This window comes from Schistocerca americana, chromosome 5, assembly GCF_021461395.2.
Source record: "Schistocerca americana isolate TAMUIC-IGC-003095 chromosome 5, iqSchAmer2.1, whole genome shotgun sequence".
Lineage (NCBI taxonomy): Eukaryota > Metazoa > Arthropoda > Insecta > Orthoptera > Acrididae > Schistocerca > Schistocerca americana.
The window spans coordinates 566203680-566275768 of NC_060123.1; the positions used below are offsets into that span (position 1 = coordinate 566203680).

General features: G+C 41.4%; 1 protein-coding gene across 1 annotated transcript; it reads right to left on the minus strand.

Moving 5' to 3' along the window:
- Nucleotides 1-6798: 6798 nt before the first annotated feature.
- On the minus strand, nucleotides 6799-23002 carry LOC124616541 (probable cytochrome P450 6a13). The gene is made up of 7 exons (XM_047144859.1): nucleotides 22726-23002; nucleotides 20224-20462; nucleotides 16390-16652; nucleotides 16113-16306; nucleotides 11780-12001; nucleotides 10133-10384; nucleotides 6799-7021 (listed from the first exon to the last, which is right to left on the minus strand). The coding sequence occupies exons 1-7, from the start codon at nucleotides 22943-22945 to the stop codon at nucleotides 6855-6857; spliced, it is 1557 nt and encodes a 518-aa protein (XP_047000815.1). The 5' UTR covers nucleotides 22946-23002; the 3' UTR covers nucleotides 6799-6854.
- Between the last annotated feature and the right edge of the window lie 49087 nt (nucleotides 23003-72089).

Below are 72089 nucleotides of genomic sequence, written 5' to 3' on the forward strand. Positions count from 1 at the left end.
TAAGCAATTCTTGATTTCAAGAATACTATGACTGGGCGGTGTCGTTTCCACATCATTAGCTGCAGCTTAAGATCCTGATGTCTGTATGGTCTGAACAGTCACGTTGCATACGATGTTACTATTGCACCGAATTAGCAGTTTTGTGAGCCTCATTCAATTGCGTTCTTGTTTTGCAAGGAATCTTTGTTTCCTCTTTCTGCAAGAGATTTCCACAGCTATGCTACAGTACGTATTAACAGTCATAGTTAATGCTCTACATCTGCGTTTGTGCTTGAAGCTTATACCTACCACATTGTAGCCCTGAGTACAACACTTTTTCACCCAACATTTAATTGATTTCCAGTGCTTTCATTTCACTAACAAGCCTTGCTTCTACGGGAGGGTGTTATAAGTAGAGGATAGTGCACCTAGGAATACAAAATGTCTTTTTGTCTTTACTTCAATCTAGTGGCTGGTATTAGAACCACGTGAAGGAATGCATACTAGAAACAGCTGTAGGCAGTTTTCTAATGTTTTTGATGTTGCAAGATGTGAGGTTTTATTTTTTCTGGTGTTTGTAGTTATTTAGAGTTCTATGCATCTAAGTGTCATACAGTGTAGTAAAGCTATTTGGAATATATTTGTTAATTCTACAGTTACAGAATTTTATGACAAGTTTAAATCACACATAATTTTAAAACCATTTATATAACTTGTGGATGGTTAAGCCATTTTCGCCGGTCGTGTACCATCTTGCACCTTGAAATGGTCCATGTAGAATGTGATACTTGAAAATTCGGTAAAGTTTTAACAGTTTTATCAGTCTTGAAAACGGAATTTTGTATTCTTTTTCAATTGCTTCAGTTTAAAAAGATATTTAGCTTGTAAAAGGCTTTTGTTACTACTGCTTCATTTGATCTCAGTTACTGATTTCGGTGTCTAGTAGTGTAATAGTGTAATGGATAGATAATTAATTAATACAGTTTCTGTCAAAGCAACGCTCTATTTTTCAATAGAATATTTGTTCCTGTGTACATGGATGAAACACCAATCCAATTCAATTGATATTGAAATTCTCTCATAAAATCTTCACTCCATTCTTGATATATTACTCCAGTATAATATATCTTGAAGTCCACTTATAAAATCTTCAGATATGTTATGATTTTTAGTACATAAACCAAATCTAATTTATCATTGAATTCTCTCATAGATTTTTCTGGTAATTTAAAACATTTTAGAATTACTTGTTTCTATGTAAATTCAAAAAATAGAGAATACTTTTTAATATAATCAAAAACTATCTTTCCATATGTTGCATTTATTATACACAAGACATATAATTTATCAATAGGTAAATGTTTACACATTCGATGAATCATTTGACGAAGTTGTTCTTCTCTAGCTTTTAATTCATTCAATGCATTAATATTAATGTGATTATTAATGAGATCGTTCACTGGAGGTGAACAAATTCTTTGTGAGCAAAGACGATCAATAAGTTGTTGTTTTGTCGTTTTAGAATAACCTCTAAGTCGTTATTCTTTTGCTCTACTTCTCAGTTTGCTGACTTTCACATTATTTTGCCTCGCCATTCATTAGAAATAAATTTTAGTAGTTTTGTAAAAAATACGAAAATTTTACAATTATGATATTTCAAATCCAAAAGTTTCACAGGTCAAATAACTGACCACTGGAATAATTTTCTATCACGAAGTACATTTTATGATTCATTCATTATGGAATTTCCTAGGTGCAGACCATCACTTCTGAAAATTTTAGTTTCATGAGATTTCTTGATGGAAGTTGACATCAGACTTTTATGGACACTGATCACAAACGACATTTTATGCTTCATTTATGAAGATTTTCAAGTATATAAAAGTTTAGATACTTGGAATAATACAGATTTTCCAAGACATAAAAGACTTTCCTGATATAAATAATTTTTTTGAGATTTATTAATGAAAACCAGAGGACAGTTTTTTCGTCCCCTGAGTTTTCAAACACAAAGAAGCACTTTATAGAAGTCTTGAAAGAAAATAAGATAGACTATGAACAATTTTTCATTTTTCATTTTTTACAAACGAATAAAAAATAATTCTTGTAAATGGCAGCAGCTGTTTTAAGTTCAAAAACACCCATGTTGAATATATTTGATCATATGGAATAGAATAATTTAACACTATCTGATGATCAAATATATTTAGAAGTATAGTTATCTTTGAAGGACAAGAAAGAGATTGTCATTACACCAAATTTACTTATGTTTAAAGATTTCATTAAAGAAAGTCAGCAATTTAAGATTCCAATAGTGGAAATGAGAATGAGAAAGGCTGATCTTGTTGTATTCTTAAAGGAAAATGAGATAGAATTCGAACGAATAGATTACCAATCCAAAAAAGCAGATTTATATACATTTGTATACGAAGATAAAAAAACATGTCTCCAAATAATTTATCTAAAAAAAGATGCTTATGTCTATAGATAACTTTAAATGTGCAGTTATGTTGTTGAACAACTCAAAGCCTAAGGAAGTTAAAAAATATTACAATGAACTAGATGTAAGTCAATCACTTACACCTTGTAATATGTAACCAAATACTATTTTCATTATAGAAGTTCAACCACTATTTTTTTTTTTTTTTTTTTTTGCAAAACTAATAAAAATTATTTCGAATAAGTGGCAGCTATTGCAACTACATATAATTGAGTTGTCGCTAATTATGAATCAGCTATGTTGAATATATTTGATTTTATTCAGGGAAAGAATTATCAATTAATTTTTTGGTAGTTGTGTAAGTAGGCTGTTTAGGTTTTTATGTTGGTAATGCCACGTAGCGCTCTGTATGAAAATCACTGACTGTGCTGTGTGCAGTCTATGGCTGGTTGGCATTGTTGAAATATTCGCTATTGTACTGTTGGGCAGTTGGATGAGCACAAATAGACATTTCCCTTCACAGGAACTACATACATAATTTTTCAACGATTTGGTAACTTTTTTGACAGAGTTAGTTTTTGTGATGCATCGCTCTTGTGTTAATATCTGACTTAGGTATTAGACATTTCCCATCTTTACTGTAATGTTCTTTCTGCTTGAACTTTGTCATGTTTAGGTATAAGTTATTGCATTTGCTGCTGCTGTTTGTCAGGAATTGTCCTATTGAATTTTACCTTGTGTTAAGCCACTTTTGCTACTGATTTATTTTTCTTGTTGCTGCACATTGGCTCATATTAATTGTAATGTTGCATTTGCCTTGTTAATTTATATTTATTGCTGCTAGGTTTGCCAATTTGCATTTTTTTGTCATTGCTGTTTGTGTTGATTGTTTTGTGCTGCTGCATTGCCTCATTCCTTAGTTTATGCATCTGAGCTCAGTAGATTTAAGTTGGCTTAAGAGGGGGTGGGCTATGTAAGAGAATGAGTTGTGATGAATTGGAAGAAATGCATTGAGAAGTTATACGGAAAAAGTTTGTCAAAATAGAGGCACTGCACAATGAAGAATAATTATTTTGAAAGAGGATATGAATAGAATACAGAAACCAGGTGTAGATAGGACTTTTTGGGAATAACCGCAAAAGCAACAATGTAAATTGTGTCACACATTAGTAGCGTCATGATATAATCGTGTAGCTGTCAAAGAAACCAAATACTAAGTCATCTTTAATCTCACAGAAAGTACTTCAAATAAAGAATGTCTTTTCAACTAAACCAAAATATTGCATTAAAATCTTATTAGCAGTATATGTTCTAAGTATGTAAGCCTTATAGTCGTTATGTAATCGTTCAATAAACAAGCAAGAATGTACAAATAACAACACTGTGTCGTCTGTTCACTATAATAATGCATTCGTAATTACTCTTTAAATATGTTCTCTTGGTTCTTGACTGGATAGTTAACTTTAAACATTGTTGCATGTTAACAGTTTCTAAGTATGACAAAGCATACTAGTAACGTGAAGTGAAAAATTTTATAGCAAAGACTAAGTTAAAAAGCAGATTATCTCTCAATAAACGGTTTTACTTGTGAAATGTGGCGTAAACCTTTACTCTTCCTAGTACACGGAGCTTCTTCTTCAACGCAATTATCATGTGGTATACATCGGTAAAGAATGCTCAGATTTTTATCAAGGTCTTATTTTTCTCTGAGCCAGCCGGCGCACGTGGCTGCCTGTGGTGCGAGTCACTGTGTGTTACCTTTGTTGTCGCGCATCGTTACTGGGCTTAGGAGACCTAACTTCTACAAATTCACCTTGTCGAGAGGCCTTGCCCTGTTTGAATCCCGCCAGTTCTGATGAAATTCAGGTCTGTCGTTACGATTATATCGTCTGTCGTCATGTTGGTAGATTCCATAATTTCTTTCTTGTCCGTCACGTGGTGGAGAATTTCTCCTTGAACCCCAACTGTGCCCTGAACTGTTGCGTCTGAAGTTATTCTGCCTCCTTCGATAATAATTGATTTGGTTCCCATATTTCTCTGTCATATTCATTACTACGGAAATGCGATCTTTCACTGTAACTGTTATTACTCTGCCAGTGGTTGTCATATGGGTGGTGTCTGTTTTGGTCACGATTTGCGTTGTAAGAATAGCCTTGTCGTGTCCAGTTATTATTTCTGTCATCGCAGTATTGTGACAGATGTGACCTGTAACTGTTGTGTTCCTGTTTTCGCGTCCTGCGATTGTCAGTGTCAATTTCCAATTCTTGTTACAGTCCCTGAAAAGCTTCAATGTCGTCTTTGCAAACGTCCTGCCAAAATAATATATCGTAAATGTTCAGGCAATTTGATTAAGCATATGCAGATGAGTTCTGAGGGGCTGTATGGGTTAGACAGATAGTGATTCTTATGCAACATGTCTTCAAAATATTCCACAAGACTGGAAAATTCAAATTGTTCGAAATGTTTCATCATTATGATGCTATGTTTTACTCGGTATTGTGTAGCTTGAGACCAATATGCTGAGAGGAAGGTATGATAAAATTCTCATTCACTGTGACAATCGTGAAGGACTGATCGCATTCTTATAGCTAGTTCATTCTCTAAATAGCCACACATAAATTCTAATCTGTGCTCTAATGACCAGCTGGGAGGAAAACAATGAGAGAATTGATGAAGCCACGCTTGTGGATGAATGTCGTTGCCGGGATTCTTAAATGTTTTGAATTTACGTGTAGTAATGAACAACTTATAGTCAAAAAACATCATGTCGGCGAGTCGCATGTCGGCCACTATCACATCGTGTCGGTGGTCCATCTCAAAATTCGGTGCACCTTGCCAATTTCTTTCATACTTTCCGAAATGCCCTGCGTTATTATTTTGTGGCTTTTCCGTATTTCTAAGTCCCTCTTCCCGTGTTGGAGCGCGAGTGTTCTCTGAAATACGTAATTCTTGTATTACTTGTGCCAAATGATCTTGTACTTCCCGGATTTCTCTTTTGTGTTGCGTATTAATTTGATTTTGAGTTGTTTAAATTTCTTAATTTTTTCATACTCTTCTGTGTCAGTGAAGGCTACGGGTCTTGTGTCATTCAGATCATCATCTACCTTTGTAGATAAGTTAGTGAACTGATCCGAAACTTCGGCTACTTTCTCCGATAATGAACCGATTTCCTCAGTGTGTTTTTCTGAACCAAGTTTCAGAGTGTCCATTTATGTTGAAAACGTATCTACCGTGTTTCTTAACTTTCCCTGAGTTTTTTCAAGTTGCATAACCGATTCGGTAGATGCAACTGAGTCAATTTTAGCTTGCAAGGTGTCGTGATTTTCATGAACAATAGTTTGCAGTTCCTTTATGGCTGCTTCGTGATTCTGTAATTCATTTTCATGACGCGAAAAAATAGGTTGGAAATGCTCAAAAATTTGTGTTTTTACGTCATTACAGACTTTTTGACATTTCGATTCCATTTTAAGTAACTCAGCAATTAAACCTTCACGTGTTTGTTCATGCGTGGTGTCTAACTTTTGAAGATTTTGTTCGATTTAGTGTCGAGGTCTGGTGTGCTGGCCAGTCTGTGGATGGTTTTTAAGGTGGTTTTCCATCTGCCTCGGAGAATGCGGGCGATGCTGCGCAATCGCTTTCGCCACATACGCGTGCATCATAATTACACTACCACTCAAACACTGGGGTTACACTCGTCTGGTGTGAGACGTTCCCAGGGGATCCACTGGGGGCCGAACCGCGCAATAACCCTGGGTTCGGTGTGGGGCGGCGGTGGGGTAAGTGGACTACCGTAGTCTGTTGTGGGGCTGTTGGCCGTGCGGTTAAAGGCGCTGCAGTCTGGAACCGCAAGACCGCTGAGGTCGCAGGTTCGAATCCTGCCTCGGGCATGGATGTTTGTGATGTCCTTAGGTTAGTTAGGTTTAACTAGTTCTAAGTTCTAGGGGACTAATGACCTCAGCAGTTGAGTCCCATAGTGCTCAGAGCCATTTTTTGTGGGGCTGTGAACCACCGAGGGCTACGGCGGGGACGAAGCCTCTCCGTCGTTTCTAGGTCCCCAGTTCAATACAATACAATACAATCATATCCCAATTTCTAAACCATTCACATGGAAATGAGTGACATGTGTTCTAAATTTCTTCTTTGCGTTAATTATAATCTCCGTATCAGTCTCGTGGGAAACAATTTTGTCTTCTATGATTAGGAAAATGAAGAAATGCTGAAAAATCAAATAAATGTATAGCAGTAATTACAAATAATTTATTATTGTCGTTTTCTCAGTATTTACATATATTTTACACGCAGTAAAGTAATATATACAACATAAGAAACAGTCTTCCACTCTCGACTTATTTACATAAATACATATACATTAGTTATTTACATAAATATTCATAAATTACTTAATACTGTAGTGATGAGGTTAAGCTGAATTAGGCTACGTCCTGTTACTGAGTCGAAGTTGTATGCCACTGATGGGCATCATGACGAAGGAGAAAGGATTGAACTCCATGGGCACCACAGTTTGGTCACAGCGCTGCACCTCATACTTGGACATCAGGTAGGCCAGTCCGATCTTGGTCTGCAGCAAGCCCAGCCGCATGCCTGAAACACCCAACCACCAGTTCAGTTTATAAAAGTCAGTGCAACACTGTTGTAAGTGTAAAGTGTGTTTCATTGGACTTCATTCGTAAATATCAATGGCACAAGTACCTGAGATCGTGTCATAAGGCACGACCAGGCAGTTTCGAATGACGACAAATAATTGTGGAGGCAACACCACATTATAAATGAAGTCATTTGTAGTATTACAAGAAGAATGGAAATGGGTTTAAATATAAGGAGCAGCCAAATGAAAACACGACGGATGTTAAAAGGTAAGTAAACTCTTTATTGGTTGGTTGGTTGATTTGGGGGAGGGGATCAAACAGCGAGGTCATTGGACCCATAGGGTTATGGAAGGAGGGGGAAGGAAGTCGGCAGTGTTCTTTCAAAGGAACCATCCATAAATTTGCCTGAAGCTATTTAGGGAAATCACGGGAAACCAAATTCAGGATGACTGGACACTGGTTTGAACCGTCGTCCTCCCGAATGTGAGTCCAGTGTGAAACTCTTTATTATTTAAAAAGTAATTGCCGCAAACAGTTAATACATCTTGCCCACTGCAAAACAAGACAATCTGCGCCCTCATGAAAAAATATTTCCGGTTGCCTACGGAACCATGATTGTACCCAGATATGCACCTCTTCATTAGAAGCAAATTGTCGACTATGAACGTCTTTCTTCTTCAGGCCCACATGTGCCAAGACTGTTTCGAGTGCGCTGCAGAGCCGGCCGAAGTGGCCGTGCGGTTAAAGGCGCTCCAGTCTGGAACCGCAAGACCGCTACGGTCGCAGGTTCGAATCCTGCCTCGGGCATGGATGTTTGTGATGTTCTTAGGTTAGTTAGGTTTAACTAGTTCTAAGTTCTAGGGGACTAATGACCTCAGCAGTTGAGTCCCATAGTGCTCAGAGCCATTTGAACCATTTTTTTGCGCTGCAGAAGTTTCGCTGGGAAGTCCGTACACATCCTCCATACAGTCCCGATCGCTTCCTACGCGATTTTCGTACTTCTGTAGCTCTGAAGGAAGGTAGTCGTGGCCGTCGGTTTGCCTCGAAGGTACTATCGTGTTTCAGAAGGCCACCACAAAAATTTTCCATGAAGGCGTAGATCGTCTTGTTTTGCAGTGGGCAAGATGTATTAACTGTTTGCGGCAATTACTTTTTAAATGTCTCACAGTGGGATAAATGTACCTATCAACAGTTATGGCGATTACTTTCGAAGTAATAAACAGCTAAAAAATTTTTTCCATCCATCCCGTATTCATTTGTTTGCCCTTTATACGGATAATGCCACGGAGGCTTAGCTCCTGCTGAGAAACTTGAGTAACTGTGCAGAAAGAAAAACTATAAACAGTTTTAGTATCAAATCCCAATTTCTCAACCATTTCTGTGGAAATGAAGGAGAGGTGCTCTATATTTCTTCTTTACGTTAATAACATTCTCCATGTCAGAATTTATTCAGTTACTCTAGCGGAAAAAAAAAGTCACGGGCAAAATTCCAAATCTAATGTAATACAATATTTTTCTACCTCTACAAAGTGCATCACTTTGATACGATAACTAAGAATTTTACAACTACGATTTTTTGTAGCTTCACAGTACTCCCTTCTATTTACAGGTGGATTGTTTTTGGCTGTTAGTGCTTGATTACATTCCTAAAGTATGGACTTGATGAAATGGTGATATGCTTCACCAAGGTTCTAGAATACCACTTCTAAACATAGTCAGAAAGAATACACTGAGATGACAAAAGTCATGGTACACCTCTTAATTTCATGTCGGACCTCCTTTTGCCCGACGCCGTGCAGAAGCTCGACGTTGCATGGACTCAACAAGTCGTTGGAAGTCCCCTGCAGAAATACTGAGCCATTCTAACCCTGTAGCCGTCCATAATTGCAAAAGTGCCGCTGGTGCAGGATTTATCGGACGAACTGACCTCCACATTACTCCAATAAATTTTCGGTGGGATTCGTGTCGGGTGCTAAGTGTGTGGCCAAATCGTTTGCTGCAACTGTCCTGAATATTCTTCAAACCAGTCGCGAATAATTGTGACCCGGTGGCATGGCAGACTGCCACCCTCAAAAATTACGTCGTTGTTCGGGAATATGACGTCCATGAATTGATGCAAATGGTCTCCAAGTAGCGGAAGATCCAGAGGACCCAGTCCATTGCACATCAACACAACCCTGACAATTATGGAGACATCATCAGCTTACCTTATTGCCAACTTAGATCCATGGTATTCGGGAGAACGACGGTTCAATCCTGCGTCCGGCCATCCTCATTTAGGTTTTCCGCTCCAGGCAAATGCCGGGATGGTTCCTCTGAAAGAGCACGGCCGACTTCCTTCCCCATCCTTCCCTAATCCGATGAGACCGATGACCACGCTCTCTGGTCTCCTTCCCCAAACAACCAACCAACCAACCAACCAGATCCATGGCTTCGTGGGGTCTGTGCTTCACGCGAACCTTAAACTGAAGCTGAAATCTGGACTCATCTGACAAGGCCACGGTTTTGTAGTCGTCTAGCGTCTATGCGATTTGGGTACGAGCCCAGAAGAGGCGCTGCAGGCGATGTCGTGCTGTTAGCATAGGCATTCGTGTTGGTCATCTGCTCCCAAAGACCATTAACGACAAATTTCTGCATTGTCTTAAGGGACTCTTTCTGTGTACGTTCAACATTCATTTCTGCTTTTATTTCAAGCACTGTTGCTTTTCTGTTAGCACTGACAACGACGCCGCTCTCGATCGTTAAGTGAAGGCCGTCGACCACTGCGTTGTCCGTGGTGAGAGGTAATGCCTGAAATTTGATACTTTCAGTACATTCTTGACACTATGAATCGCGGAATACTGAATCCCCTAAAAATTTCCGAAATGGAATGTGCACTGCATCTAGCTGCAACTACCATTCCGCGTTCAAAATCTGTTAATTCCCGACGCGCGGTCATAGTCACGCAAGAAACCTTTTCACGTGAATCTCCCGAATAAAACTGACAGCTCCACCACATGCACTGCCCTTTTATTGTGCAACGGATATTACAGCCATCTGTATATCTCCATATCGCTGACGTTTGTTACCTCAGTAAATATACCGATACGACAGTGTTCCGACTTACCTATGCAGTTTCGTGGTCCCTCTCCGAAGGGAAGGTATGCGTAGGGATGCCTCTCTGCCTTCTCTTCCTCAGAGAACCTCTCAGGATTGAAGCGTTGGGGTTCTGGGAAATACTGGGGATCGTTGTGAAGACCGTAGACCGGGACGAAAACAGTCGCTCCCTCTTCAAGCTCAGGCCCGTCATCGGGGAACTTGTAGCGACACGTGCACTTCCGTGCCAGAATCGCTCCCGGTGGATACATTCTCAGCGTTTCTGTAAGATAAAAGGCGCGTAACTGGTTAATAATCATATTTTCTTTCACCAGCACGAGTGGCTGGCATTGTCAAAGCTTCACCCTCCATTGCCGGTGGTGAATGTCAGTAAAATCATTAGATGAACGTCGGCCGAAGAACCCGAGACAGAAGCCAATAGGCAGTTTGTCAACAAGTGGCCACGAAAGCTTTAACAGTTTTGAATCATGTTTTGATTTATTATGCTACCTGCAGGTAATAACTGACTAGCGCCCAAGAGAAACTCTAGTATGCATGAAACTTAACATTGGCTGCTAACTACATCATCAACGCACAGGACATATGGTCATGACATTAGGTACCAAATTTCAAATCGAGTTATGTGTCAAATATGTAACAGTATGGAAGTGGAACGTGGACGATAAATGGTTTGGACAAAAAGAGAATAGAAGCTTTCGAAATGTGGTGCTACAGAAGAATGCTGAAGATTAGATGGGCAGATCACATAACTAATGAGGAGGTATTGACTAGAATTGGGGAGAAGTTTGTGGCGCAACTTGACTAGAAGAAGGAATCAGTTGGTCTGACATATTCTGAGGCATCAAGGGGTCACCAGTTTTATACTGGAGGGCAGCGCGGAGGGTAAAAATCGTAGAGGGAGACCAAGAGATGAATACACTAAACAGATTCAGAAGGATGTAGGTTGCAGTAGGACGGGGAGATGATGAAGCTTGCACAGGATAGAGTAGCATGGAGAGCTGCATCAAACCAGTCTCTGGACTGAAGACCACAACAACAACATGTTACAGTAGTTAGTGACTTAGTGTAGTACTACTAAATGGGTGAGGAGTTGAGAATGGGTAAATTGCAATGAAAATATTTAGCCTCTACCAGACATACCAGCACAAAAATCAGATGCGCTCTGATTGCAGTTAGCACATTCGAACTAACACGGAGTTACGATTCTTAACTTTTCACTCGAGGAAGGCACATGTTCCTATATATTATGTAGGACGATGATAAGATGATGACTATGTAAATAGGCAGGAGTGTCAAATTTCAGTTCACGCAATGAACAGTACAGAACGAATACAGAAGCATAGATTACGTTAGTAAGACTCCATGAAACTACGAACAAAGACTAATGGCAGCATAATGGATTAGTCCTACACAGATTGCATAAGAGCTACAAGAAATAGTGTGCTAAGTATAGGCATACCTCTAGGAGGAAGAGCACGGTAGACACAATACCAAACTTGCTTTAAATCAGGGGTGTGACAAAGTGACCCGTTGCAACATCGCACATGAGTTTCTTTCCACTATATCTCAGACAAAGCTCTCGTGGAAGTAACGATTCAAAAATTTTTTCGTGAGCCAAAATACACAACATGGAATTAATAGAATTTCAAAGCCTCACCTGATACTACTTTGTCGAGGTACGACATCTCGGAAATGGCCTCGTACGTCAGTTGTCCGTTGTTCTTCAGCAACGTGGCGTCCACCTCCTCCTGTAGTCTCTTCTGCACGTCCGGGTTGAGGGCCAGCTCGTACAGCGCGAAGCTCATCGTCGTCGACGACGTCTCGAAGCCCGCCAGGAAGAACACGAACGCCTGGGCGGCGACCTCGTCTATCGACAACTCTGTAATCCAGAGAAAGTGCACCCTTAGCACGTCCCATGTAACCGAAGTTAGTCTGCTAGTCATACTGCAAATTCTGCAGGACATTGTGTTTGCTTTTCCCATTACTAGGTCAGAACTCACTCCCCTCTGAACTGAGCAAGTGAAAGATTGTGATTCTGCATGTGAAACGAGTGAAGTTCCTTAAGAGTATGTTAGACAACGGGAAGAGAACATCAAAGATTAGGGCACATACGTAATTGTGGAAAGAATCAACAGCAACAAGAGCAGAAACTTACGTAGACGTAAAATAATGTGTACTTGGGAGTAATGATTCAAACGAGAACTTAGCTTTCACCAGTCAGACTTTATTACATTTTCCGTTCGCGTTTAAGAGGTTTAAGCCTCCACCATCAGGTGAATTCATGTGAATTAATGCTGCAATTATGTGTTGCGTTTACAACTTCGGAGGAACTTGTGGCAGTCCCCAGTGGTCACAGACTCGTTTTCCTCTCGTGTATGTGATATTGCATGTGATGCAGCACGACGAAAACAGCAGGTTGTAACCACTGGAAACAGTAACACAAGTTATCCCATCGTCATATACACAACATATTCGTTTCGTATAAGCGGCACTCAAAAAGGTTCCTTGCGAAGGTCGTACAAGCCAGAATCGGCATGATAGTTAGGCAAAATCGCGGTGAGTACTGAAGCAATCATCCCAGCTACACATTAGGTTTTTTTTTTCCTTTATTGAATTTCGATTCAACGCTTAGTACGCTGCTCTTCAGCCTACAGAATTTTTAAAACATAAGTAGATAAGAAACAATAAAAGCAGGCGATAAAACGGTGACTTAAATTGTAAAACGGCGGAAAATTGTGGAAGGTTAAAACATAAAACAAAGGGTGGGCGATGCTAATAAAATACACAGGTAGCAGACAGATAAAACAGTAGACAGAAAATTAAAAAAAAAACACGGCGACAGTCTGGTGTCTGTTCGCGAGAGATATAAAAATCACACCCAGCGACAGTATGATGTCCGTTCGCATCATTTCGGAAAAGACGCGCAACACTTAACAATCACTGGAAACACTGCAGTAAAAAGTCGGCACGAAGATAACATACCACAGCCAAGGACAGATGGGGGGTGACCCGGACAGATGAGGGGAAAAAAGAGGGGAGGAGCGGAAAAACGAAAGGGGAGGGAACGGACAGAGGGAGAGGACTCATAAGGGGGAGGGGGGCGCAGGGCAGGCGCGAGAGGGAATGGGCAAAGGCAGAGGAGGGAAATGCAAAAGGACTTGGGGGTGAGAAGGGAAGCAGAGAGAGGCTAGGCAGGGAAAAAACAGAGTGGAAGGGGGGGAGGGAGAGGGAGCACAGAAAAACGACAGAGGATGGGAGGGAGAGGTGAGGATCAGAGTTGATAGGAGGGATAAATGAAGGGAGAGATGGTATCAACCGGGAGGGGGAGTTGATGGAAGCCACCTTGGGAAAGGAGATGAAGTGTGTAGAGATGGAGGTTAGGGGGGACACAGCAGTGAAGGCATGGTAGAGGGCAGGGGTTGGAGAGGAGAGGAGCAACCAGGGGATGAGGGGTATCAAGGCAGTGGGAGGTGTAGAGTGTGTGGATATATTCGAGGAATAAGAGCAGATGGGGGAAAGGAATCAGGTCATAGAGGATCTGAGTGGGGGACAGGAGGCATATACGGAAGGCGAGGTGGGGTACATGGTGCTCAAGGGGGGGGGGGGGGTGGATATCCAGGCAGAACTGGCATAACAGAGGATGGGATGGATTAAGGGTTTGTAGGTGTGGAGGATGGTAGAGGTGTTCAACCCCCCAGTCTGGCCAGAGAGGTATTTGAAGAGTCGGAGGTAGTTATGGGCTTTGGATTGGATAGAACGGTGATGAGGGATCCAGGTGAGGTGATGGTCAATGGTGAGGTCAAGGTAGGTGAGGGTGGGGGAACACATCAGGTTGCAGATTGCAGATTTATGTTTGGTAAGACACTATGTCCTGCTACAGGAAGAAGTAGGAAAGTGCCTGTAGCATATCTTCGTCCCACAATAATCGTCGACCCTTCAAGGTTCTTTTTAAGGCACTGAAGGTTGATAATCACGTTGGGAGAGATCAGGACTAGGGGCGGTTGCTCTAGTGTCTCCCACTTGTCCGTAACAGATGAGACCGACTTCCCAGAATGACTTCTGTCACGTGGCGAACTGCGACCAGCACGGAACTTGGCGCACCATTCCACATCAGCGGTTTTCGAAAGAAATGCTGTCCCATACACATTTTTCTTTCTTCGATGCATGTGTACCAATGTTTTTACTTCAGCAGCCAAGAAAGGAATAACAGCATGTTGATCCTATTTGGAAGCATTTGGTAATAAAGTTGCCATAGTTTAAATTCCCGCATTTATCGCATGCATGTGGGAAAGACAAAAGTCTCCACACTAATCCCTTGCCTACATGTCGGCGCTTTTACACCCACACTGGAGTCGCGCCACGTTGCATACCCAGCAGCAACCCCCCGAAACGGTTGGTTGGTTGACTTGGGAGAAGGGACCAAACAGCAAAGTCATCGTTCCAGTTGTATTAGCGAAGTATAGTAAAGGGACTCGGCCGTGCCCTTGCAAAGGAACCATCCCAGCATTTGCCTGAGGCGATATAGAGAAATCACAGAAAACCTAAATGCGGGTGGCCGGAAGCGGGTTTGAAACGTCGTCATTCCGAATGCGACTCCAGTGTGATAATCACTGCGCCACCTCATTTTGATCGCCTTTTATATTATCCACACATATCCACATGATGATGGAGAATTGATCCCCGGAAACGAGTAGTAGAAATAAAGTAAAAGGTGACTGCTAAGAGTAAACCTGTTATTTCAGTCCTTATGTATACCAGTCACGGTAAAACCAAACCTGAATTGTACCCATTTAAAGCTAATCTGCAGGTAAATTATTCAGTTTTCTTCGAGCAATATGGTGCAGCGAGTGCAGGTAGTTCACTTTTCTGGAGGAATCGTAACCGGTTTTCTTCATTTCAGATCTTACTATGTTGGGTAAGGTCAATGTTTGGTTGGTTACTTATATCCGGCTATGCAAGTGCCCTGTCTCTGGCTACTTCTGCGGCACATGAACGTCGAGTGTTAACATCCTATCCTTTCTTCTGAAGGACTAAATAAGTCACCATCAGAGAACTATATACCCTAGTTATAAGTTCTCTTGAATGGAACATTAAAGTAAGTGTCCCAAAAGATATCCACTGAAACTGGAGAAATCGCCAAGCAAACTTTAGAAACAACCGAATCATAGTCGACATTACATATGATAAAAAGAAACATGGAATAGAACAGAGACTTTGTTTTAAAATTTTTAAAAAAACATTTACCTAACGGGAAAGTACTGCTTTAGCGCCACCGAAAAAAAGGGTGCCTGAGACATGTAAAAGATGAAGCCCGAGGTTCGTCCATTTCGCCCAGTACCACATGTGAATGGAGGTTAGAAGACATTAGATATATTGGTTAACTCTGAAAACAGGGCCAGCAGGAGTGGCCGTGCGGTTCTAGGCGCTACAGTCTGGAACCGAGCGACCGCTACGGTCGCAGGTTCGAATCCTGCCTCGGGCATGGATGTGTGTGATGTCCTTAGGTTAGTCAGGTTTAATTAGTTGTAAGTTCTATGCGACTGATGAAATCAGAAGTTAAGTCGCATAGTGCTCAGAGCCATTCTGAAAACAGGGCAGAAGAGCGTTGAGTATCGTAACAAAACATAATAATGTGACAAGCAATTGAATGTCAAATTAAAATGCTTGCAGTGTTGACGATCTGGCTGAGTAGACGTAATAAATATTCCCTCTCGTTCCAAACATTCCGATAGCGTGCTCTAATTACCCTCATCATAGTTGAGGAATTTGTTCACTAATGAGAATGAGAAAAATGGTGTACAGTAGACGCAGTCCTTAAACGGAAACTTTGCTACAAGATAAAACGTACTTTCTCACGTAATAATCTACACAGGTAAACCAAGAAGTCAAGGATTTGTCAACAGTTACTTCAGAACTATGTTTCCTGATTAGTTATTGCCCTTGTTCAGTGTCACACAACACATCAATTACGTTGAGGTGCCCTGACTTACTCCAGTTGTCGACGTCCTTGGCGCCGTCCTTGATTGCCTTCGCCTTTTCGTCATCGATGAAGCCCTTGTTCTTCAGCTGTACCAGCAGGTGCATGAAGTCGTTTCGCGTTACGTTGTACTTCTCTCGGTACTCCACTGTCTCTCTGACCATGTTTCGGAAGAATGCGGATACTTCTTCCGTTCCGGCTCCAACTCTGTGGGCAATACTGAGAGTTACACAGACGAAATACAGAATTTGCTGTGGAGTAACGGCTGACAGAATGGGAAGATCCTTCACCTGAGTGCCCTGGCGATAGTCGGAACGAAGGCGTGCATGAACCGGGCGATCCTGAACTTGAGCGAGGGTTCGAACGCCTTGCGCCCCCACTGTCGGAACTCGGCCTCCGGATTCCTCTGGCAGTTGCACTCCACGCCGAAGGCGACGGACGCGATGATGTCCGTGGCGTACCTGGCGGACACCTCCCGCATCTCCACCACCTCTCCACGGCTCGCTGGATCTCCTAGCACCTCCACCATCTCACGGCCGCAGTCTTGCATCGTCTAGAGAGATAATCACAGAATCAACAAGCTGAGTATTAAAGATAAGGCGCAAAGTATAGTTCCCCGCAATAAGGAATGACAGCGTTTGAAATATACACTCCTGGAAATGGAAAAAAGAACACATTGACACCGGTGTGTCAGACCCACCATACTTGCTCCGGACACTGCGAGAGGGCTGTACAAGCAATGAGCACACGCACGGCACAGCGGACACACCAGGAACCGCGGTGTTGGCCGTCGAATGGCGCTAGCTGCGCAGCATTTGTGCACCGCCGCCGTCAGTGTCAGCCAGTTTGCCGTGGCATACGGAGCTCCATCGCAGTCTTTAACACTAGTAGCATGCCGCGACAGCGTGGACGTGAACCGTATGTACAGTTGACGGACTTTGAGCGAGGGCGTATAGTGGGCATGCGGGAGGCCGGGTGGACGTACCGCCGAATTGCTCAACACGTGGGGCGTGAGGTCTCCACAGTACATCGATGTTGTCGCCAGTGGTCAGCGGAAGGTGCACGTGCCCGTCGACCTGGGACCGGACCGCAGCGACGCACGGATGCACGCCAAGACCGTAGGATCCTACGCAGTGCCGTAGGGGACCGCACCGCCACTTCCCAGCAAATTAGGGACACTGTTGCTCCTGGGGTATCGGCGAGGACCATTCGCAACCGTCTCCATGAAGCTGGGCTACGGTCCCGCACGCCGTTAGGCCGTCTTCCGCTCACGCCCCAACATCGTGCAGCCCGCCTCCAGTGGTGTCGCGACAGGCGTGAATGGAGGGACGAATGGAGACGTGTCGTCTTCAGCGATGAGAGTCGCTTCTGCCTTGGTGCCAATGATGGTCGTATGCGTGTTTGGCGCCGTGCAGGTGAGCGCCACAATCAGGACTGCATACGACCGAGGCACACAGGGCCAACACCCGGCATCATGGTGTGGGGAGCGATCTCCTACACTGGCCGTACACCACTGGTGATCGTCGAGGGGACACTGAATAGTGCACGGTACATCCAAACCGTCATCGAACCCATCGTTCTACCATTCCTAGACCGGCAAGGGAACTTGCTGTTCCAACAGGACAATGCACGTCCGCATGTATCCCGTGCCACCCAACGTGCTCTAGAAGGTGTAAGTCAACTACCCTGGCCAGCAAGATCTCCGGATCTGTCCCCCATTGAGCATGTTTGGGACTGGATGAAGCGTCGTCTCACGCGGTCTGCACGTCCAGCACGAACGCTGGTCCAACTGAGGCGCCAGGTGGAAATGGCATGGCAAGCCGTTCCACAGGACTACATCCAGCATCTCTACGATCGTCTCCATGGGAGAATAGCAGCCTGCATTGCTGCGAAAGGTGGATATACACTGTACTAGTGCCGACATTGTGCATGCTCTGTTGCCTGTGTCTATGTGCCTGTGGTTCTGTCAGTGTGATCATGTGATGTATCTGACCCCAGGAATGTGTCAATAAAGTTTCCCCTTCCTGGGACAATGAATTCACGGTGTTCTTATTTCAATTTCCAGGAGTGTATAACGAAACAAAGGCAAGTGTAAATAATGGTGCACCTGTACGAAACTATACGACATTAGCATGTTGTTGGGACGGCAGAGAATACTTTTCCACATAAACTGCACCAGCATTAACTCAAGAGATAGGAGAGATTTAGGAAGATCATTGTTGTTGTTGTGGTCTTCAGTCCAGAGACTGTTTTGATGCAGCTCTCCATGCTACTCTATCCTGTGCGAGCTTATTCATCTCCCAGTACTTACTGCAACCTACATCCTTCTGAATCTGTTTAGTGTATTCACCCCTAGCCGACCGGAGTGGCCTTTGCGGTTCTAGGCGCTACAGTCTGGAACTGCGAGACCGCTACGGTCGCAGGTTCGAATCCTGCCTCGGGCACGGATGTTTGTGATGTCCTTACGTTAGTTAGGTTTAAGTAGTTCTAAGTTCTAGGGGACTGATGACCTCAGAAGTTGAGTCCCATAATGCTCAGAGCCATTTGAACCATTTATTCACCCCTTGGTCTCCCTCTACGATTTTTACCCTCCACGCTGCCCTCCAATACTAAATTGGTGATCCCTTGATGTCTGAGAATATGCCGTACCAACCGATCCCTTCTTCTAGTCAAGTTGTGCCACAAATTTCTCTTCTCTCCAATTCTATTCAGCACTTCCTCATTAGTTACGTGATCTACCCATCTAATCTTCAGCATTCTTCTGTAGCACCAAATTTCGAAAGCTTCTATTCTCTTCTTGTCTAAACTATTTATTGTCCACGTTTCACTTCCATATACTGCTACATTCCATACAAATACTTTCAGAAACGACTTCCTGACACTTAAATCTATATTCGATGTTAACAACTTTGTCTTCTTCAGAAACGCTTTCCTTGCTATTGCCAGTCTACATTTTATATCTTCTCTACTTCGACCATCATCAGTTATTTTGCTCCCCAAATAGCAAAACTCATTTACTGAACCATTCGAGCAGTGTTAATGGATGATGATATTGATTATGATGAGTATTTCAGGAAAGTTTTTGTTAAAAGGCCGATACTGTCTCTTAGACGAGAACAGTCTTCCCTGCTTTAGCCAGATTTTCGATCTCTACTGAATGTTCCGATGCAAGTGAAAGAAGTGGTCATTAGGCTCCAGCTGATAGGACGAATGAAAGCTGAAGTCTTACTCAGTCGTATCCTGGGTACAGTATTAATCTCTCATTTCGTTGTCTTCTATGGTAATCTGTATTTGCAGCTTCCGTTTAGTATTCCAAGATATTTCTCCCCCAGTTCACCACCTGTAGAAATAATAATAATACAGGGAGCGGAATGTGATCTTTTCGTACACTCGAAATGCGCTCGATTACACCCCCAAAAGGTTCCTGTCACTGATGTTTGCCAATATTGGCGTATAAAACCGAATATAGTAATTCCTATTACTGTATTTTCTGCCATTTCAAGTAGCTTGCTCTTCTAGCCCGAATTCAATGATCAGGATATGCACATGATATAGTATCTTAGTTGAAACATTTGCAGACTTACCGTCCAAGTCATAATCTGCGCTGGATACTCCGATATTTATCGCTCTCTACAAAACCTCGGCATGCATTCGGTGACTGGCTGATACCATTTCTTATACGTAGCGTTTGTGTTTCCAGATCGTCAGAGAGTACATCACTGCTGCGATGTCGAAGACCACAAGAAACGCCAGATCCCTTATGGCAACGAAGTGCCATCTGACGTCCAGTGGTATGGTATGTACCGTATAGAAAACGAAAGTGTTATCATTAGTGAGCCTTTCTTCTGGATCCCGAGTTTTTTACTACAATTAATTCGTACCACCATTTGCAGTGATTTTACTCACAAGAAGGTACATTACACCACTGGATCTTTGCTGCAATTCTACCAATGTCTCTTGACGTTGACTAGTATCAGGTTTTATAAGGTTGGATGACGCAACGAGACGTGTGCATGTCAGTTTTGTGTGAACTTTCCGTGATTCTAACGCGAGGACTGACGATTAGTTGTTGTTGGGAATACGCGTAAGGTGTACGTTATATACAGTGATCAGCAACTACTGACCTGACACATCATTTTCAGCTTTCCCGATGTGAACGTGGGCGTCATCTTGGCCCGCATCCTCTTCCATTTGGCGCCATTCATGAAGAACAAGTTGTGATTCAGCGGTTCTTGTTCGTTGTGGGGGACTCCTCTGTCGCGGAACGAATCGAAGTCCTTGACCAGCAGCAGCCGGATAAAGTCCGGATCTCTCAGAACCAGTGTTGGTACACCGAACTGGTACATTCCCACGTACCTCTCACCTGCAGAACAGGAAAAACAGGTTAGTTAATATCCCACCTACAGAAACAGGCAATCTGCACCTACGATACATGTGTAATGTAAAGAAGGGATTAAAAAGGTACCGCGCAGAATACAGATTGGAAAATTTCAAGCTGTTCTAACAGATCCGACATTATCTCTGACTACTTTCGCAACTCTGTCAGTGGAGGCTATGTTCCACCTGTATATGCTATTGCGTCTCTGTCACTGCAATTTGAAAATAATGGGGTAACCATCATCACTTTCAATTGGAAAGATACGGAGCCTGTAAATCTCATCGTCGTTTATGTTCCCCCCGATCAGCGAAATTATATTACAGTAGATATACTTTTTGCTCCTATAGATGCACACTGAGTAGAAATTCCAGAATGTAGAACATGCCAGGAAACACAAACAGCTAATAAATATTTACAGAGAAAAACATTCACTAATATCCCTAGTGAAATTCTCCTTATGGAGTTGAAATAAGTCAAAAAATCCTAAATGTTATTTCACTTAGAATATAATAACGAACTTGTCACAAAACATGTAAATGTATATGATAATTCTTAGGCTATTGGGATTTGTATCAACGAACAGAAAAATAATTTTGTAACACTTATTTACAATGATCGTTTACTGCACTGAATTTGTACGGAAGTTAGATTCTACGCAGTACTCGACTTATTTGATATTATTAGTAACATATACACGTCATTCGGTTCTGCTAAAAAGTTCATCATTGGACTAGAAGGAGTTGGTCAACAGTAAATCCTGTAGGCTCCTGTTAAACTAAACTTTATCAACAATTAAACTTCTTATGGCTACTAGTAAGTTATTGAAAATGTGTGATTCTGAATAATGGGCACCTTTCTGGACCAAATTAACAGACTGTAACTCTTTGTAGAGATTGTTCTTATTTACTGTAGCGAAAGTTAGTACCCCAGTTTCCCTAAACAGGCCCCCGCAATACTATCTTGAGTTCACAGCACAAAAATTCTTATCACACGTTTTTTGTGTTGTAAAGCTTTACCATCACCTGATGAGTTACCGCAAAAAATAACCACGCAAGCCATCATAGAGTGACAGTAAGCAAAGTATGCTAGGTTTCTTATTTTTATTCACTTACGTCTGACAATGTTCAAACTGAAAATAGAGATTTGTTTATGCGTTTCCGCGGTTGTCTAATATTCTCTTCCAGTTGAAATTATTATCGAGCTGTAATCCCAAGAATTTAACACTGTTGCCATATTTTAGCCATATACCGCCGGGAAACATCTTACAAGTTCTCAATTGCATGTGATGTGCCGGCCTGAGTGGCCGAGCGGTTCTAGGTGCTACAGTCTGGAAACGCGCGACCGCAACGGTCGGAGGTTCGAATCCTGCCTCGGGCATGGATGTATGTGTGTTGTCCTTGGGTTAGTTAGGTTTAAGTAGTTCTAAGTTCCAGGGGACTGATGACCTCAGCAGTTAAGTCCCATAGTGCTCAGAGCCATTTGCACCATTTGAACCATGCGTTGTCTTTTCAAAGTTTAATGACAAATAACCGGCTAGAAAAAATTATTTAAGTCCGTGAAAATTTCATTAACCAATATTTCTAAGACTATACTTGATTTTCTGCGTATCACAATGTTTGTACTCGTATCATTCCCAAATGAAACAAACTTCGCATTTCATAAGGTTAGTGATCAAACGTCATTGATATACACAACAAAAAGTAAGGGTCCTAATATAGAAGCTGCTGGGATGCCACACGTTACTAAATCCCAAGTGAATGATAGCTTAATACAGGTCTCTTTCCTATTGACACCCTTTAGCTGCAGCCAAAGATGTAGACTTTGAAGCACTTAGCAGCATTTTCTGTTGCACCGTAATATTCTAATTTACTTAGGAGGATAAAGTGATTTATACAGTCAAATAACTTTTTCAAATCAAAAAGCATGACAGTATCCGGTTCGGTATACGACAGCCAATCTGATTTATTTCGTATTGGTAGGCAGCTGCCCGTCAAAAACACGTGGTTGTTTAGATTGTGTGGAGCTATCACATTTGTCGTTATTTTCGCCCCTGAAAATTTTGTAAGTTAACCAAGCTGTGTACGCCACTCGTCCTCCACTATGAGTGTCGACAAGGATTTCGGTCTCGCCAATACAATCAGAATTAAGCTGGTAGAATCATGGTTAGTGAAGCTTGCCTACAGCGTGTTCAGTGAGACACAAGTAACCCCTTACTTTGTACGTGTGGTGAGTGTAGAGCGGGCCTCACCTTTGAACTGGTTGTAGATGTCCTGTACCACGAACTCTAGGCGGGTCTGCCCCAGGAAGCTCCGCCTGAGGTTCCCGAACGGGATCTGCGGCTCCGCCTGCGGCACGCCCCGCCTGCTCCAGTAGGTGAAGCGGCGCGAAAACCAGGCGTAGGAGGCGCCCGCTGCCACCAGCAGCACGGCCAGCAGGTCGTTCAGCCAACAGCCCAGCAGCGGCTCCATGCTGACGGCGATGCACAGTAGCCAATCCACCTGCTAGCTCTCACTGGAAGCGGCCAACGTGCTACAACAAAAGGGATTCGCAATGAAGGCAGCTGAGAAAGGATAATTATGGACAAAGAGCAGCATTTTACTGTCCTGCGCTCTGTCAAAACTTGTGAGGAAATATAATCCGAAATAAATATAGGTAAACAGTTAATTTTATGGATCCTTCTTTGAACACGTCCTGGATGTGTACATGCTTCTAGTATTGTCTAGAAAAGCATATTACACTACACTACTGGCCATTAAAATTGTTACACCAAGAAGAAATGCAGATGATAAACGGGTATTCATTGGACAAATATATTATGCTAGAACTGACATATGATTACATTTTCACGCAATTTGGGTGCTTAGATCCTGAGAAAACAGTACCCAGAACAAACACCTCTGGCCGTAATAACGGCCTTCATACGCCTGGGTATTGAGTCAAACAGAGCTTGGATGGCGTGTACAGGTACAGCTGCCCATGCAGCTTCAACACGATGCCACAGTTCATCAAGAGTAGTGACTGGCGAATTGTGACGAGCCAGTTGCTCGGCCACCATTGACCAGACGTTTTCAATTGGTGAGAGATCTGGAGAATGTGCTGCCCAGGGCAGCAGTCGAACATTTTCTGTATCCAGAATGGCCCGTACAGGACCTGCAACATCCGGTCGTGCATTATCCTGCTGAAATGTAGAGTTTCGCAGGGATCGAATGAAGGGTAGAGCCACGGGTCGTAACACATCTGAAATGTAACGTCCACTGTTCAAAGTGCCGGCAATGCGAACAAGAGGTGACCGAGACGTGTAACCAATGGCACCCCGTACCATCACGCCGGGTGGTACGCCGGGCGATGACGAATACACGCTTCCAATATGCGTTCACCGCGATGTCGCCAAACACGGATGCGACCCTCTTGATGCTGTAAACAGAACTTGGATTCATCAGAAAAAATGACGTTTTGCCATTCATGCACCCAGGTTCGTTGTTGATACACCATCGTAGCCGCTCCTGTCTGTGATGCAGCGTCAAGGGTAACCGCAGCCATGGTCTCCGAGCTGACAGTCCATGCTGCTGCAAACGTCGTCGAACTGCTCGTGCAGATGGTTGTTGTCTTGCAAACGTCCCCATCTGTTGACTCAGGGATCGAGACGTGGCTGCACGATCCGTTACAGCCATGCGGATAAGATGCCTGTCATCTCGACTGCTAGTGATACGAGGCCGTTGGGATCCACCACGGCGTTCCGTATTACCCTCCTGAACCCACCGATTCCATATTCTGCTATCAGTCATTGGATCTCGACCAACGCGAGAAGCAATGTCGCGATACTATAAACCAAAATCGCGATAGACCACAATCCGACCTTTATCAAAGTCGGAAACGTGATGGTACGCATTTCTCCTCCTTACACGAGGCATCACAACGTTTCACCAGCAACGCCGGTCAATTGCTGTTTGCGTATGAGAAGTCGGTTGGAAACTTCCCTCATGTCAGCACATTGTAATTGTCGCCGCCGGCGCCAACCTTGTGTGAATGCTCTGAAAAGCTAATGATTTGCATATCACGGCATCTTCTTCCGTTTCGGTTAAATTTCGCGTCTGTAGCACGTCATCTTCTTGGTGTAGCAATTTTAATGGCCAGTAGTGAATTATCATAAACTGCCATGGCTGACTGAATCATGTACGATGATTCGAGGTTACCGCTGGGATCAGTTGACTGGTTTGTCTTCGTAGAATGTCTTTGGTGGTATGGAGGAAACATGAGAGGTCACTCGTGGGTAAGCAAGTCTGCGTGCGCAGGAGGAGTTTGCGAGCGTCACGGCTATCGAGAGGACGTGCTTAGCTGAGTTAGCTGAGGCTGCTGGGAGCAAAGGACCGTGCATATATGAAGGAAGGCACATGCACAGACTTTCGCTAGTTCGGGAGAGGGGGGGGGGGGGGGGGTGGAGACGGCACGCCATGGTAGCCATCTTATAAAGAGTGAGATGGAGTCTCGCTTATGGAACTTTTGGTCATTGAAAACGAGATGACTGATGATTTGATGTTGTCTAGAACTTCGATGAACTGTGTTGTGAAACTGATCTTCTAAGAGATGGAGAAATACGGACAACGCCATTAGCGAATAGATTTAGTTTGGTGGAAATAAGGCGCGAAGGACTTGTTCTGGTAGTGAGGTCTGAGAAGTGTGGTACAAGTATTACAAAGGCACGACCGGTCAAAGGGGTGGGTAGATGCTAAGTAATTTTAAGGAAGGTTAGTCTGTACATGCTACTTTCAGAAAATGTTCTATTTTCTGTTATTGTAACATGTGTACGGCTGTATAGTATTCTGGAATTTTTCTTATTTAGGAAGGCATGTTTTGGCACAGTGTAGTAATTACCAGAAATAGTGGACAGCTCTCAGGTTATTGTGTCAGTAACTGTTCTTGGTAAACTGAATTTTGTGAGTTGCATTTCCTTTGGTTAACTAACTGTGAGTAATCGACCGAGAACTTAAGCTGGTCATTTTCTGTGCGAGCTTTGGTTAAATTATTTATCAATCACTCTCATAAATGCTTTTGGCAGACTAATTTAACTAGTGGGAATTTAACGGAAATTGTCATCTGGAATTGTTAGTTTATAGATTATTGTAAAAGAACTGTCTTTTGGTATTGTCAAAAAAACGTTTGAATGTGTGTGAAAACTTATGGGACTTAACTGCTAAGGGCATCAGTCCCTAAGCTTACACACTAATTAACCTAAATCATCCTAACGACAAACACACACACCCATACCCGAGGGAGGACTCGAACCTCCGCCGGGACCAGCCCCACAGTCCATGACTGCACCGCCTGAGACCGCTCGGCTAATCCCGCGAGGCTTGGTATTGTCTGACCTTTTTATAATTTGAACTTAAGAAATTGAAATACTATTTTGTTCAATGGAAGTTGCTTCAGAATATTGTTTTAATATTGTCGTTTAAATTTTTTTTTTTTTTGTATTTTCTTTGCATAAGCTTTTGTAAGTGAATGTTGGAAAACCAAACAAAAGGGTTTCACTGCTAGATGAAACTGAAAAACTAATGATTGTTGGATCTTAACTAAAGGAAGAGACTAACAACTGCCTTGTGGTAGGGCATGGTGTTGACTGTTCAGCCAATGTGTAAAAAAGGTTGTTGGGCTACTGAAAATCAGTAAACTTCTGTAGTAAGGACAGTTTGACCTTCAGTGTACAACCAGTCCACTCTACTTCCCCACTAAATCTGAGTCTTTGTAGATCTCTGACACTGAAACAATTTAAAATCCCAGAAAAATTATTGCAGCTTATGATAACGTCCACAGGAAATCCTGATTTTAGAGTCGTGGTATAAAAAAGTATATTACAAATGTTCTTTGCTATTTCTGGATTCAGACAGGGAGATGCTACTCCATCTTCGCTTTTCAACTTTGTAGAACACATCAACGCCTCTGGGAAAGAAACTGGAGCACAGCTTAAAAATATTGTCATTTGCAGATGAAACTGTAATCTTAGTAAAAATGTCTAACGAAACATTTCACTCAATGCAATGTTGTACAATAGTTTACTTTCTAGACAATTGCAAACTAATACAGATAAAACCAAGTACTTTGCCATCACATGGCAAGCTAACGCAACACATGCCTAAAACTGCCTTCACAAAAGGACGAAAAACTAAAACACTTTACTTACCTTGCAACCATGATAACTACAGGCAGTAGTATCAAATAAGACATATACATCTGAATACAGAAAGCAATTATGTGTTTCTTTCCAGTGTTGTTCATAATAAAAAGCAGTCTCACCAAAAACAAATTTAGAGATACACATTCAACGTGATTAAGCTGCCCATTCCGATTCACTTTATGTAACCTCCATTACGTCTGTTGTCAGGAACAGTAGCCACACAGACGACAGCCATGTCATCGATATAAGTGTCCTCAGTGAGATTTGGCCGAGTGTTAGCAAACGGCATTGTACTGAAAAAAATACAAGTGACGATTGGCCATGGGTTACACGATATTTTTGGACCAAGATATATCTTACATCTGCCGTACTTATCCAGGTGTCTTCAATCTTTCTTCGTGTAATTATCGATGTAGTCATAAAGGCTTTGGATATCTCTGTAAGCTTATTCCACGCATCAGACATTATACAGGGTGGTCCATTGATCGTGACCGGCCCAAATATCTCACGAAATAAGCGTCAAACGAAAAAACTACAAATAACGGAACTTGTCTAGCTTGAAAGGGGAAACCAGATGGCACTATTGTTGGCCCGCTAGATGGCGCTGCCATAGGTCAAACGTATATCAACTCAATTCTTTTTAAAAATAGGTACCCCCATTTTTTTTATTCGTGTAGTACATAAAGAAATATGAATGTTTTAGTTGGACCACTTTTTTCGCTTTGTGATAGATGGCGCTATAATAGTCACAAACATATGGCTCACAATTTTAGACGAACAGTTGGTAACAGGTAGGTTTTTTAAATTAAAATACAGAAAGTAGGTACGTATGAACATTCTATTTCGGTTGTTCCAATGTTATACATGTACCTTTGTGAACTTATCATTTCTGAGAACGCATGCTGTTACAGCGTGATTACCTGTAAATACCACATTAATGCAATAAATGCTCAAAATGATGCCCGTCAAGCTCAATGCATTTGTCAATACGTGTAACAACATTCCTCTCAACAGCGAGTAGTTCGCCTTCCTTAGTGTTCGCACATGCATTGACAATGCGCTGACGCATGTTGTCAGCCGTTGTCGGTGGATCACGATAGCAAATATCCTTCAACTTTCCCCACAGAAAGAAATCCGGAGACGTCAGATCCGGTGAACGTGCGTGCTTCGACTACAAATCCACCTTTCACGAAATATGCTATTCAATACCGCTTCAACCGCACGCGAGCTATGTGCCGGACATCCATCATGTTGGAAGTACATCGCCATTCTGTCATGCAGTGAAACATCTTGTAGTAACATCGGTCGAAATCACCATACATTGTACCATTTAGATTGCCATCGATAAAATAGGAGCCAATTATCCTCCCTCCCATAATGCCGCACCATACATTAACCCGCCAAGGTCACTGATGTTCCACTTCTCGCAGCCATCGTGGATTTTCCGTTGCCCAATAGTGCATATTATGCCGGTTTACGTTACCGCGCCGGCCGGTGTGGCCGTGCGGTTCTAGGCGCTTCAGTCTGGAACCGCGTGATCACTACGGTCGCGGGTTCGAATCCTGCCTCGGGCATGGATGTGTGTGATGTCCTTAGGTTAGTTAGGTTTAATTAGTTCTAAGTTCTAGGCGACTGATGACCTCAGAAGTTAAGTCGCATAGTGCTCAGAGCCATACGTTACCGCTGTTGGTGAATGACGCTTCGTCGCTAAATAGAACGCGGGCAAACAGTCATCATCGTCCCGTAATTTTTCTTATGCCAATTGGCAGGACTGTACACGACGTTCAAAGTCGTTGCCATGCAATTCTACGTGCATAGAAGTATGGTACGGGTGCAATCAATGTTGATGTAGCATTCTCAACACCGACGTTTTTGAGATTCCCGATTCTCGCGCAATTTGTCTGGTGCGGATTAGCCGCGACAGCAGCTAAAACACCTACTTGGCCATCATCATTTGTGGCAGGTCGTGGTTGACGTTTCACATGTGGCTGAACACTTCCTGTTTCCTTAAATAACGTAACTATCCGGCGAACGGTCCGGACACTTGGATGATGTCGTGCAGGATACCGAGCAGCATACACAGCACACGTCCGTTGGGCATTTTGATCACAATAGTCACACATCAACACGATATCGACCTTTTCCGCAATTGGTAAACGGTCCATTTTAACACGGGTAATGTATCACGAAGCAAATACCGCCCGCACTGGCGGAATGTTACGTGATACCACGTACTTGTACGTTTGTGACTATTGCAGCGTCATCTATCACAAAGCGAAAAAAGTGGTCCAACTAAAACATTCGTATTTGTTTACGTACTACACGAATATGTAATAAAAATTGGGGGTTCCTATTTTAAAAAACGCAGTTGATATCCGTTTGACTTTCGGCAGCGCCATCTAGCGGACCAACCATAGCGCCATCTGGTTTCCCCCTTCAAGCTAGACAAGTTTCGTTCTTTGTAGTTTTTCCGTTTGACGCTTATTTCGTGACATATTTGGCCCGGTCACTATGAATGCACCACCCTGTATAGCGGAAAACTGTTACTTCCACACTTCCCCATTTTGGCCTCTCCTATTTATGTCGTTATTTGCAATGGTGAAACACACGTTATAAGGCAACGTTTCTGAACGACTTACGAAACGTTAAGGACTGTAAACGGAATAAACTTACAGAGACACTCAAAATCTGTATGAATATACCGCAAATTATACAATGAAAGAATGGAGACACTTAAATAAGTATCATAGCAGTAAGGTATGTCTTAGTCCAAAAATAATGTTAACTTGTAGCCAGTCCTCACTTGTATTTTTAAAAGATAATTCCATTCGATAACAGTCGCTCAGAGTTCTGGGAGGGAACGAACATCGACTACGTGGCTGTCGCCTATATGGACACCACCCCTGATACAGATGTGGTGCAGCGTGCCTAAAACGAATGGCAGAGGCAGCTAAATGTCCCTGTGTATAAAACTCTTATCGTAGTTGTATTATCGTTCACGTGTGGTATTTGTGCATTAACAAATCAGCATTGGTTGAATTAAAAACCTTAGAAAGAAAAATCTTAGAAATGTATGTGGAAGAATCAGTGATAAAATACAGCAGAATGGAGAAAACTAACAGGCACAGAAATCTATGGTTTAATTGCAAGCCAAACATTTAAAATTGAAACTGCGGCATGTTTTTGTCATGGACATTCACCTCGCAGTCAGGGAAAAAAAAAATCGTCCATTTGCGTACAGAACATATTCTAGAACAAAGACCTATCGAAAGACCTAGACCATCTCTCTTTGATATCAGGGAGAGTATGAAAATCCTATTTGTGAGGAACAGGAAATTAAATGTTAATTAAGTAGGGCCTACTACTGTCAAACCACTGTGAAATCAAGAGCCATGGTTTGTGAAGTTTGTTGCAAACAATAACAAGATCTTTATCTGAGATTCCCTTTCTAACTTTTATTAGCTCGTAATGCCACTCATGTTACATCTAATATGGAATCGCCTAATATTTCACAAACGCTTCAGAATACGATTGCATGACTTTCCAGAAGAGATACTCGCAGTATGCATGAGGGTGGGCCTTACCTTCTAACTTATTTTATAAATAAATAAAGAGGAAAAATTATTATTTTTCTTCAAATGTTACATCGCATTGAAAAAAATTATGGAAAGATGTGTAAAATAATGTAACTGTAGTTACTGTTGCAGAAAATCCTTCGTTAAAACATTTTCTGCTATTGTTTTAACAATGAAATTTCAGTTTTAGCTCTGAAACGTCTAGATCAACAATACAAATACAAAAACATACACAAATACGGTCGATAACCAAAGAAGGAGATAAAGATTACGACGGTATCGGTACGGGGCTTCAGTCCACTTACTTTGTACGCAGTGAGTTTTCTCGGCGATATTCTCCTGAAATGCCAGTCAACAGAACGGTCCTGCTTGCTGCCTGTGTTTTCAGTCGTCGTCCAGTGAATACTGAGAACCGGCAGCGCGGGCGGCTGTTATACAGCGGATGTAGGTCACACAAAGCCGGTACCACCGTGAGTCGGCGTTTTGCGCCGATTCCCTGTTCCAAGCCAGTGGCGGACTTTAACCTCGGAGTTACCACAGCTGTGAGTTATTTTGCGTGGACTCGGCAACTATTGCGTGAATCCTGAAGCACCTATATCTTGATTGGACTAGAGACACAGCGGTTATCACACAGATGAATCACATTCAGACACAAGTGAGATTGTAAATATCATTGCAGACAGTTGATGCACATGTTTTGAACTCTTAAGAGCAGAGTAAATTATGGTTAATGTTTTCCTCTTATATCGTCGCTTTTACCAATATGTAATGCAATAATATTTTTTGCAAGTGAAATGAGACGCAGAAAAACTGTGAGAAAAACTCGTGTGACCATGAAATCCATAAAGACTTTATACTAAAAATTACAAACATAATAGTTTAAAAAACAAAGACAATAATGATGTATTTGAAAAATGAAAGCTATCTTTGTACTGATAAGTGTTCACCTGTGGTCTTCAATCGATTTATGTGTGTAAAGGTTCTCTCTCTCTCTCTCTCTCTCTCTCTCTCTCTCTCTCTCTCTGTGTGTGTGTGTGTGTGTGTGTGTGTGTGTGAGTGTGTGGCTGTCTTCTGAAGCATTATTACGTACACTGCTTATTCACGTCTGTAATGTAATTTAATATAATTTACTGAGCTGATGTCATATAGATAATAAATTAAAGTGTGAGCTGAGTGTTATTTGTAGAAGTGTTAAACCTGAGTCGAATAATCCCAATTTTCAGAATTATGGCATTGTCTGCAGTGGAGTGCTGCAGTCAGCAGCCATTACGTGGCACATTTAAAATTCACATTATTATTTTGCAGGCGCGTTACTATCAGCGCAGATTATTTAATAATTTTTCTTCCAGGAAAGCTGAATTCCTGGACCGGGCAGTTCAATAAAGAATTTGCTAGTCATTTTAAGGTATTGTGTGGAATTAGGCTGTGTTCTGTGCTAAGTTTAAAGGAGAACGACTTTCATTACAAAAAGTGAACGTTATACTTAACCCAGCACTTTGAAAAGCTGCAGCTAAAGGGCCATCTGAAAGCATATTTATTTTCGCAAATAATTTATCAAGGTGCATTTGGTTGTGTTTTAATATGTTTTCAAGATATCGATCGTATGTGGCTTAGAATTCGCATAGCGTTGTTACATTGTTTTTACTGCTTTCACTGTTACGCCACATATAGACAGTTTCACTGCAATAACAAACAAAATTTTAATTAACAAAAAAATAACAAACTGAAATATTAACACATTTTCCAAGAATGAATAAGTTAATCAGAGTACAGGCGCATTAAACTCTATAATGTTCATACCTGAATAAGAAGCGTAGTGTACTTCTGTACGTTTAGGGTTCGTCATTTGTACTGCTAGATGCTACGAAAGTTATTAGAGTTGGCTGCTCTCGCTATCAGCATATAAGTTTACCGTTGTAAGCACCATTACTATCGTAGTTAAGTTATTGCTAAATAAAATGAATTACTCTTGCTAGAAATTCTTGATCTGCGGTAACTTTTAATTAAATAACGACAGAATGAGTATTATTATGGGACACAGCGCTGGGCTGTTCGTTTGTACTACAGGAAGTGTGCAGTTTGTTTTCCACTTTTCTTCTTAGCTCTTCTTTTCAATGAATAATATGCACTGCGATATTGAAAATGTTATTTGAGCTTCATTACGCGTTTCTGTTGATTTACTCTGCAACCTAAATCATAGCAGAATATCGCACCTGCTATGTCCCTCATGGAATCATTGGACTTCATTGCTCTGTTTACGTTGTACGCATTCCACTGTACTATTTGCAACGTTCACATTTCACGGAAATGCAAATCTCGTTCTGAGCCAGCACAACTTCAAAATTATATGTGTGGAACTGCACAAGTAAATGCTGTGTCTAACAACATCATTACAGTCAGAGTACTAAGTACTCACGTCAAACAGATGTAACCAATAAGAAATGAGCAGAGATCGTCAACAGCAAGATAGCATATGCCACTGAGTGATGACCATACTGGACATAGCTCACATGAGGCATACATCAACAACTATTTAATTTCGGACATATATTAGTAGGTTCAAATGGCTCTAAGCACAATGGACCTAACATCTGAGGTCATCAGTCCCCTAGACTTAGAACTATTGAAACCTAACTAACCTAAGGACAACACACACATCCATGTCCGAGGCAGGATTCGAACCTGCGACCGTAGCAGCAGCGCTGCTCCGGACTGAAGCGCCTAGAACTGCTCGGCCACAATAGCCAAGCTATATTAGTCGGAAATGTAATTCTAGTTTTAACTAGTCTTCTGTAAGAATATGGTACACTGCTCTCAATAAAGCCCTTCTACATGTGTATGTTTATTTATCGGAATATGGTATAATGCAGACCTGTGCCACGACTGTTCCTATACAGCGTGTGACGTGGCGAGGATACATGCAACGATCACCGAATAGTACTCGCCGACAATGTTGTGGCTTGTCGCTTTATGAAAAAATGTATGAAGATATTTCTGAAGTAAGCCAGTTGGTTATAGGCTACAGCAAAATAATTTCCTGAGGTATTCCTGACTGCAACTAATGTGTGGAAGAACGACGAGCAATCCTCTGGATGTAGTATTTTCGCAGCAGCACGTGGATGTTGGTTGAACAATCAAAGACTTTGTTGAATAGATTCCTCGTCATCCTGAGGAGAGGAATACTGATGAAACAATGGTTAAGTGAATCTCGTGTGAGACTGTTCAGTCTCCTGCGAAATTATTTGTCCGTTATTCAGCTGTGTTGCTAGACTTCATATAATATTTCAAGTTACCCGAATTTACCGCATTGCATGAACGAGGACTGGGCATAATCTTAAGCGCATTGTTCTAGAGATACAATGTCCTATAATGTGAATAGGAATCTGACGGCTGGACAGAGCCATTACAATATCATGATCCACGCATCTTATAGTATCCCATTTTTAAAGTATATACAAAAAGACCAAACATTCATGGAGGTAACTGGAAGCGATCTCTAAAAGTGTGGAGAGGATTTGCGTTCCAATGATACACTGAGTTGTGCTGGCCGGACCAATTCTGCTGGTAAGGTCACTTCGTGAGATTCCAAACTGGGTGTAGCCCCAGCAGGGGGCTCCCTTCTTGCTAGTATGTGGTTGACAACCACATGGGACCTTATTTTCAACTAACATTACTTTCATTTATTTGTGTAAGATTTCTTCTGACTTTTTTTTCTGTCTGCGTCCCTTGGCTAGCCCTGTTTTCTCAGCCCCAACTATATTAGGTTTCGAGACCCTAAGGTGTCTTTCAACTACCTTTTTTATATATCCAACAGCCAAAATTTGTCAAAGGAATCAGGAGTCTTTTAGGCTGCCGCTGCCTGTTCAGAATCAAAACACTGAAAACTCTGAGAAACGTCCGCTGAAATTTGAGAAGTGAATCATGAAGGAATTCAAGGCAGCTTTGTCAACAAACCTGCATTCAAGAAGACACGCGTCGCGTGACTGCTGGACAGTTAATGGCGTACAGTGGCTGCACGTTTGGTAGGCAAAGAGAGAGGACGAAAGTAGAATTTTCCGATGCTTTTAAATAAACAGAACTCACTGGCTAAGAGAGATAACCCTGAAAGAAAGGAGATTGAGCAGAAAGCTGGTAACCAGTTCACGGAAAACACACACTACTACTAGTATCCCAAGGAGCATCGGAAACAGAATGGTTTCAAAGGTAAATGACAAAAACTTTGTGTTCTGCCTTACGGCAATTCTTAGGATGGGGGAAGTCTCGTCAGAGAGGTCCACCGCATGAGCGTCTAGTGAAGTGATTACAGTGGTGGTTTCCCGTTGCCTTCCACTGACAATGATCAAATGATAATGAGGACAACACAGCACCCACTCCCTGAGCTGAGAAAATCTCCCATCCAGCCGAGAATAGAACCCGGGCCCCTTGACGTGACAGACCGCCGCGCTGACCACTCAGCTACAGGGGCCTTCGGCAAACAACAATGCTATAAAGAAAAGGGCAAATAAAAATGGCTCAACGGATACTTCAAAGTTGCAACCTGTAATGTTAGAACAATGTCTCACAAAGATATGGAACTAGAAATGTAATGAAATACATTAATGTCGATGCTCTAGCAATAACAGGAACAAAAATGAAACCGAGCGTTAGTAAATCTGTGGGAAATTGCATTAAGCTTCGTAGTGGAGCTGAACAAAATAAAAGAGCAAGCAAAGGCCTAGCATTACTCCTGCATAGAAATTGGGGAAACGAGATCAAAGATTGGACATACATACGCGAGGACAGAAAAATGAAAAAAGGATAAGCCTAGAACCTGCTACGAGTAGCTACGGAAGAGTCTCAATAAATACAGTGATACTGATCAGATTATTACTATGTGCGATTTCAACGTCAGAATATGAAATATCGCAGTAACTAATAATACAGGGCCATATGGAGAATTATTATGTAATGAAAATGGAAAAATAATTATAGATCTTTCCACATACAATAATCTAAAAATATCAAATTCGCTTTGCAAGCAAAGAGATACACTTAAATGCACTTGGGCCAGCAAAGGTCTTAGATCAATAAGTGACTACATTTTCGTAAATGATAAGCTGGTGGGTCAAGTAACGGATACAAGAATTAATTTAGCGTACAAGTTTTAGGATCAAATTCTTTCTACAGAGTAGATCTTTTTGCGAAATGAAAGCAAATGACAAAATAAATACACTATGTGATCAAAAGTATTCGGACACCGCCGAAAATATACGTTTTTCATATTAGATGCATTGTGCTACCACCTACTACTACCAGGTACTCCATATCAGCGACCTCAGTAGTCATTAGACATCGTGAGAGAGCAGAACTGGGCGTTCCACGGAACTCAAGGACTTCGAACGTGGTCAGGTGATTGGGTTTCACTTGTGTCATACGTCTGTACGCTATATTTTCACACTCCTAAGCATCCCTAGGTCCACTGTTTCCGATGTGATAGTGAAGTGGAAACGTGAAGAGACACGTGCAGCACAAAAGCGTACAGGCCGACCTCGTCTCTTGACTGACAGAGACCGCCGACAGTTGAAGAGGGTCGTAATGTGCAATAGGCAGACATATATCTACACCATCACACACGAATTCCAAACTGCATCAGGATCAATTGCAAGTACTATGAGAGTTAGGCGGGAGGTGAGAAAACTTGGAATTCAAGGTCGAGCGACTCCTCATAAACCACACATCACGCCGGTAAATGCCCAACGACGCCTCGCTTGGTGTAAGGAACGTAAACATTGGACGATTGAACAGTGGAAAAACGTTGTGTGGAGTGACGAATCAAGGTACATAATGCGGTGATCGGATGATAGGGTGTGGGTATAGCGAATGCCCGGTGAACGTCATCTGCCAGCGTGTGTAGTGCCAACAGTAAAATTCGGAGGCGGTGGTGTTATGGGGTGGTCGTGTTTTTCATGGAGGGGCTTGCATCCCTTGTTGTTTTTCGTGGCACTATCCCATCCCAGGTCTACATTGATGTTTTATGCACTTTCTTGCTTCCCACTCCGGAAGAGGAATTCGGGGATGACGACTGCATCTTGCAACACGATCGAGCACCTGTTCATAATGCACGGCGTGTGGCAGAGTGGTTACACGACAATAACATCCCTGTAATGGACTGGCCTGTACAGAAACCTAACCTGAATCCTATAGAACATCTTTGGGATGTTTTGGAACGCCGACTTCATACCAAACCTCACCGACCGACATCGATACCTCTTCTCAGTGTAACACTGCATGAAGAATGGGCTGCCATTCCTCAAGAAACCTTCCAGCATCTGACTGAACATTTGCCTGCGAGATTGGAAGCTGTCATCAAGGCAAAGGGTGGGCCAAAACCATATTGAATTCCAGAATTACCGATGGAGGGCGCTACGAAGTTGTAAGTCATTTTAGCTAGGTGTCCGAATCCTTTGGATCACATAGTGTACGTAACCGAGAAAATCGAGGGGTTTATAGTGTACACCTGCTTGAATACTGCTGCATCAAACACCTTTAATAAAAGCAGATTAAAGAAAGAGCAAACTTACAAACTAAACATAATACAGAAGGAGAATGACAAAATCTATGGAACGTGGTATTTGTATACAGGGTGTTACAAAAAGGTACGGCCAAACTTTCAGGAAACATTCCTCACACACAAAGAAAGAAGATATGTTATGTGGACATGTGTCCGGAAACGCTTACTTTCCATGTTAGAGCTCATTTTATTACTTCTCTTCAAATCATATTAATCATGGGATGGAAACACACAGCAACAGGACGTACCAGCGTGAAGTCAAACACTTTGTTACAGGAAATGTTCAAAATGTCCTCCGTTAGCGAGGATACATGCATCCACCCTCCGTCCCATGGAATCCCTGATGCGCTGATGCATCCTTGGAGAATGGCGTATTGTATCAGAGCCGTCCACAATACGAGCACGAAGAGTCTCTACATTTGGTACCGGGACTGCGTAGCCAAGAACTTTCAAATGCCCCCATAAACGAAAGTCAAGAGGGCTGAGGTCAGGAGAGCGTGGAGGCCATTGAATTGGTCCACCTCTACCAATCCATCGGTCACCGAATCTGTTGTTGAGAAGCGTACGAATACTTCGACTGAAATGTGCAGGAGCTCCATCGTGCATGAACCACATGTTGTGTCGTACTTGTAAAGGCACATGTTCTAGCAACACAGGTAGAGTATCCCGTATGAAATCATGAAAACGTGCTCCATTGAACGAAGGTGGAAGAACATGGGGCCCAATCAAGACATCACCAACAATGCCTGCCCAAACGTTCACAGAAAATCTGTGTTGATGACGTGATTGCACAATTGCGTGCGGTTTCTCGTCAGCCCACACATGTTGATTGTGAAAATTTACAATTTGATCACGTTGGAATGAAGCCTCATCCGCAAAGAGAACATTTGCACTGAAGTGAGGATTGACACATTGTTGGATGAACCATTCGCAGAAGTGTACCCGTGGAGGCCAATCAGCTGCTGATAGTGCCTGCACACGCTGTACATGGTATGGAAACAACTGGTTCTCCCGTAACACTGTCCATATAGTGACGTGGTCAACGTTACCTTGTACAGCAGCAACTTCTCTGACGCTGACATTAGGGTTATCGTCAACTACACGAAGAATTGCCTCGTCCATTGCAGGTGTCTTCGTCGTTCTAGGTCTTCCCCAGTCGCGAGTCATAGGCTGGAATGTTCCGTGCTCCCTAAGACGCCGATCAATTGCTTCGAACGTCTTCCTGTCGGGACACCTTCGTTCTGGAAATCTGTCTCGATACAAACGTATCGCGCCACGGCTATTGCCCCGTGCTAATCCATACATCAAATGGGCATCTGCCAACTCCGAATTTGTAAACATTGCACTGACTGCAAAACCACGTTCATGATGAACACTAACCTGTTGATGCTACGTACTGATGTGCTTGATGCTAGTACTGTAGAGCAATGAGTCGCATGTCAACACAAGCACCGAAGTCAACATTCCCTTCCTTCAATTGGGCCAACTGGCGGTGAAGCGAGGAAGTACAGTACATACTGACGAAACTAAAATGAGCTCTAGCATGGAAATTAAGCGTTTCCGGACACATGTCCACATAACATCTTTTCTTCATTTGTGTGTGAGGAATGTTTCCTGAAAGTTTGGCTGTACCTTTTTGTAACACCCTGTATACAACAGCAGAAGAGGCTTTCGGTAGAAAGAAAAACAAAGGAAAATAAAGGCGCAAAAATTTGGAATGAGGATATAGTGAATGCTATTTAGGAAAAACAGGATGCATATATAAAATACGAGGAGAGGTTGGAAAGAAAAGTATAATAATTTTATTACCAAAAAGTATAATAGGTAACAACACAATAAAACTCAGAAATAAACTTACATCTTGTACCTACTTTTCTATATAGTCAGCAATATGCTCAACACATTTCTCCCAAACGTGGTGTCAGTTTCAATGCGTCCTGTTCGTAGAAGTCCGTTTGGTTGGAGTATAGCCGTCTACGGACAGCTGATTTCACTGCCGCATCTGTCGCAAAGCCTTGGCTGGCTAGAAGTTTCTTCATGGGACCAAATAGATGAAAGTCCAGTTGTGCAAGACCCGAACTGTACAGCGGATGCTGGAGTACCCTCCAACCAAATTTGACGATTTCCTCACGAACAGGAGCTGCGACATGGTGGCAAGCATTGTCATGAATAAGGTTGACACCGTCAGCATTAACGTTCTGCCGTTTGTCACGAAGGACGCTGCGCTATTTAACAAAAGATTTAATGTAAGCTACAGCATTCGCAATGGTCCTGTGTTTACCAAAGTCCACCAATAGCACATCACGCATATCCCAGAATACTGTCAAAGACACTTTCCTGGCTAGTCTTAATTTTTTCGTACTGGGAAACCAGTATGTTTCCACTCCGTAGAGGCCTGCTCGGTTTCGTCCGTGTAGTGATACGCCCACAACTCGTCGCCAGCAATGATGCCTTTCAGAAGGTCATGACGTTCTCCGGCGTAACGCGTAAAGCGATTCAAGCTTGTCATCGTTCGCTGGGCTTGTCGTTGCCTGTCAGGTTCTTAGACACCCAGCAAGCACTAACGTTACAATATTTCAACGTGTCATGAACAAAGTCGTACACCACACAATAGGAAATGCTGAACTGCTGATACGGTTAGCAGTTACACACGCCAGTTGTTCAAAATTGCTGCCCAATGGTTCCGGTATTTGGGTTGCAGCTGTTACCGGCCGCTCGATGGTGGGAAATCACTGAGGTTCACGCTGCCGTCATGGAAGAATGCACACCATCTGGGAACATTGCTACGGGCCATACACGCCACGCATATACTTGCGAATAACCAATTCACAAAATAAATATTACAACACACCCAAAAATCACATACAATGAATTTGATGGCGTAACTTGAAATTTTTGTAGGGTACACCACAAAAAGCAAGCAAAAAAAATTCTCGGCGATAAACTAGATAGCGAATAAGTATCCCTTTTCAAATGTTTCTCCTCCGTGTTATGAGTACTGAAATTTTCACAAATATGTACATTTCCTCATAAATAAAACATGCTATCAATAATACAGTAGTCAACAGTGTCAAAAATAAATTTTATAATTGACAACTTTACATATGTAACGTAATCCAGAAACACTGTAAAACCTCTGACTGTGTACAATCTCTTTGTGAAACCATAGTGTTGTAATATCTTTGTAGCATGTTTTGGTTACAAAACAAACAGTGTAAGAGATGGTTTCGGTGTGAGTGACTTCCTGTGTAATGGAGCAGACACAATACATGTAAGAAGAAATACAAAAATTCCATTTCCAACATTTGCGCATTTTGTCCGATTTTCGTATTGCAGTATAACCTCAAAAAGGTATGTACAATGCAAGAGAGGCAGAAAACCACACATGCAGACATCATCAAAAACATTCATGTAAACAAATCCACTTGAAAATGAGCATAAATTCACGAAACGCGTTGTGATAAGCATTAAAATATAAATAACTTCTACTGTTTTCCATTATTTAAATAATATAAACTCGTTGTGTTTCACGGGGTGAAGCGTAAGGAACTCCAGGGACGACATAATCCTTCCATCTTTGTGCCCAGGTAACAGTGATTGCCGAACTCAGCGGGAAAGTTCCCCCCACTGCAGGCTATCCGGGATGGTGGAATGAGAACTGCCTACTGAGGTGCACAACTGCCGACCAATGTCTGCGATAGTTACATTACATTAATACTTGTTCCATAGGTCATGAGTACGACATTTCGTAATGGTGAGGAGCCTGTCAGCTTAACATAACTTTCTTTACACAATATATTTTTTCCTCGTTCATACACAATTTTTTTTGCAATGACTACCTCAAGTCTAGAAACTCGTCTATTGACTAGAAGAAGTTGTTATTCATAAATTCTTTTTCTTTTAAATGCTGGTTGGTTATCTGTCAGACTTAACATGCTATTTGACAGATGACAAAATATTTTTATGGCAGAATACTTCACCCTTTTCTGTGCCAAAATCATATTTAACCCAGGATAGTGAAGATCATCATTTCTTCTGGTATTGTAGCTGTGCACCTCACAATTGCTTTTGTATTGGGATGCGTTATTAATAACAAATTTCATAGGTGAATATATGTACTGCGAAGGGACTGTTCCTTAAATACATGTCTGCAAGGTGATCTTGGGTGGGCTCCTGCTATTATTCGGATCACACACTTTTGTGCAATAAATACCTTTTCTCTTAATGATGAATTACCCCAGCATACCACGCCATATGAGAGCAGTAAGAGAAAATAGGCACAGTAGGCTTATTTACTGATTTGTTTATCACGAAAATTTGCAATAACTCTAACAGCATAAGTAGCAGGACCTAAACGCTTCGGCATATCATCAATGTATTTCTATCAATTCAATTTCTCATCAAAGCACAAACACAGAAATTTTGAACATTCTGCCTTAGCAATAGACTTCTTTTCGAAGTCTTATATTTATCGTTGGTGTTACGCCGTTTACAGTACAGAACTGCATATGCTGTGTTTTCTCAAAATTTAGTGAGATCATTTGTAGAGAACCACTAAATAATTTTCTGAAATACATTATTTACCATTTCCTCAGCTATTTCTTGTTTGTTGGGTGTGGTTACTATACTTTTATCATGATCAAAAAGAACTAGCTTTGCATCTTCATGAATACAGAGTGGCAAGTCACTAATATATTAAGACCAATACGGGAAACATGACTGAACCCTGCGGGACATCATTCTTGATACCTCCCCAGTTAGAGGACTCTGCTTATTTTTGCAGACTACCTCTATTGTTAATTTCAACCATCTGCATTATTTCACTTAAATATGAATTAAACCATTTATGTACTGTCTAGAGGAGTTTCATGTTTCACGCAGTCAAAAGCCTTTGAGAGATCACAAACCACCCCAATAGTTGATATTCGGCTATTCAGGGTATTTAATATTTGATCAGTGAAAGCACATACAGCATTTTCAGTTGAAAAGCCTTTCTGAAGACCAAACTGATATTTTGTTAGTATTTAATTTTTACAAACAGCAGCACCCATGTCTGTGTGGTGTCACCGCCAGACACCACACTTGCTAGGTGGTAGCTTTAAATCGGCCGCGCTCCATTAGTACATGTCGGACCCGCGTGTCGCCACTGTCAGTGATCGCAGACCGAGCGCCATCACACGGCAGGTCTCGAGATACGGACTAGCACTCGCCCCAGTTGTACGGACGACGTAGCTAGCGATGCACACTGACGAAGCCTCGCTCATTTGCAGAGCAGATAGTTAGAATAGCCTTCAGCTAAGTCAATGGCTACGACCTAGCAAGGCGCCATTAGTAGTTTATTGCCTGAATCTACAGAGTCTCACTTGTATCGTCAATAGCGATGTACGACAAGGATGGATTAAAGTTAAGTATTCCAGCAGCTACGTACTTTTCTTTATAGCATTCATTACGTATCCTGTTTCAGACCTCACGCCATCCTTCGTGAGCTTATAGCGTGCATTGCGGTCTCCTCAAACCACACTGTGTCGGCACTTCTGTCGACACATCAGTCTGTGTGGCCCTGGTCAAATTGTTGGCACCGTTTCACTACGGCTGAATGCGAAATTGCATTTGGTCCATATACTGGCAGAATTTCACGATGCGTCTGTGTCCTGTTGTGAAGTTTTGCCCACAATAATCATACTACCTGGCGTACTTCAACAGTGGAATACAACTGCAGTTGCCGCACACACAGTGATGTACTTGTCATCCGTACGGCAACAGAACTGTCTCTGCAGAAGCCGTTCTTCTTGTGCTGAGGTCTGAACGTGGAACGACAGGTGTAGTTAGTTCTGGAGTTCCTAACTATCATACATTCGAAGATGGCCGCATAGGCGAAACAATGCGGAAGTGGTTAATCCACATATTTCGCAAACAGTACCCATATATCCCGCTGAATGTATCTACACAGATACAATATACACTATGTGATCAAAAGTAAAAAGTATCCGTACACCTGGCTGAAAATGACTTAGAAGTTCGTGGTGCCCTCCATCGGTAATGCTGGAATTCAATATGCTGTTCGCCCACCCTTAGCCTCGATGACAGCTTCCACTCTCACAGGCACACGTTCAAACAGGTGCTGGAAGGTTTCTTGGGGAATGGCACCCCATTCTTCACGGAGTGCTGCACGGAGGAGAGGTATCGATGTCGGTCGGTGAGGCCTGGCACGAATTCGACGTTCCAAAACATCCCAAAGGTGTCCTATAGGATTCAGGTCAGGACTCTGTGCAGGCCAGTTCATTACAGGGATGTTATTGTCGTGTGACCACTCCGCCACAGGCCGTACATTATGAACAGGTGGTCAATGGTATTGAAAAATGCAGTCGTCATCCTCGAATTGCTCTTCAACAATGGGAGCCAAGAAAGTGCATAAAACTTCAATGTTGACCTGTGATGTGATAGTGCCACGCAAAACAACAAGGGGTGCAAATCTCCTCCATTAAAAACACAACACCGTAACACCAGCGCCTCCGAATTTTACTGTTGCCACTACACACGCTGGCAGATGAAGTCCACCGGGCATTCGCCATACCCACACCCTGCCATAGGATCGCCACATCGTGCACCGTGATTCGTCACTCAACACAACATTTTTCCACGGTGCAATCGTCCAATGTTTACGTTCCTTGCACCAAGCGAAGCGTCGTTTGTCGTTTACCGGCGTGGCGTGCGACATTCGAGCAGCCGCTCGACCATGAAATATAAGTTTTCTCACCTCCCGCCAAGCTGTCATAGTACTTGCAACGGATCCTGATGCAGTTTGGAATTCCTGTGTGATGGTCTGGATAGATGTCTGCCTATCGCACTTTACGACCCTCTTCAGCTGTCGGCGGTCTCTGTCTCTTTTATGCTGTAAGTGTCCCTTCACGCTTCCACTTCACTATCGTATCGGAAACAGTGGTCCTAGTGTTGTTTAGGAGTATGGAAATCTCACGTACAGACGTATGATACAAGTGACACCCAGTCACCTGACCACGTTCGAAGGCCGTGAGATCCGCGGAGCGCCCCATTCTGCTCTCTCACGGTGTCCAATGACTACTGAGTCACTGATATGGAGTATCTGGTAGTAGGTGGCAACACAATGCACCTAATATGAAAAACGTATGTTTTTGGAGGTGTACAGATACTTTGAATCACATAGTGTATGATTGCACTAAAAATAGTTCCAGAGATACGATGTCACAAACATTGTGATGTATGAAAATATGCCGTATAAAACATGAAATTTTAATGCGTTCGTTATTTACCGCGCAGACACTCCTACAGTCCAGTCAACTTACGGAAATCCATAACACGCGGCAGTACTTTTGACAGCTTTCAACTGCAAAGCGCAAACGGCTATAAGCGATAACGATAGCCGTCTATACGACTATGAAGCGGTGTTACCATAGAGACGTTTACAAAATTGCGTTGTAGATACGCGAAGAAGCTGAATCCCAAGTACAGTAATACGATGTTTCTTAATTTGGATACTATATTTATACATTTGTACATTACGCATATTTCTTGATACGACTAATTTAAAAGTTTCATCACGAATACGTGGAAATAAATTTGTTTCGTATTACGCATATACACCGTTTTTAATAGAAAATTAGCAGAATGAGTAATGGACATTGGTCGAGAATGAGATTTTCACTCTGCAGCGGAGTGTGCGCTGATTGAAACTTCCTGGCAGATTAAAACCGTGTGCCGGACCGAGACTCGAACTAGAACTTTGCCTTTCGCAGGCAAGTGCTCTACCATCTGAGCTACTGAAGCACGACTCACGCCCCGTCCTCACAGCTTTACTTCTGCCAGTACCTCGTCTCCTACCTTCCAAACTTTACAGAAGCTCTCCTGCGAACCTTGCAGAAATAGCACTCCTGAAAGAAAGGATATTGTGGAGACATGGCTTAACCACAGCTTGGGGGATGTTTCCAGAATGAGATTTTCACTCTGCAGCGGAGTGTGCGCTGATATGAAACTTCCTGGCAGATTTAAACTGAAGTAAAGCTGTGAGGTCGTGCCGTGTGTCGTGCTTGGGTAGCTCTGTTGGCAGAGCACAAGCCCGCGAAAGGCAAAGGTCCCGAGTTCGAGTGTCGGTCCGGCACACAGTTTTAATCTGCCAGGAAGTTTCATAAGACACCTCGGTGAGGTTTGGAACTGACTCTAGGATATGTCGTGTAAAGGCAGGTGATTAAGGACTGGACTCCACCACCACCTCTTCCGTCCCCTCTACCGCAAAGGGGAAAATGTCAACAGCACGCCGCATACCCATACGGTCACCCATCGAAGTACTGGCCGCGCCAGACAGGGCAAACGGTACAGTCGGGTCGCCACGACCATTGACAGTATTACTCAGAAATTTTTAACGATGCGCCTTTGACAGTGATGATGATGCAATGTCCCGCTCACTCATTCCGCCTTTCATTCTGTTCAATTTATCTCATCAAGAAGAAGTGTCTACGGGGACGTGGAATGAGTCACTCCGGTTGGCGTAAGTATGGAACACTGCCGCAACCGTACATCTTCGTCTCTAAGATTTCGAGTGATAGCGACAGCGAGACCGATTAAGTCATTCATATCCCATCTAGAGAGATTTCCGATAGAGATAAGAGTTACCTTCAGAAAGACGTTCAAAGTCTGTTCGCTTAGAGGCTTTTGTTACGGTGCAGCTCAGTTTCACCAAGTACTGACTGGGGATTTATTTTATCTTTTCCACCGTGTACATCTCATCGGTCTGATTTGTCACTATAGGCCAGAGTTCGGCCAGGCGCGGCCAGCGCCCTTCTCCTTGCGATGTACATTTGCTTTATAAACAGCTGTTATCATTAAGAATTATTTTAATTTCGTACTAAAACTGAATTCCGAGTAACAATGACGACCGCCATCGAGTGCCGGCCGATGTAGCTGAAAGCATTATTGTGCAACCACGGCGCAATACGAAAATAACAATTGTTGTGTGCTGAATTTCGATAAGCCTGAGAGATTTTTTTTATTTCACACCCTTGACTTCACAAAATGATATAGCGTGTAAGCAACACTATAATATTTCTGTTGTTACAGAGTTTACTCCGTGTTGCGAGCTTAATAGCTTTCATTGATGGCGTCAAAGAAAGGAAGGCACAGAAAGAAAATAGTGTAACGATGCATCAACAGATTTATACTTTTTTACCGATTATAAAGAAAAGCCTCTGCGCTTAGCATGGCAAAAAACTATTGCTTTCAAAAATAATGTAATCTCAAACGTCATTACGGTAGCGAGCGTAAGGCAAAACTCGAATCTCTTGTGGGGCATTTACGGGAAAATAAAAGTAACGCACTGGAATCGTTAGTAAAGAACCAATAAAACCTTTTTAAAAATCCGGATCAAAATAACGATTCGAGTTTATATGCGATTTTAAGGGTAGCTTGCGGATTCTGCCCGACTGTCAGCGAACTACGAAAACAAAATGCTTTAGTTACGACTGTAGAGGTGCGACAAAGAAAACTGAAGATATTTTCCTATCTAAAATAACTCGCTCTCGACATACCGCAGATTTGGGCATACGAGATGCTTCAGGAAAAGGAATAATTATCTAGATGGTACTCTTTAGCTGCCATTGAAAGTGGTGACGCTTCAGATACTGCACAACTACTGATATTTGTTCGCAGAATTCTTTATTGTTTTTGAGGAGCTTTTACAGTTATGCCGATGAAAAGGCATGACTACAAGATGGGATTTGTTTCGTCGCTTAGAACAAGAGTTAGTACCAGTGCAACTACCGAGGCTAAAATTGTAAAGCGTTGCAACTAATAGAGTTAGAAACATGAGTGGACGAAACAAAGATCTGATGGGTAGAATTAAAACTAAAGTAACAGCGGTAGACTGCAAAATCTCGTTATTTCCTGATTATCCACCAAGAAGCGTTATGCTGAAAAATTCTTGGATGAAAAGGAATAATAGACATCGTGATATTCACTTTCAGCTTCACTGGGAGAATTAGGTTGATACATTGCCAGTTTCAACAGTTTCTGTTAGATAAGGAAACACATCACTAAAGTTTCCTGCATTATTCTAAAGTGAGGTGGTTAAGCAGAGGTACAATACTGAAAATAGTTGTAAGGTGGTCATGTCATTTTCGAATTTTGTACGTCATCTATGTGCAATTCGGAGAGAGAGAGAGGCAGAGAGCAAGTTATGTTACTGTTAAACAATCTTCGGTCTTGTTGTGGAACACTATTTGTCTGTAAGCAGTCTGATAAAGTCTTAGTTAAAGCGTGGCAGGTGGTGGGCGTGTTTAGTAGTGCTGTGTGGATTTGTGATAGTACCTGTTAGATGAAGAAAGTACAGTAAAGATGAATATCATGTACACATTGAAAGATGAAAGAAATACAAAGTTTGAATAATGTTATCATTTCTTTTAAGAGAAGAAGTTTGAGTTAACACTGCAGCACTACCGGCCGATGTGGCCAAGCGGTTCTAGGCGCTTCAGTCTGGAACCGCGCGACCGCTACAGTCGCAGGTTCTGCTTCGGGCATGGATGTGTGTGATGTCCTTAGGTTAGTTAGGTTTAAGTAGTTCTAAGTTAGGGTGACCTAATTATTTCCGGTGAAACCGGGACACATTCACCCGGGTGCCAATGGACACCTCATTCCACATGAACCCAGGTTTCTTAATTTTAAATATTGATGTTTTGTTGATACATTTTGTTAACCCGATTATTATAACTAATAAGAATATACAAAAGATTGATATAATCTAGATTATCTGTATAATTAATGACATTTAATAAACGTATACAGTAATAAAGAAATGTATTACGATTTTACAAAATTTTACAGCTATTCAACTTTTAATCAATTAATATTAACATCACTGACCACTTGTAGATGGAATTGACTGTCCTTGGAGAAAAGGGTGTTTTTCACTGCCTCCAGCCTTCTTGATCATGTCTTTGTTCTTCGAGACACAGTGATAAAACTCGGCACAATCCATTTTGTAGTCGTACAGGATCTGCAGAATTGCTTCAAGAGAGTCCACCTCCATTCTGTTTCTTTCATCAGTCCACTCGATATTCATGAGGGAAAATATTCTTTCCACGTTGGCATTATGGGCTGGGATTACAAATAAATACCTTGCAATTATTACCAACTCAGAGTAATGCTGAAGACAGTCACAGCTTTTAAAAAAACTCACTCACTTCTCATGACATTCCAATGATGTTCTTTTTTTCATCATTCCACTTGTGAAGACTTTCTTCAACAAAATTTGTCAGTATGCCGAACTGATCAAAGAGAATGGAATCATCGATTTCAATCTCTTTACTCTTCAAATAAGAAACTGTCTCTTCAACACTTTCCCATTTTGGCACTCTCTTCGGTAACATCCAATCAAACACCGGCGATGAGGGTAAATATGAGGCGCTTCAGTTGCTGAGATATTCTACACAAGTGTCATTAAACTTGTTAACTTCAGCTCTAAAACTCCTTTCCGCTGCTTCTGATACTTCTGCTCTTTTAAGGACAGATTTAACATTAAAAGAAATGAACTGCTGTTCTCTCCTCTTAGTAACAGTTTCAGGAGTATTTTTCAAAACATCATTTACCTCTATTACACTTTTCGTGCTTCCCTCAATTTCCTTTATCCCATGCTGTAATGTGCTAAGCTGACTGTGAATGAACCATAAGTAGGCTTCACTTAAAGGGTTACTGAAAAACTGAACCAATATTTTTGGGGCTTTGTCTTCATTTAGAAAAAAACTTTTAACGGTTCAAACAGGCGGATTACTCTTTCAACTGCTGGAAACAGTGATAACCAGCGAGTTTTCGGGTGACACATTGCATTCATATATTCAGTTCCCACATAACCCCAGAACTCCTTAAGCCTCTCTGTTCTAACAGTATATATGTAAAAGTGTGAGTATACCTTCGTGACGATAGTTTCAACATCACAGCATAAACTGCCAGCAGATGTCTGCACGCTGTTGTTTAAAACATGTGAAGGGCACCCTATGCTTTCAATGTTTTCATGCAATGTTGCCTTTAATTTGGTAAATACGTTGCATTTGCCTTGTCTTTTTAAACCACCAAAGTTTGTGTTGGTGTTGTCTCCACAAAAAGCCACACATTTATTTTTCTCAAGATCAAACATTTCTATAGTATTCATACAAAATCTTTAAATTTCGTCAGATGTTTCATTAGGTAGGGAACTCACCTTCAAAAGTTTGGTCTGAATTCCCTGATTAATATCGAAAAACTGAACAACAAACGGAAATATTTTAGTGGTCTTATGATTGCTGGCATCAGTGGCTATCCCGTAGAAAGAAGACTTTTTGATGTATTCAAGGCTTTCCTTTACACTCTGGGGAGCAATAACCCCTTTCACTAAGGATGACACTTTAGTTCTTGCTGAACGAAACTTTTTTGCAATGGAAGAATCCCCAAACATAATGCTGTTAAGCTTATTAGTACAATCACTAGATCTATAAGATTACCGTGTGGTAGGCTAGTGTAAACTCCGCTGCTCGAACTTTCGTCTCTTCACTTGACTGATGTTTCACAAAACAATTTTGTACAGTTTTGCTGCAGCTCGGTGCACTGTATCTGTTAGTGTGTTTCTTCGACCTGATGTGATCAACTACGTCGGAACGTCCACCATGACTTATACTAATAAAACAATTACACACGGAACACTTTGCTTCGTAATCAAAACGATCTTTCTTAATGAAATTCCATTCCTTGGAATAACAGTCACTGAACTTGCAGGCACGTTTCGGCATTGCGTTTCACAGTACTGCAGAAATAATACCACTAATATGAGAAAAAACTATTGCAGTTTGTCTGACAAAACATCAACTACTACACTGTTCTGACAATGAGTGTGTGAGTAAGTGGCTGCGACAATCGGACGTTTTCATAGCTCTGTTACAATAATACAACTTACTACTTGTTGGCCAAAGTACCGCTCAAAGTAAATTATTGCCTGAGTGTATCAATACTGATACTGTGATTACTAGTATGGGAGAGTGGAGATTTTAGACAAATAAGCTAAAATATATTAATTTGTGTTGCATTTTCTTTAATATAGTGAAATCCCAAAAATTTGAGAAAGTTTCAAGAAATGTATTTAAAAATTGAATTCCGGGACATTTGCGCGTCCCGAAACAAATTTTCGGGACACCGGAACACAGGGATGAAAACCGGGACAATCCCGGTTTTCCGGGACGTTTGGCCACCCTATTCTAAGTGCTATGTGACTAATGACCTAAGATGTTAAGTCACATAGTGCTCAGAGCCATTTGATTCATTTGAACTACAGCACTGCGCAGCTAGGAATGGTTATTGTCAGTTAGTTAACTTTCTTAGAACTGAGAGAAAGACCACCCCACTTCCGTGAATCATCAATTAACATATTAATTGATTAAGCTGCTTGATTTTTATAGAAATTCTCTCTTAACTTTGTACCCTTTTTAAATTATTGTTCCCTTTGTTAAGCATAGCATTGTTCAGACCGATGTAATGTGTGTGAAAATCGTGCAAAGTTTCACACTGCCTTTTTGAGTACGTATTTCATTCTAAAATCGTCATCTTGGAATATCATTTCATAGGAGAGTAACTACTCTCCCCACCCCATTGTTTATCATCACGTATTACCACATGCAACCGTCTGAATATGTATTTAGAAACAAAAATCTAGCGTAGCCGCGCTGCCTGCTTGCTGTTTGCTGTAGTGCTTTCGAGAAATCTGCTACAATTTTGTCAAGACGAGAGGTAAGTGGAAATTTTGATTAGGGCCAGATAATTGTTTTACTTTAGTTGCATTCAGATCAGTTACACTTCAGTTCAAATTAGGTGCTGTTTAGTCGAAGGTTAGAATACGAGTGTAAGTTGGATAACACTTTGTGAATACGTAGTAAGGTAATACGTAGACTAGTATAGAGTGGGAGGTAAAGTTGGGCTATGCTTCAGACAGAAACAAAATATAGTGAAGAGGTTACAGAGTCTTTGACCTCACAAGAGAAATCAACATATTTACCTTGGAAAAAGGGAAAATGTGTTCCAAAACTTACAGATCCTCAAAGGTCTGGGGGATCACAGGGGGTGTGATAACTGGCTATTGAGAGCTTCAACGTTAGACGTGTAATAGGGCCCCTTATTGATATGGCTGCCAAGGAGGGGAAGGAATCAAGTGTGCACTCTGTGTGCATACAAGAAGGAGTCGTTCCGGAATGTAGAAATGGCACTTCCAGATGCCATGAAGAGCACAGCGTACAGCGACTGCAGGTGGTGGCTTATGTCGGTACGAACGATGTGTGTCACTTTGGATCGGCAGAGATTCTCTCTGGTTTCGGGCGGCTGTATGAAGTAAACTACTGGCCATTAAAATCACTAAACCAAGAAGAAATGCAGATGATAAGTGGGTATTCATTGGACAAATATATTATACTAGAACTGACATGTGATTACATTTTCACGCAGTTTGGTTGCATAAATCTTGAGAAATCAGTACCCAGGACAACCACCTCTGGCCGTAATAACGGCATTCATACGCCTGGGCATTGAGTAAAACAGAGCTTGGATAGCGTCTACAGGTACAGCTGCTCATGCAGCTTCAACACGATACCACAGTTCATCAAGAGTAGTGACTGGTGTATTGTGACGAGCCAGTTGCTCGGCCACCATTGACCAGACGTTTTCAATTGGGGAGAGATCTGGAGAATGTGCTGGCCAGGGCAGCAGTCTAGCCTTTTTCTGTATCCAGAAAGGCCCGTACAGGACCTGCAACACGCGATCGTGCATTATCCTGCTGAAATGTAGGGTTTCGCAGGGATCGAATGAAGGGTAGAGCCACGGGTCGTAACACATCTGAAATGTAACGTCCACTGTTCAAAGTGCCGTCAATGCGAACAAGAGATGACCGAGACGTGTAACCAATGACATCCCATACCATCACGCCGGGTGATACGCCCGTATGGCGATGACGAGTGCACGCTTCCAATGTGCGTTCACCGCGATGACGCCAAAACAGGGATGCGACCATCATGATGCTGTAAACATAACTTGGGTTCACCCGAAAAAATGACGTTTTGCCATTCGTGCACCTAGGTTCGTCGTTGAGTACACCATCGCAGGCGCTCTTGCCTGTGATGCAGCGTCAAGGGTAATCGCAGCCATGGTCTCCGAGCTGCTGCAAACGTCGTCGAACTGTTCGTGCAGATTGATGTTGTCTTGCAAACGTCCCCATCTGTTGACTCAGGGATCGAGACGTGGCTGCACGATCCGTTACAGCCATGCGGATAAGATGCCTGTCATCTCGACTGCTAGTGATACGAGGCCGTTAGGATCCAGCACGGCGTTCCGTATTACCCTCCTGAACCCATATTCCATATTCTGCTAACAGTCATTGGATCTCGACCAACGTGAGCAGCAATGTCGCGATACGATAAACCGCAATCGCGATAGGCTACAATCCGACCTTTATCAAAGTCGGAAACGTCATGGCACGCATTTCTCCTCCTTACACGAGGCATCACAACAACGTTTCACCAGGCAACGCCGGTCAAGTGCTTGTAAGAGGTCCATGACTAAACAATTTGCTGCTAGCACACTCGAGCAGATGTAATTTCGATGACTAAAGAATTTGTTGCTAGCGCACTCGAGCGGATGTAATTTCGATGGATTGCTCACGCGCTGCCTGCGATATATAAGCTGCAAGAGAATCTCAGACCAGAGAGCAGTGTTGTATGCAGTATGAATTGTGTAGCAGTAGCGAGCAGTCGTGTGTATCGAGTTGGCTGGGCCGGTCGTGGGGGAGCGATGGAGGAGCCTGAGCGATATAATATAAGGTATAAGCAGCCTCGCGCATTTGTAGTATTGTTATATCAAGTCCCATGTAAATGTTTTAAAAAAACTCTTAATAATAATCTTTCTCATAAAAAGTAACTTTTGACAATCATTCATTTCAACTTAAAGAATTTACTAATTTCTCGAATTCTTGGTCATCCCGATTATTGAAAAGAAAAATCAGTTGTTTCCTTTTATACATGACAAATCTATCGGCCAGCATTGCACTGAGCTGTGCCAGAATAATTTCTTATAGGAGCCGATATATATGCGTTATCCGGCGACCTTATTGAGGTAAGAATTTTCAATTTTTTCAGAATGATCTTTCAGGGCCATGACGCAGCACTGCTGACGTCCAAAATTTACCAGTTTAAATTCACAGTCAATTGTTCAAAGGTTATAAGTGAGCCACAATTTTTATTGAGAGATTAGTCACATTTTTTATTATTGATAGGTTACGCAATTTACTGTTGGGAGGTTACACCAAATGTCAATGTTATAATTATATTTTTTACTGTTGGGAGGTTATTATACACATTAATTTATTGTGGGGAGGTTACACTTGTTGACATCCGGCCAGGATCGTATTTCTTTGTGAGTTTCTGAGTAGTAGTCAGTTATATATCTGCTCTTATTTACACTATTGTTAAAGGTAGTTTGCATCTGGCGCAACGCATTTACTAATTTGTCACTCTTTCTTTCACAGGTCATCGGAAATTTATTGCTCTTGGTTGTCACTGTTCCATTTTTGCTTTGTCTTTGTTTGATTTAGTGCTTATCGTTGACTTGTGAATATGCCGCGAAAAACTGCCAACAGTACATCGCGATCCGTAATGAGTGAAAAAGCCGAATTGAATAATTTGACTGATAATACTAGCGACACTCAGTGTCTTAATGATAATCCTCCATTTACAGACAATCAGTGCGTACCGACCACCAGTAATGATTCTAATCTAAATGATGAGAAAACAAATTCAATTGTGTCCTCTGTTAATTTAACGACAATTGATGACGCGACACGTTCCATTACAATGAACGCTGCCCATTTTGAAACACCTGATTTGCAAAGTTTACACAGTGAACAGACAAATGTTTCTAACGAAGGTGAACAATATACACAAAACGCGTCAGATTTATTTGATTCCGATGTAGTGACCAACAGAGCACATCCGATTTGCAAACCTTTTAGTGAATCAGACAATGACCTAATGGTTATACAAAACGCGACAAATGCTGATACACCAACACACAGCATAGAAAATAGAGTCGCTAATTTTGGCATGGGTCCAGTTATGGCAGTATTGTTACAACTTAATGAAAATCTCAAACAGTCGAAGAAAGAACAAGACGACAATTTCAAACGACTTAATGAATCGAACAAACAACTTAATGAAAAACAAGACAACCTTAATGAATCGAACAAACAGCTTAATGAAAATCTCAAACACCCGAATGATAAACAAGACAACAATTTCAAAAACTTAGTGAACAGATTACAGCCGTTGCCGTGCAATGTCATTATACTAAAGAACAATTACGTGAGGAAATTAAGGCTTGTGCTAGGAACAGTAGTGAAGAAATTAGATCTGTGGCACAAGAATTAAGCAATACACATGCAGCCACAACTAAATTACTTAGAGATGAAATTAGTGCAGTCGCTAAACAATGTTCTGAAAACGCAACACAGTTACGCGACGAGTTAAAATTAATGTTATCAGAACTTTCACGCACACTGGATGCGAAAGTAGACACGAAATTTCAACAACAAAACAGCCAAATTGACGAACGTTTTAATCACCACCTACAAAGCAGTGAAACGCGTTACCGTAAATTTATACAGGAACAGAACAAAGTAAAGAAACAAGTCATGGAAACAATTACTGCACAGAGACAGGAAGATAAGCGTAAATTGTTTACGAAAGCAAAAACATACGTAGACAACAACGTTGCTGCAGTATCAGACGAAATCAATACTATCAAACAGTTGAACACCGAATTACATGATGAAATCTCTGATCATAAAACAAAAACAGACACACACACAGTAGACTTTCAGACAGTGACCAGCAGACTTGAACAATTGGAATTCATACAGAATCTCGATGCCATTAAAGCAGACGTTAAGAAATTGAACAAAACCACCCGTAAAATCCAAAAACAAATTAATGTTTGTGACACTAAAAATGACCATCAGGTAAAAGCACTGACTGAAAAATTTGATGAATTGGCCACTCGTATTGACGTTATCGAAAATAACAATGATACCAAATCAGACAATACGTCACCAATTTCTTTCAATCAAACACCCGAATTCCAAAATTCACAATCAGTGAGATAAGTTCGTCCAATAGTACATTGCGTAGAAAAGTGTCGTCTTTACAGCAAGAGGTAACAGAGATGAGAAATGTCTCAGCCTGTAACACGACACAGCATACGCCAATCTCCGAACATTTCTCACACTCACACAGCCAATATAATTTAGGTAATTTACAGAGAGTACGTGACTTAGATTCCAAACAGTCACAGACAAAAAGATTATCATACAATCCTGATCCTGTTCAGACATTCAGAGACGAAAATTTTGATTACAAGCACTTTCTATCCATGAGAAAATTTAAGGTATTTAAGAATGACAGAACACAGATACACTCTTTGGACTGGATACAACAACTTGCTTTTGAATTTTCACTAGCTTGGCCTGTAACGCAGAAACTAAAATTTATTTGCAGTGCGTAAATGACCTCAGGGGATTCATTACACTTCGATGAATATGTGCTGTAGCATGCACAGGGCCCCGAGCCGTAGTAGTGCTATTTCATGTTTAGTTTTCTGCACTGCTGCCTTCTGTTTTACTATCCTTTATATCTATCAAAACAGCTCTTCTACTATCGATCTATATAGGATTAGAAATGGCTACAGAAAAACCTGATACGACAAGTTTTACCTGAAAGTGGCAGTTATCATTATACGCTCCAGAAATGACAACCACCAGAACTTTAATACCAGACAAAAGTTTAATCATCAGTATGTACAAAATTTTCAGCAATGGCTGACACATTTTGGCAACAATAGAGGTTTTTCCCCACAACAGCAACAAAACCCGTCGGTTAGCATACCTAACCAACAATGTAGTCTGCAAGGTCCACCAAGCTTTAATGTTTCGCCGCCTACACATATAGCGTCGGCTCCACCAAATAGTAATGCACAGCAACAAGGAAATCACTACGTACAGAAGACACATCATTTCAATTCCTATCGCAACGCGCCATATAGCAATGATTATCATGACAGACGTAAAAGTAATGAGCACAGTTTTCAGCGTAACAGTCGGTCTTACCAGCGACAGAATCATCCGCAACAACAGATTATTATGAATGAACCAGACAGTCGATATCATCCCGAACCTAATGCGTCAGGAAGAAATAACAGAACAGTACAAATAGTCGAAATGTCACAGCATCCTCCCGCAAATAACAGCACGTCAGATAGAATTTGACTAGATACAGTACAGATTGAACCTTCCAGCGATGTAAGCAATACTTTTGATACACAGATTCTTGTTCACGAAAATGTTATTACTTTTGACGACATCCGAGACACACTTTTGCATGAAAAACCAGTTATTCAGAAAACCATTTCCCACCCTGTCATTGAAGTAAAGATTGGATCATACACATTTTCAGCAGTAATCGATTCTGGATCACCTGTGTCAGTTATAAATGAGGAAACTTTCAACGAATGTAACAAAGAGAATACCTATCCTACGCTACCATTAGGCAAAACTAAAGTAAAAGGAGCAGTATCTGGTAAAGGAGTAGATGTAAAATTACAAACACACTTATCATTTTGTATTGCTGGTCATACGTTCCACTCAAATTTTTGGCTTGTTCCCTTATTGACAACAGACGTTATTTTAGGTACGAGTTTTTTTGTACAACACGACGCAGTTATTGACTTTCAAAATTCCTATTTAATGTTACAGGATGAAAATGTACAACTGGCATTAGAATTTCAGCACGTTTTATCTGCAGACGAACAGGCAATTAATCGAACAGAGGTCATTTCTACATCGAGTAACATAGACAGCCATTCGACATTGTTCTCCGATACGTACGTACACAATTATAATACACCAGACGAAGCCGACTATGACGTTATGCAGATGATTTGTGATAAAGTAAAACAAAGCAGTGCAAATACAGACGTCGAACGTAGTCAACTACGCAATATTCTTTTAAAGCAAGCTCCCGTTTTTGAAAACATCCCTGGTACTATGTCCGGTTTCATGTATGAATTTCAAGTTAAACAGCACGACACGTTTAAAGCCAAACATTATCTCATTCCGTATATTCACAGAGAACAAGTTAAGAAAGAATCGCAAGCTATGCTTGACCAAGGAATTATTGACCCGGCAGTTAGTCCGTACATAAACCCACTCCATATTGTTAAGAAAAAGGATGGCCCACTTCGCCTCGTACTTGATTCGCGTCACATCAGTGACATTATTATTAATGAAACAGATCGCCCTCAAACCCTAGAAGAACTTCTACAGAAATTTCATGGTACTGCTGTTTATTCCACATTAGATTTGAAATCGGGATTTTGGCAAATTCAGCTCCATCCGAACTGCAGAAAGTACACAGCATTTCTCTGTTTTGGTGACTGTTATCAATTTTGTAAATTACCGTTCGGTTTAACAATTTCTTCAGCAGCGTTTATTCGCGGTTTGAATACTATACTTCCGACAGAATTAAAAGACAGAATCACAACGTATGTAGACGACATTCTTATTGCAGAAGCTAACTGGTCTGAACACAATCTGGTTCTTGAACAACTGTTGCAAACTTTTCGTGCACAAGGACTCACAGTTAGTCTTAGCAAATCACTCTTTGGCAAGACTTCTATAAAATTTCTTGGACATGTAATTTCAGCAGAAGGCATTGCGCCTGACCCGGAAAAGCTTCAAGCTTTACGTGACATTACTGTTCCAACGACAAAGAAACAATTACGCAGCTTTCTGGGATTAATTAACTTTTTCCGTGAATTTATTCATTACTCTGCTTTAGACACCCCTAGATTATGCCAATTGACGGGTAAAAACGCTATTTGGTCCTGGGATAGCCAAGCACAGTCTGAGTTTGTTAATTTGAAACATGCCTTGTTGAATGCACCACTTTTATCATACCCAGATCCTATCAGAAATTTTTCCATTGCCACCGACAGTTCTAACACCGCTTTAGGCGTACACATTTTTCAGGAAATTGAAGAAGACGGTGCTACAGTAATTAAAAACATCGCTTTGGCAAGTCGAATTCTGTCACCTGCTGAAGGCAATTATTCTGTTACAGAACTTGAAACATTATGTGTTGTATGGGCATTTACCAGATTTAGGCATTTTCTTTATGGAAGACACACTACCGTTCACACAGATCATAGAGCTATACAGTTTTTACTTTCCGCAAAATTTACACACGACAGGTTAAGCAGATGCAAACTTTATTTACAGGAATTTAATTTTACAATTGTTCACATTCCCGGTACACAAAATATTCTAGCAGACGCACTATCCCGTTCTCTCAGCAACAATCAGCAAGACATCGCAACCAACTTCTGCCAAGCAAATTCTAGCGTCATGTATATTCAGCAAGTCGCATTTGAAAATTTCATTTCATCATCATTACGAGACATCGCACTAGAGCAGAGCAAAGACAACGTGTGGAAAGAAATTAAACGCCTTCGGCAAGATAAGAATAATGTTACCATTAGAAACCATTATACTGTACGCAATAATATTCTGTTTCGCCGCTCTCACCCTGACAGCAACAACTGGTTATTATGTATTCCTGACGATCTTGTTAACAAATTAATTTGGTATACTCATTTAAGTTATACCCAGTATGGAGCCAGAAAATGTTTTCTTATACTGAGACAGAACTGTTATTTTGCCAACATGGAGAAACGTATTCGACGAGTTTTAGCGTCATGTAAAATCTGCCAGAGAGCTAAATCAGACACGACTTCACATATTCCTCCGTTATATCCCATTGTACCTGTTAAATTGAGACATGGCCGCTGTAGACATTTTTGGACCGATTCGCAGAACTAATAGAGGTTTTTGCTACATCTTTGTCGCTGTTGAACTCACTTCGAAATTTGTTACCTTCACTCCGTTGTGCAAAGCTACTGCTAAATCTGTTTCGAATGCATTTGTAAAACATTTTTTATTTCATGTAGGGCATGTATTGAAAGTAGTTTCCAACAATGGACCACAGTTTCGATCTGCGATATGGACACGTATGTTACGAGCTAGAAACATTTCTCCGATCTATATAGCCAAGTATCACGCTTCTTCGAACCCTTGTGAATGACTAATGAAAGAAATTGGTAAACTATGTAGAATATACTGCCATAAAAAACATATTGATTGGGATACACACATACTCTCATTCCAGGATGTGATTAACTCCATACCAAATGAATCTACTATGCTATCTCCGACTGTTATACTGCAAAATGTTGAACAACCCAACAAAATTAAAGAATTAGTATCCGTTCCTACATCTCGTCAACTACGCCACCATGAAATAATTGAGATTGCGATCAACAACGTCAAACGTGCCGCAGAGCGCCGGAGAAGACAGCAAAAACAGGTTTGTACACGCTGTGACTTTCACATTGGACAGAAGATATTAGTATGCACACACTATTTATCCAACAGAGGAAAGAGTAGATGCAGTAAATTTGAGCTTCTATACACTGGTCCATATAGAATTCGCAGCATTCCTCGCCCCAATGTAGTACATGTCGAAACTTTGAGAACCAGAAAAAGCAAAGGCAATCACCATGTCTCCAATATTAAACCCTTTATTGAATGAACATACTTTATGATTTATCACAGTGTAATGCTATTTCCTGATATATATTTGACCACTTGTGCAATTATATTTATGTGGCTACTTACTGATAATGATCGTATTTTTTTTTTTCTTGGCAAGTGCTCGGCAAGGTAAGGTTAGCAGGTCGCATTTCTTGTCGTTAGACATCAGACCGTGCACATTTTCCATTTTTTGTTTATGTATGATTGTTTTCCAATCTAAAGTAGAATTTTTCTCTGTATGCACTATAAAATCTTTAAGATGTAACAAACACCAGTTGACTTTGAAGTTTTTCCTTATGATATCTCAATATCTTGATTATTCTACATTTTTTGCTGCTACATTATGATACTGTGAGTACATTTTTTGCACTTGAAAACTGTCTATGTTTCTGACATAATACGTTTTCTGTCATGCTATGCTGTATGCTTAGTTATATCACTAGAAACAAGTTTTTATTTAATGGGTATATGAATTAAATGCAAAATATTAATCCATATTCATCATTTTCAGAAAGCAATACCATGTAAAGGAAATAAATTATACAACCACAGTGGTTTATGATGAAATGGAAATTTCACAACTGGAATGAAAGAAAGAAAATGCAATACCTTGTCATGAAGAGTAAATGGCTCAGAATTAACAAGCATTAACCAGAATATACTATACACCATGTATAATAGCAGTCGTAACTAATTATTTTTCTTTCAGAATATGAGGCGATTGATGCAAGCTGCCAGACAGAACTACACATGTTAATTTTATTGATGAAATATGCTAGAAGTAGGAAACTCTATACTATGAGTAGTTGTATAAAGTAAATGGTAACATGAATAATGAAGTGTCTATTTTTTTGCAGATGATAATAAATGATAATGAATAGTTCTATGAAGAAAATGATAATATGAATAATGAAGTTTTTCTTTGCAGATGATGATAATGATGAAGTTATGGTAATATGAGTAATGAAGTTTTTCTTTGCAGATTATGATAATGATGGCGTTTGTATATTTACTGTTAGTTAAGAAATGCTATGTAGTTATTTAAGTACTTGTTGCAGTTCCTTTTGACAGCATGTCTTATGTCGCATAGTATAATGACTGAATGTTTTGGGAAAGACAGCTACAGTGCACATATTTTGAGTACACGTTTCATTACCTGTTAATTCGAAGTTTACTACTTTTCAGCATAATATGAATACACTTCTTCTTTCAGCTCAATAATCCATTTTGTATTTTTTCCAGGAGAAGCTTTTCGTGATATTAATGTGCTATAAGCAGTTAGTTACTAAACCTGTTCTGGTACTTGCATTTTTTTTACCCAGTTGTCTCTGTCATTTATGAATGTGATCACATATACTGTACTTGTTTCATAACCTTGCTACAGCTGACTCATGATCATGATGTTATTAATCCTTATTTCCAGCAATAAGTCAAAAGCAAATATTTTCATGCCCCAGCAATTAATTATCGATCCCAATGCAATGCATTACTGGCACAAAAAAAATTATTAACAATTACAACTATTACCGGTATACAACTAAATAATGCTACCAGGTTAAGATATATTTCTAGTCCTAAATATAATGCAAATTTCTCTGATGTATTGAATCCATTATATCTATGTATTATTGGACTACAGACCTTGAGTGATAGTTACTGTGTGTTACGTTTTAAATATGTCCTATGTCACTTGAATGATGATTTCTGCGTAATACTGAATGATGTTTTGTAATAATGCATAAATGCTATGTCAGTGATTACTGTAATGAGATGTATTATGAAAGATGTTTTGTAATACTGCATAAATGCTATACCAATGATTACTGTTATAAGATGACTTATGCATAAATGCAATGTCAATGATTAGTGTAATGAGATGACATGATGCGAATAATTACTGTAATGAGAAGACTTATGATGCCACTAATTACTGCAATTAGATGACTTATGAATAATGTTCTGTAATAATTACTCTAATGAGATGACTTATGCAGAATTGTTATGCCAATGATTACTGTAACTAGATGAAAAAAATGGTTCAAATGGCTCTAAGCGCTATGGGACTTAACATCTGAGGTCATCAGTCCCCTAGACTTAGACCTACTTAAACCTAACTAACCTAAGGACATCACACACATCCATGCCCGAGGCAGGATTCGAACCTGCGACCGGAGCGGTCGCGCGGTTCCAGACTGTAGCGCCTAGAGCCGCTCGGCCACACTGGCCGGCATAACTAGATGACTTATGCATAAATGCTATTCCAATAATTACTGTAATAAGATGACTTATGAATAATGTTGTGTAATACTCCATACATATTACTTAAATGTTGTGTAAATAGCCAATGAATTACAATAATTGTTCAGAGTTTTTCATACACTAGTGTAATTCTGAATGATGACTAGCATAAGATTTAATGTCCTTCACCTTCTGACCTAATTACCAGCAATTACTGCAATATCCATATGTCCTGTCCATCCTCATGATCATGGAGCACTATATTTGGTTTTTGCACTAATTCTACGTTGATGTAAGAGAATGGATTCTACAAGAATGTGGTGTGGACATATTAAGCTGTCCACCACCTTGAATGATGGAGATGCTATTATGGACTTACTGTTTGGTGTACCTAATGTAGTACCAAATTGATAACATACAATATTAATACAAGATTTTAGTGTCCTGGCTACACTGTTGAATACTTCAGGGAAGAGAACTTCAGATTGTCTCAGTTGATGTTGTGGTTCTGTAGAAAGATATGGACTTTCAGCACAGCTACATGCAACCCACTGTGCTACAACCATGATGCTATCCTTCCCATTCCTTTCCTAGTTCTTGTAAAATGTTAGAGACCTATGCAGTGCGTATGCACTTTATTTCATTTCCTGATGTATTCAGTTTTTATTAAAAAAAAAAAAGATGCTAAAAACTTTTACAGTGCGTGTGCACTTCATTTCATTTGTTAATATGATCAGTTGTCCTAAATATGCTAAAGACTTTTACATTCTGTGTGCACTTTATTTCATTTGTTAATGTATTCAGTTCATGTAAATATGCTACAGACCTCTACAGCGCATGTGCACTTTATGTCATTTGTTAATATATTTTGTACTCATTGCGTATACACTATTTCGTTTCTTAATATGTTCTGTACTCATTGCGTATACGTTTTGTCATTTCTTAATATGTTCTGTACTCAGTGCATGTGCACTCTATTTAATTTCTTAATATGTTCTGCACTTATCAATGATGTGTATACTCTGTGACTGTAGACTTAGTAACTAAATAGATTATAGAAAAATTTGTTGCTAATGGCAAGTCCAATTGACTCACCATCGTTGCCAAATTTTTGCCCCCCCCCCCCCCCCCCAGTGGAGGGTTATGTAAGAGGTCCATGACTAAAGAATTTGTTGCTAGCGCACTCGAGCAGATGTAATTGCGATGACTAAAGAATTCGTTGCTAGCGCACTCGAGCAGATGTAATTTCGATGGATTGCTCACGCACTGCCTGCGATATGTAAGCTGTAAGAGAATCTCAGACCAGAGAGCAGTGTTGTATGCAGTAGGAACTGTGTAGTAGTAGCGAGCAGTCTGGTGTATCGTGTTGGGTGAGCCGGTCGTGTGGAGCGATGGCAGAGCCCGAGCGTTGGAGTACAAGGTAAAAGCAGCCTCGCGCATATGTAGTACTGTTATATCAAGTCCCATGTAAATGTTTTAAAAATCTCTTAATAATAATCTTTCTCTTAAAAAGTAACTTTTGACAATCATTCATTTCAATTTAAAGAATTTACTAATTTCTCCAATACTTGGTCATACCGATTATTGAAAAGAAATATCAGTTGTTTCTTTTTATACATGACAATTCTATCGGCCAGCATTGCACTGAGCTGCGCCAGAAAAATTTCTTATAGGAGTAGATATATACGTGTTATCCGGCGACCTAATTGAGGTAAGATTTTCCAATTTATTCAGAATGAATTTTCAGGGCCATGACGCAGCACTGCTGACGTCCAAAATCTACCAGTTTAAATTCACAGTCAATTATTGAAAGGTTATAAGTGAGTCACATTTTTATTATTCCTAGGTTACGAAATAATAAACTATTGGAAAGTTACGCTGAATGTGAATGAAATAAATAATTATATTGTTTTTACTGTTGGGAAGTTACGGAATTTATTTTGTGGGGAGGTTACATGCTGTTTGTGTATGAGAAATCGGTTGGAAACTTTCCTCATGTCAGCACGTTGTAGGTGTCGCCACCGGAGCCAACCTTGTGCGAATGCTCTGAAATGCTAATCATTTGCATATCACACCACCTTCTTCCTGTCGTTTAAATTTCGCGTCTGTAGCACGTCATCTTCGTGGTTTAGCAATTTTAAGGTCCAGTAGTGTACTATGTTACGTGAGATAATAAAAATTGAACGACTTGGGTTGAACGAAATAATTCAGAGAAAAATGTATGAAATATATATCTATATTGTCTGTAAATAGTGGAAATGATTCGCGATCCCAAATGGGTATCCAATGTAGTTCACTCAATATAAGTTTTCTCAAACACATCAACAAAATTACATCTTCTCAATACTCACTTCTAGAAAGACAATCATTTATAATGCAAGAGAGAACCACTAGTCTGAGTATACAACACTAAAAAAACTAAACTCCGCCCGAACAGTCCATGAAGGCCCATCGTTGCCGACCGCCTCAGCCCAGAGGCGTCACTGGATGCGGATATGGAGCGGCATGTGCTCAGCACACCACTCTCCCGGCCGTATGTCAGTTTAAGAGACTGGAGCCGCTACTTCTGAATCAAGCTTCTCCTGAGTTTGCCTCACAAGGGCTGGCAACACAAAGGAGTGAAAAAGGTGTTAGTTAAACATATAATCAGCTTCCATTCACGAAAAGTGAGCAAATTATGAATCTCTGTTTCGCCACGTGGACTTATACAGTTGCAAATTCTGTGTGGGAATGATCGAATGAAATAATCCGTGCATCGCATATTAGACACTAAGGCAAATAACTATAAACATCTACCCCATAATCTTCATCATTGTAGAAACTCTGAACCAGATAGCATTGACTTCATACAAAGCAAGAAACAAGATAGACCAGACGGCCTCCCAGACTGAAAACCAGCAACAGGAAACCACACACAGAATGGCGAAAACTCCCTAGAGACTATATAACCTCGTGGTTTCACAAACGCGAACGTTTCTCATTGGCTGGTGGCACAACAGGCCTCCAACGGTACGAAATGCATCACTGAAGTCACACGAGATCACTCAAGAGATTGTTTCGACTAATCGAAGCTGATCATAGGAAAAACGCGCAAAGCATTGCAAAAATGAACTCGCGATTTAAGAAAGGAAAAAACATTTTTGGCAAAAAATTTTGCGTTCCACACAGGAAAGGCATAGTAATGAAAATTTAAGAAAACAAAGGCACTTATACAGAATGACACAAATTTCCCTGCTGAATGACACTAGTATGTTATCAAGACGTTAGAGAAACGTTGGCACGCAAATTGCTCGAGTATCATCCCAAAGGTAGTCATGTCATTGGTTAAATGAACCGTTCGTGCAGACGCAGAGCGGGTTTGTAGGCAATAGTATATTCGTTGGTGATGATTACGATAAGTGCTTCATGCAAGTTTTGGGAAACAGTCCGATATCTCAAACGAGAGCAACCTTTCATGCTTTACTCAGACTTTTTCTCTCTGTTGTTGCCTGAAATTTCCTACAAAAGAGAAACAAGTGTACATTAGGTCCCAGCTGACAGACTAAGTAATGAAATCAGATTAGAATGTGGCTCATCCTGAATACAGTACTAATCATTCGTCTCGTTGTCTTCGAATGTAATCTGTATTTACAGCTTTCCATTTAGTTTTCCGTTGTAATTCGTCCTTGTTTAGCATATGAAAGAAGAAATTTAATACACGCATCGGTATGATATCTTTTCAAGTATTCTGTCACTACATTGTCGATCAGTTGAAACGCAGTCGGTAATGCTTCAAAAAGTTTCTCACATTGATGTGAGGTACAAAGCGTTCGATATGTCTAAAAGATCACGTTTTTTCCAGAAAAGATATGGAGCCATATCTGACAACATTTCGATGTATCGGGATATGTACATATTATACTATCTTCATTAAAACGTTTGCTGTCCAAGTAAAAATCTGCGTACATGCAGATATTTTATAGAAAGCGATTAATGTTAAGTATCCAGTGCAGATATTTGCTTGAATATATCAAATCGTTAGGGAGTAATTCTTCGCTGCAATGTTGAAGGCAAAAGCTGATACAAGGTCTCACACAGCCAGAAATTCATAAAGTCCAATGGATCAATACTGTAGAGAAAATGGAAGTGTAATCACTATTGATCGTTTCTTTTGGTACTGAAGTTTTTCACTATAAGCAACTCGTAGCACCAGTTGCAGTGCATAAAACTTAATACAATCTGAATATAACGCTACTATTTCTGTGCTTTAATACTAGCTACTATTCTTTATGATGACTGTTATTTATAACATTAGGTGAAACAATAAGTTGTATGATCGTCAGTTTTGTGTGGGGGTTGCAGGATGCGAATTGAAGGAGTGCCTATAAATGGTTGCTGGTTGTTGTGGTCTTCAGTCCCGAGACTGGTTTGATGCAGCTCTCCATGCTACTCTATCCCGTGCAAGCCTCTTCATCTCCGAGTAGCTACTGCAACCCAAATCCTTCTGAATCTGCTTAGTGTATTGATTCCTAGTCTCCCTCTACATTTTTTACCCTCCACGCTTCACTCTAATACTAAAATGGTGATCCCTTGATGCTTCAGAACGTGTCCTACCAACCGATCTCTTCTTCTAGTCAAGTTGTGCCACAAATTTCTCGTTAGTATTTTGTAGCCGTGACTTGCTAAACTAATAGTTCGGTAATTTTCACACCTGTCAACACCTGCTCTCTTTGGAATCGGAATTATTATATTCTTCTTGAAGTCTGAGGGAATTTCGCCTGTCTCAGACATCTTGCCCAGCAGATGCTAGCGTTTTTCATGGCTGGCTCTCCCAAGGGTATCAGTAGTTCTAACGGAGTGTTGTCTACTCCCGGGGCCTTGCTTTGACTTAGGTCTTTCAGTGCTCTGTCAAATTCTTCACGCAGTATCTCCCATTTCATCTTCATCTATGTCCTCTTCCATTTGCATAATATTGCCCTCAACTACATCGCCCTTGTATAGACCCTCTATATAATCCTTCCACCTTTCTGCTTTCCCATTTTTGTTTAGAACTGGTTTTCCTTCCGAGCTCTTGATATTCATATAGGTCGTTCTCCTTTCTCCAAAGGTCTATTTAATTTTCCTGTAGACAATATCTATCTAACCCCTAGTGATATATGCCTCTACATCCTTCCATTTGTCCTCTAACCATCCCTGCTTAGCTATTTTGCACTTCCTGTCGATCTCATTTTTGAGACGTTTGTATTCCTTCTCGCCTGGTTCATTTACTACGTTTTTATATTTTCTCCTTTCATCATTTAAATTCAATATCTCTTCTGTTACCCAAGGATTTCTACTAGCCCTCGTCTTCCTACCTACTTGATCCTCTGCTGCCTACCCTATTTCATGTCTCAAAGATACCCATTCTTCTCCGACTGTATTTCTTTCCGCCGTTCTTGTCAGTCGTTCCCTAACGCTCTCTCTGAAAATCTCTACAATATCTGGTTCTTTCAGTTTATCCACTTCCATCTCTTAAATTCGCACCTTCTTGCAGTTTCATCAGTTTTAAACTACATAACCAATAAATCGTGGTCAGAGTCCACATCTGCCCCTGGAAATGTCTTACAATTTAAAACCTGGTTCCTAAATCTATGTCTTACCATTATATAATCTATCTGAAACCTTCCAGTGTCTCCAGGCCTCTTCCACGTATACAGCCTTCTTTCATGATACTTAAACCTAGTGTCAACTATGGTTCAGTTATGCTCTGTGCAAAATTCTACCAGGCGTCTTCCTCTTTCATTCCTTACCCCCATTCCATCTTCACCTACTACTTTTCCATCTCTTCCTTTTCCTACTATCGAATTCCATTCCCCATGACTATAAAATTTTCTTCTCGCTTCACTATCTGAATAATTTAGTTTATTAAATCGTACACTTCTTTTATCTCTTCATCATCTGCGGAGCTAGTTGGCATATAAACTTGTACTACTGTGACAGTCGTGGGCTTCGTGTCTAGCTTGGCTACAATAATGCGTTAACTATGCAGCTCGTAGTAGCTTACCCGCGCTCCAATTTTTTTATTCGTTATTGTTGTTGGCATAACTGTGTAAAGTGTATGTTATGCACAGTGCTCAACAACTACTTACCTGACGTATCACTTTCAGCCCTCGCGTCGTGAACGTGGATATCATCTTGGCCCGCATCCTATTTCATTTGTCACCATTCATGAAGAACAGATTGTGGTTCAGTGCTTCTTGTTCGTTGTGCGGGACTCCTCCGTCATGAACTAATCAAAGTTGTTGACCAACATCAGCCTGATCAAGTCCGGATCTCTCAAGACGAACATTGTTACAAAAAATTGGTACATTCCCACGTATCTCTCACTTGAGAAACGGAGAAAACAAATGGATTAATATACCAGATCCAGAAAGAAGCAGTTAGCACCTATAGTATTTACGTAATTTACGAAAGTGATGAAAAGATGCCACATCTTTATTGTTGGGAAAATTTGGAGTTGTTCTATATTGGTCCTGTCAATCCCCGAAATTTTAACGGTGCAGCTCAGGTTCACCCTCCATGTAGTATTGCGACTGTTACATTCCAGTTGAGAGGAACTGGGCAACCATCATCACTTTCAGCTGAAGGGGCAAAGCCTGTAGCCCTCCTCACAGTTTACGTTGATCAGCCACTTTGGTACTTCAACAGCTTAGCCGATGTATCTCTTACTGGTTGCCTGTGAAAAACAGGTGCTTGTTTAAATTATATGAACACATCACACATGTCATAACGTTCAGTCCCCAAGAATAGACACGCTCCAGTCGCATTAATGCGGCAACCGCACAGTAACCCCTCACTGATGGCGGGTGACAGCACTAGCAGTGGAGGATACATAGGGCGTCTCTGGGGGACGCGGAAAAGAATAGTCGTTCTTGTAATGTGGAAACCGTGCGATTCATCCGACGACCAAAAGGGCATGATCGTTGGATTTAGGGACAAGGATGGGAGCGTTTCCAAAACGGCTAATTTTGTAAACTGTTCATGTGCCGCCCTGGTTAAAGTGTACCGTGCACAACAAAATGGAGCTATCCAAAACAGGCACCGAGGCAAGTGTAGTGCATTACAGGCAATATATCATAGGGGTGAACCGCGACTGCGGAGATGTGTACGTGCAACTGTTTATCAAATGGCAACCCAGGTGGACCAAGGGGCTACTAACAATGTCTCCTCGAAGGCCGTTCAGCAAACGTTGCTGCATATGGGCCTAAGCACCAGGTACCCGATTCATGCACCCGAGCTGACAGCTGTTCGTCGACTTTGAAGGCTGGAATTTGCACGCCAGTACCGCAACTGAATGCTCTTAATTTGGCGACAGATGACCTTTTCAGATGAATCACGTTATATACTCCACCGGACAGATGACCATTGCTATGTATGGCGCGAAACGTCTGAACCAAACGTCCTGCAATAATCGTTGGAAGATTCCAGGTCAGAGAAGGTAACGTTATGGCGCGGGAAATGTCTTCCTAGCACTCCTTGAGTTATATCGTCGTTCTGGAAGGCACAATGGATCAACACAAGTGTGCCTCTATCCTTGGGGACCATGTTTATACATACATGTAGTTTGTTTTTCCACAGCAGGATGGGATCTACCAGCAGGACAATGCACTGTGTCACACAGTTCACAGTGTGCGTGTGTGGTTGGAAGAGCACCAAGATGAGTTTACTGCACTCACCTGGGCTCCATACTCCCCGAATTTAAACCAAATCGCGAATCTCTGGTACAACCTCGATTGGGCTGTTCACGTCATGGACCCTCCACCAAGAAATCTAGGACAGCTAGTCGCGGCACTGGAGTCAGCCTGGCTCCAGATCACTGTTGGTAGCTTCCAGAACCTTATTGACTCTCTTCCTGTACATCAAAGCAACTGAAATCACACAACAGAGGAAAGTTCACTGGACCTGACGGGATACCAATTCGATTCTACACAGAGTACGCGAAAGAACGTGTCCCCCTTCTAACAGCTGTGTTGCGCAAGTCTCTTGAGGAACGGAAGGTTCCAAATGATTGGAAAAGAGCATAGGTAGTTCCAGGTTTCAAGAAGGGTCGTCGAGCAGATGCGCATAACTATAGGCCTATATCTCTGACATCGATCTGTTGTAGAATTTTAGAACAGGTTTTTTGCTCGCGTATCATCTCATTTCTGGAATCCCAGAATCTACTCTGTAGGAATCAACATGGATTCCGGAAACAGCGATCGTGTGAGACCCAACTCGCTTTATTTGTTCATGAGACCCAGAAAATATTAGATACAGGCTCCCAGGTAGATACCATTTTCCTTGACTTCCGGAAGTCGTTCGATACAGTTCCGCTCTATCGCCTGATAAACAAAGTAAGAGCCTACGGGATATCAAACCAGCTGTGTGGCTGGATTGAAGAGTTTTTAGCAAACAGAACACAGCATGTTGTTCTCAGTGGAGAGACGTCTACAGACGTTAAAGTAACCTCTGGCGTGCCACAGGGGAGTGTTATGGGACCGTTGCTTTTCACAATATATATAAATGACCTAGCAGATAGTGTCGTAAGTTCCATGCGGCTTTTCGCGGATGACGCTGTAGTATACAGAGAAGTTGCAGCATTAGAAAATTGCAGCGAAATGCAGGAAGATCTGCTGCGGATAGGCACTTGGTGCAGTGAGTGGCAACTGACCCTTAACATAGACAAATGTAATGTATTGCGAATACATAGAAAGAAGGATCCTTTATTGTATGATTATATGATAGCGGAACAAACACTGGTAGCAGTTACTTCTGTAAAATATCTGGTAGCAGTTACTTCTGTAAAATATCTGGGAGTATGCGTACGGAACGATTTGAAGTGGAATGATCATATAAAATTAACTGTTGGTAAGGCGGGTGCCAGGTTGAGATTCATTGGGAGAGTCCTTAGAAAATGTAGTCCATCAACAAAGGAGGTGCCTTACAAAACACTCGTTCGACCTATACTTGAGTATTGCTCATCAGTGTGGGATCCGTACCAGGTCGGGTTGACAGAGGAGATAGAGAAGATCCAAAGAAGAGCGGCGCGTTTCGTCACAGGGTTATTTGGTAAGCGTGATTGCGTTACGGAGATGTTTAGCAAACTCAAGTGGCAGCCTCTGCAAGAGAGGCGCTCTGCATCGCAGTGTAGCTTTCTGTCCAGGTTTCGAGAGGGTGCGTTTCTGGATGAGGTATCGAATATATTGCTTCCCCCTACTTATACCTCCCGAGGAAATCATGAATGTAAAATTAGAGAGATTCGAGCCCACACGAAGGCTTTCCGGCAGTCGTTCTTCCCGCGGACCATACGCGACTGGAACAGGAAAGGGAAGTAATGACAGTGGCACGTAAAGTGCCCTCCGCCACACATCGTTGGGTGGCTTGCGGAGTATAAATGTAGGTCTAGATGTAGATCTCGCAGTGCTTCACCCTGCAAAAGGTGAGTACAATGGCTTCTGACAGGTGGTCACATTAATGTGAGTGGACAATGTGGTATGTTAACCTACCCGTATATCCCACTCGTCCCTTGCTATACGAGTGTGGATAAGTTCTCCTGTCTCACAAATATAGACCAGTCTACAATCATAAGTTAACTTGTATAATTGTGTTATTTGAAGCTTATTGCGGCGTTTTTAGAGGGACTCAGGTAGTCTCCTCTATTATGCGTGTAGTGAGTGTAGAGCTGGCCTCATCCTAAGCCACTGTAGTTATTCTGTACTACGAACTCGAGCGGGTCCATCCCAGGAACCTATGCCTGAGGTTCCCGAAGGGGATCTGCGGCTCTCCCCGCGGCGGCAGAATCAGGCGTAAACGGCAGCAGCTGCAACCAGCTACACAGGCAGCAGGTCGTTCCGTGAACAGCCCAGCAGCAAGTCCATGGTGAGGGCGCCGCACTGTGTTGAGCCCACTTGCTAGCTCCCACTGAAAGCGGCCAGCGTGCTGCAACAGGTACGCAATGAAGACAACTGGAAAAAGAATGATTAAAAACAGTGAGGCGCACTTTATTCGCCTGTGCACAATGAAAACTCCCGAAGAAATATGATGCGAAATAAATTTAACCAGTTCATTTTATGGATCCCACCTGAATATGCTCAGGAAGTGTGCTTGCGTTTCTCAAACGTTAAGAAAGACCCTGACAGTATTATCAGAAATTATCCAATCATGACACAGAAACATTTGGAAACCCCCCCAAAAAAATTAATACAGATTGAAAAATCATGCACAGAAACTACTGCTTTTAGAGTTATGGCACAAAAATGTGTGTGAGACATGTTTCTTGTTATTTCTGGAGACAGAAAGGTTGATGCTATGCCACCCTCGCTTTTCAGCCTTACAGAGCACGTATTCAGATAAG

Coding starts and splice junctions, on each gene's coding strand:
- LOC124616541 (XM_047144859.1), bottom strand. CDS start 22,945: ATGGAGCCGCTGCTGGGCTGTTGGCTGAACGACCTGCTGGCCGTGCTG. Junction 12,002..16,112: donor CAAGGACGTCGACAACTGGA/GTAAGTCAGGGC, acceptor TCTGGATTACAG/AGTTGTCGATAGACGAGGTC. Junction 7,022..10,132: donor GGGACCACGAAACTGCATAG/GTAAGTCGGAAC, acceptor TGGGTGTTTCAG/GCATGCGGCTGGGCTTGCTG.